General features: G+C 36.5%; 2 protein-coding genes across 6 annotated transcripts; both read left to right on the top strand.

The window, feature by feature from the left end:
- The first annotated feature begins 13756 nt into the window (after window positions 1-13756).
- On the top strand, window positions 13757-28672 carry CLEC2D (C-type lectin domain family 2 member D). Of its 2 annotated transcripts, none has more exons than XM_077871115.1 (6): window positions 13757-13941; window positions 15780-15899; window positions 20986-21173; window positions 24120-24223; window positions 25789-25934; window positions 28404-28672. In XM_077871115.1, exons 1-5 carry the CDS (start codon window positions 13866-13868, stop codon window positions 25925-25927), a joined length of 627 nt encoding a protein of 208 aa, XP_077727241.1. In that variant the 5' UTR covers window positions 13757-13865; the 3' UTR covers window positions 25928-25934; window positions 28404-28672. The 2 variants fall into 2 exon arrangements, with proteins under 2 accessions (XP_077727241.1, XP_077727242.1); XM_077871116.1 differs by having other exon boundaries at window positions 13758-13926.
- A 3555-nt stretch (window positions 28673-32227) lies between these two features.
- CLECL1 (C-type lectin like 1) lies at window positions 32228-54838 on the top strand. Of its 4 annotated transcripts, XR_013364328.1 has the most exons (7): window positions 32229-33212; window positions 33330-33411; window positions 34790-34926; window positions 48709-48863; window positions 49843-49955; window positions 51665-51725; window positions 52426-54838. XR_013364328.1 is itself a non-coding variant. In XM_077871117.1 (5 exons), exons 2-5 carry the CDS (start codon window positions 33359-33361, stop codon window positions 52447-52449), a joined length of 369 nt encoding a protein of 122 aa, XP_077727243.1. In that variant the 5' UTR covers window positions 32228-33212; window positions 33330-33358; the 3' UTR covers window positions 52450-54838. The 4 variants fall into 4 exon arrangements, 1 of the variants encoding a protein (XP_077727243.1); XR_013364329.1 differs by lacking the exon at window positions 51665-51725; XM_077871117.1 differs by lacking the exons at window positions 49843-49955; window positions 51665-51725 and having other exon boundaries at window positions 32228-33212.
- Window positions 54839-62012: the final 7174 nt, after the last annotated feature.

Raw genomic sequence — 62012 nt, 5'->3', positions numbered from 1 at the left:
CATAAACTTTTTCAAATTGATTTCTTTCACTTAGTAATATGCATTTAAATTTCCTCTGTGTATTTTCATGGATTCATAGCTTATGTTTTTTAGCTCTGAATAATATTGTATTGTCTGAATGTCCCAGTTTATATACTCAGCCACTGAAGGACATCTTGATTGCTTCAAAATTTTGGCAATTATGAATAAGGCTGCTAAAAACATCCTTGTGCAGGTTCTCATGTGGACATAAGATTACAACTTCTTTGAGTCAATACCAAGAAGTGTGACCGCTGAATCATATGGTCCAAATATGTTTAGTTTTGTAAGAAGCTACTAAACTATTTCCAAAGTGACAGTATCATTTTGCATTCCTACTAGTAATGTATGAGAGTTCCTGTTACTCCATATTTTTGCAAACACATTTGGTGTTGTCAGTGCTCCAGATTCTGGTCATTCTAATAGATGTGTAGTGATACTTCATTGGTGCTCTAATTTGCATTTCCCTGGTGATATATGATGTGGAAAATCCTTTCATATGCTTATTTTCCATCTATGTTGCTCCTCTTCTAATTCTCTTGTTGACTTTTGCAGAGTGAAAGTTTTTAATTTTAATAAAGTCCATCTTATCCATTTTTTCTTTCATGAATTGTGTCTTTAATGTTTTATCTAAAAAGATATCACTATATTTAAGGTCATCTAGGTTTTCTCCTGTTTGTCTTCTATGAATTTTATGGTTTGCACTTTACCATTAGGTCAATGATGCATTTTGAGTCAATTTTGGGGGAGGGTGTTAGTTATGTGTCTAGGTTATTTTTTTCATCCCTTCACTTTAAATCTCCATGTGTCTCTAGATCTGAAATGAGTCTCTTATAGGCAGCATATAGATGTGTCTTCTTTTTGTATCTATTCAGTCACATATGTCTTTTAAAAAAGATTTTATTTACTTATTCACGAGACACAGAGAGAGAGAGAGAGAGAGAGGCAGAGGGATAAGCACACTCCATGCAGGGAGCCTACTGTGGGACTCGATCCTGATTCTCCAGGATCATGCCCTGGGCTGAAGGCAGCGCTAAACCACTGAGCCACCCAGGGATCTCCAACACCTATGTCTTTTGATTGGAGTGTCATTTTTTTATATAAGGAATAATTATTGGCAATTATGTACTTATTGCCATTGTGTTACTTGTTTTATGGTTTTTGTAGTTCTCTGTTCCTTTCTTCTCTTGCTTTTCTTCCCTTTTGGTTTGATGGTTTTCTTTAGTGATATGCTTGGATTCCTTTCTTATTATTTTTTGCTTATTGATTATAGGTTTTTGATTTGTGACTATTATTAGGTTCATATATAATATCCTATATATAGCAGTCTATTTTAGTTTGTCACTTCAGTTTGAACTCATTCTAAAAGCACTAAATTCCCCACCCCTGCATTTTATGTATTTTGTCATATCTACATCTTTTTAATTTTTTTGAATCATTTGACTGATTTTTATATGATATAATTGATTTTGCCGTTATTGTGGTTTATCTCTATACTGGTTTTATAAGTGATTCATCTACTATTATCATGTTTGTATGTACCTGTGAAATGTTTTCCTTTTGAAATCTCTTCTTTCTTGATTGAAGCCTTTCCTTTCCATTCAAAGAATCCCCTTTAACATTTCTTATAAAGCTGGAGATGAAGTCCTTTAACTTTTGTTTGTCTGGGACACTCTTTATCTCTCTTTCAACTCTGAATGATATACTTGCTGGACAGAGTATTCTTAGCTCCAGGTTGTTTCCTTTGAACACTTTGAATATACCATGCCACTCCCTTCTGGCTTCATGAAAAGCTTCTGCTAAAAATCAGCTAATAGCCTCATGAGATTTTCCTTATATGTAACTGTTTTTTTTTTCTCACCCACTGCTTTTAAAATTATCTCTATTGCTACTTTTTGCCATTGTAATTATTGTAAGCCTTGGTATGGACCTCCTTGGGTTGATTTTGCTGGGGCTCTCTATACCTCCTGGATCTGGATTTCTGTTTCTGTCCCTAGATTAGGGAAGTTTTCAGCTATTTTTCTTCAATTAAATTTTCTGCTTTCTTTTCTTTTTTCTCTTCTCCTTCTGGATCTCTATAATGCAAATGCTATTATGCTTGATTTCATTTCTGAGTTCCTTTAACCTATTCATATTTTCTATTATTCTTTTTTCTTTTTCTTGTTCAGCTTGATAGTTTTCTATTATTTTATCTTCCAGATCTCTGATCTGTTCTGTTCTCTCTAGTCTACTATTTTTTTTTATTCTAATGTATTTTAAATTTCAGTTACTGAGTCCTTCATCTCTGATTGGTTCTTTTTGAAATTTTCAGTCTCTTTGTTGAAGATTTCACTGGACCCTCCACTCTTTTCTCAAGTCTAGTGAGTATCTTTATGACCCTTCCTCTGAATTCTTTGTCTGGCATTTTGCTTATATTTGTTTAGCTTTTTGAGCTTGATTATGCCCTGTTCTTTCATTTGGGGCACATTCTCCTGCATCTTCATTTTGTCTAACTCTCAGTGTCTGTTTCTATGTGGTTTGGAAAGTTAGCTACATCTTCTGCTCTTAAAAGTAACGGCCTTATGAAGAAGAGGTCTGGTAATGCCCTGTAGTGCAAAGTCCCCTGTGCACCAGAGTTTGGTGCTTCAGGGGTGTCTCCTGTGTTGTGTGTGCTCTGTTGTTGTGATTGAGATGTGTTTGCCTTCAGTCCAGTTGTCTGCAATGCTCTCTTTGCCTGTTATGGGCAAGGTTTGGTCCCTGTGCTGTTAAGGAGCCAGTCTTAGGCCACCTTGGGCTTGAGTTGGGTCAGACCAGATGCCTGCCCTCAAACCATTGCTGGGGCTACAGTCATACTTGTGTCTGTGGTTATCTTACCATCTTTCTCGTCAGGGCAAGTCACTTTGCAGTGGTGCTGGCCATTCTTGGAGATGGTTGCAGGATGAGATCTGTAGCCACTTTAGAGGGATTCTGCTGAATGGGAATGATTGGGTGGTGCAATGTGCAGGAGAATGCAGGGTCAGGATGCACTTTAGCAAAGCTAGCTGATTCCCATAGGTATCTACGTATCTAGGGTAGTGGGAAGAGGAGAAAAATGGCACCAGCCAGCTCCTTTGTTCTTGGAGAAGTCTCCCATAGATATCTGCCTTTCCTGTATTTGCTCTGAGACCAAGAAATATGTTCCCGCATACTCTATATGTATGCTGCTTTTATGCTTTTATGCTATACCCAGGCAAGATTGCTGTAATACTGTTTAAAGGTTGAGACTCAGTTTCTCATCACCCTTAGGCTCTCTCAGAGCCAAGCCTGCTGATTTTTAAAGTTTTTGATGGCAAGCCTTGCTGATGGAAACATGTGGTGTTGGAATGATTCTGTATCTTGAGTGTGTCAGTGTCAGTCATGATCTTCGTTGTGGTGTCAGACTGTAGTTTTTATTTAATTAATTTTTTTGATGCACTCTTCTCAATTCAATTTTATTTTAGGGTTGGAACAACATATACCTTTTCTATATATGTGAATGTATATATGTAAACACACATGATGTTGGTGAATTAATGTTTGTGATATTTTTACTAAGCAAAGATGTGTAAACCAAACCCACTGTAGTTTTAAAAATATTACCCACCCAGGAGGAAAGTGACTAAAAGGGACATGGTTCTTTCTGTAATATTTCTCATAACTGCATATGACTCTAATAATCTGAAAATTTAAAAAAAATTTAAGTAAAAAAATGATAGCTATACTGGATGAAGTCACAACTAATTCACCTCTTTCATATACACAGAGTCAGGACTCACTTAATTTGCAGGGTTAAGTGCAAAATAAAAATGTGGAGTATCTTGTTTAAGTATTAGTAATAATTTGAAGATGTCCATGGTGGCATATTAAACCAAGTGGGAAGCCCTTTTGAACACGGAGATCTGCTGCTGGACAGACAGCATTTCATGTAGTTGGTCTTGCACAGTCATTTTTAGGCCCAGTCGTCATTCATCATTGATTGCTCATGCTCAGTGTTTTTGCTTCTGGAAGAGGGTACTTTCTTTGCTGAACTATTTAACAATAGTTGCTTTGCTCAGCAGGCTTCCCTCATTTCTCTCAGATCTCTTGCATGATGCACTAGGATGAAACACACCATTTCTCCTACCCTTAAAGGAACATTGATATTCAGAATATTTAAACCCAGGAACACGACTATCAGAACAAGTTCTAGCCAGTGTTCTGCACTTGGGGAAATGGCTTTATTTGAAACTAGAAGAAAAAAAGTTGTAGATATTCTCCAGACCAAAGCTTCATCACGATTTTTGATACCAAAGTTCATAATGTTTCCTTAAGCAGGTATAAATTATTAGTACTTGAATTCTAAGTATTTAATAGCTGAAGCTTATTGGACACTTTTACTTAAATCATAGATTTCATTTTTCAGAACAATTCTGTCACCATCTAGATCTTTAGGGTAAGAGAACTTAGTTAATATGCTATAATAATTTGTGTAATAAGAAATTACCACAAATTATGGTTTAAAAAATAAATTATCTTATAGTTCTGAAAATCAGAGATTCAAAATGGATCTTATTGAACAAAAATCAGTATTGGTGGAGCTGTATTCCTTTTGGAGCTTTGGGGGCAGGGGGGTCTGTTTCCTTGCTTTTTACAGCTTTTAGACACCACCTGCCTTACTTGGGTTGCAGCCTCTTGCTTCGTCTTCAAAGCCAACAGCACAGCTCCTTTAAAACTTTCTCTAGTTAACATTGTTGCTTTCCTTGAAAGAAAGAAGAGAGAGTGTGTGTGTGCATGCACACAAGGTCAGCGGAAGAGCAGAGGGGACGGGAGAGACAAGCTAAGCAGACTTCATGCTCAGTACAAAGCCTGAGATCATGACCCAAGCTCAAATCAAGAGTCAGATGCTTAATTAACCAACTGAGCCATCCAGGCACCAAGGCACCATCCAGACCTTTCAAAAGGTCTTATTTAAAGACCTTTTGAAAATGTTTCCCATGTAAGGTAATATATCCACAAGATTGGAGATTAGAGGTGCCAAAATTGTGCCTACCATGTATACAGAAAGTCAAACAACTACCAGGTTATAAGAGTTGTGTTAGGGGTGGGATTATTTTGCTCCAAAGTCTGTGTTCTTTCACAAAATGTACACAGCTTTTTATATTTCTCTCACATTGAATACATCTATCACCCATTCTGTTGTCAAAACCAGAAAGGCCAAGAAAAATGGGGCAGCGGTCAAGTGAGACTAAATAATTTTCATGAGGTTTTGCTGTTTCCTATTTTTTTTATCAGCAATCTGTTCCAATGATACAAAATCTGATAAAATTACTTTTACATTAGTCACTTGAAATAGTTCCTTCTATTGAGTCGTAATGAGGTCCCTGAAGGAACTTTTTTTCTTTTTTTAAAAGCCAGACTATTGGTCATTCATTTCTGTCTCTTAAATATGTGCCTAATTTTTTAAAAATCTTGTTTTGGAAAGGAAAAAAAAAGTCCTTTTCCTAAGTGAAATTAAAATACATCTCTGTGTCCTATGTCATTGTGTAAAAACTTGTCACTGTATCTTAAATATGGTGTCAGCTAGGGGAGTCAGGGCAAGATGGTGGAAGAGTGGGGGTCCTCAACTTCTCTGGTCCCACAAACTTACCTAGATAACCTTCAAAACATCCTGAACACCTGTGAATTCAACCTGAGATGTAAAGAGAGAACAGCTGGAATGCTACAGAGAGGAAAGTTTTTGCTTCTAAGAAGGTAGGATGGAGAAAAAAATTAAAAAAATCAAGTCAGGGAGGGGAATCATGACGAACTGGGCAAAAGCAGAACCGTAAAAGCCTCCAAGGCACAAAAGCCCAGCTCTGGACAAGTGGAAACTTTAAAAATCCACACCTGAGTTTTCCCTGATGGAAAGGTTAGTACCTTCTAACATGTGACCAAAATACACCCAAGTGGAACACTGTGTTGGTTCATTTTGTGAGATTATATTCTCTCTTCCTTCCCATTCTGCCTTGCTCTTTTATCTTGGTTCTGTTTTTATGGTTGATGTTGGGTCTTTATATAAGTATGGCTGGCTTATATAAATTTGAGATGGAACATATTCTAACATGCAGAACAAAGTACACTCAGAGCCAGGAGGAGCACCCTCTAGATCCCTTCAGGGAGACTATAATCCCTCTCCACCACCACTTCCTCACCATCACCATCCTCCCCCTGCTTTTTTTATTTTTCTTTTTGTTTTCTTCTTTGTTTATGTTTTTTTTTAATTTTTTACTATCTTGTTTTAAAATTTGTTTTTCACTTTAGTGGTCCTTTTGTTTTATTTTGTTCTGTTCTTTTTTTTTATTTTCTAGTCTCTGACATCTTTGGAATCATCTAGGGTATATTTTACTTAGGTTGTGGTTGATATTTTTACCTCAGCTCACTCATACAGCCACTCTACACTGGAAAAAGATGACTAAAAGGAATAATTCATTATGAAAGAAAGAACCAGAAGCAGTAATCTCTGCCACAGAGTTATAAACATGGATTTAAATATATGTCAGAAATTCAATTCAGAAGTACAATTATGAAGGTGCTGGTGGCTCTGGGAAAAAGCATAAAGGACTCTAGAGTCTTCATTACTGCAGAATTGAGATCTAATCAGGCTGAAATAAAAAATACTTTAACTGAGATGCAATCCAAACTGGATGCTCTAACTGCTAGAGTTAATTAGGTGGAAGAAAGAGTGATGACATAGAAGACAAGTTGATGGTAAGGAAAGAAGCTGAGGGAAAAGGAGAAAAACAAGAGCCCATGAGGAAAAGCTTGGGGAAATAAATTATAGCTTGAGAAGGAAGAATATACATCTAATTGGGATTCCAGAAGAAGCTAGGAGAAAGAAGATCACAAAGTATATTTGAACAAATCATAGCTGAGAACGTCCCTAATCAGGGGAAGGAAACAGGCATTCGGATCCAAAAGATAGAGAAGACCCTCCAAAATCAATAAAAACTGTTCAACACCTCGACATTTAATAGTGAAACTTTCAAATTTCAAAGATAAAGAGAAACATTCTTGAAGCAGCTCAAGAGAAGAGATTCTTAACTTCTATGGGGAGAAGTATCAGATTAACAGCAGACCTCTCCACAGAGACCTGGGAGGTTGGAAAGGGCAGGCAGGATATATTCAGCGTCCTAAATGAGAAGAACATGAAGCTAAGAATACTCTATCCAGCAAGGCTTTCATTCAGAATAGAAGGAGAGATAAAGAGCTTCCAAGACAGGCAGAAACTGAAAGGATATGTGACCACCAAACCAGCTCTGCAAGAAGTATTAAGGTGGACCCTATAAAAGAAAGAGGAAGCCAAAGAAACAATCCACAAAAACTGAGACAGTACATGTCATACGATGACACTAAATTCATATCTTTCAATAGTTACTCTGAATGTGAATGAGCTAAATGATCCCATCAAAATACACAGGGTATCAGACTGGAAAAAAAACAAGACCCATCTATTTGCTGTCTACAAGAGACTCATTTTAGACCTAAGGACACTTCCAACCTGAAAATGAAGGCGTGGAGAACCATTTACCATTCAAAGGGTTCAAAAGAAAGCTGAGTGTAGCAATCCTCATATCAGATACATCAGATTTATCCCAAAGACTATAGTAAGAGATGAAGAGGAACACTATATCACACTTAGAGGGTCTATGCCGCTAATGTGGGATCTGCCAAGTATATCAATTATTAACCAAAGTGAAGAGATACTTAGATAATAATACACTAACACTAGGAGACTTGAACACAGCACTCTCAGCCAATGACACCTCTTCTAAACAGAACAGCACCAAAGAAACAAGGGCCTTGAATGATATAGGACCAAATAGATTTCACAGATGTATACAGAACATTCCATCTGAATGCAACAGAATACACATTATTCCCAAGTCCACATGGAATTTTCTCCAGAATACACCACATACTGGGTCACAAATCAGTCTCAGAAGACAGGATTGTCGCTGCATATTTTCAGACCACAATGCTTTGAAACTAGAACTGAATCACAAGAAGAAATTTGGAGGAAAATCAAACACATGAAGGTTAAAGAACATTCTACTAAAAGATGAATGGGTCAACCAAGTAATTAGAGAAGAATTAAAAAGATTCATGGAAAGTAATTAAAGTGAAAATACAACTGTTCAAAATCTTTGAGATACAGCAGGAGCAGTCCTAAGAGGGAAATAGATCTTAATACAATCCTCCCTCAAAAAACTGAATAAACTCAAATACACAAGCTAACCTCACACGTAAAGGAATTGGAGAAACATAGCAAAGAAAGTCTACACCAAGCAGAAAAAGAGAGACAATGAAGATTAGAGCAGAACTCCATGACATAGAGACCAGAAGAACTGTAGAACATATCAACAAAATATTCCATGCTCATGGATTGGAAGAATTAATATGTGAAAATGTCAATGTTACCCAGGGCAATTTACACATTTAATGCAATCCCTATCAAAATACCATGGACTTTCTTCAGAGAGTTGGAAAAAATTATTTTAAGATTTGTGTGGAATCAGAAAAGATGCCAAATAGCCAGGGGAATTTTAAAAAAGAAAACCATAGCTGGGGGCATCACAATGCCAGATTTCAGGTTGTACTACAAAGCTGTGATCATCAAGACAGTGTGGTACTGGCACAAAAACAGACACATAGATCAATGGAACAGAATAGAGAATCCAGAAGCAGACCCTCAACTTTATGGTCAACTAATATTCGATGAAGGAGGAAAGACTATCCACTGGAAGAAAGACAGTCTCTTCAATAAATGGTGCTGGGAAAATTGGACATCCACATGCAGAAGAATGAAACTAGACCACTCTCTTGCACCATACACAAAGATAAACTCAAAATGGATAAAGATCTAAATGTGAGACAAGATTCCATCAAAATCCTAGAGGAGAACACAGGCAACACCCTTTTTGAACTCGGCCACAGTAACTTCTTGCAAGATACATCCACGAAGGCAAAAGAAAAAAAGCAAAAATGAACTATTGGGACTTCATCAAGATAAGAAGCTTTTGCACAGCAAAGGATACAGTCAACAAAACTAAAAGACAACCTACAGAATGGGAGAAGATATTTGCAAATGACATATCAGATAAAGGGCTAAGTATCCAAGATCTATAAAGAACTTATTAAACTCAACAGCAAAGACACAAACAATCCAATCATGAAATGGGCAAAAGACCTGAACAGAAATCTCACAGAGGAAGACATAGACATGGCCAACACGCACATGAGAAAATGCTCCACAACACTTGCCATCAGGGAAATACAAATCAAAACCACAATGAGATACCACCTCACACCAGTGAGAATGGGGAAAATTAACAAGGCAGGAAACCACAAATGTTGGAGAGGATGTGGAGAAAGGGGAACCCTCTTGCACTGTTGGTGGGAATGTGAACTGGTGCAGCCACTCTGGAAAACTGTGTGGAGGTTCCTCAAAGAGTTAAAAATAGATCTGCCCTACGACCCAGCAATTGCACTGCTGGGTATTTACCCCAAAGATACAGATGCAGTGAAACGCCGGGACACCTGCACCCCGATGTTTCTAGCAGCAATGTCCACAATAGCCAAACTGTGGAAGGAGCCTCGGTGTCCATCGAAAGATGAATGGATAAAGAAGATGTGGTCTATGTATACAATGGAATATTACTCAGCCATTAGAAATGACAAATACCCACCATTTGCTTCAATGTGGATGGAACTGGAGGGTATTATACTGAGTAAAATAAGTCAATCGGAAAAGGACAAACATTATATGGTCTCATTCATTTGAGGAATATAAAAAATAGTGAAAGGGAATAAAGGGGAAAGGAAAAAAAATAAGTGGGAAATATCAGAAAAGGAGACAGAACATAAAGACTCCTAACTCTGGGAAACGAACTAGGACTAGGGGTGGTGGAAGGGGAGGTGGCCAGGGGGTGGGGGTAAATGGGTGACGGGCATTGAGGTGAGCACTTGACGGGATGTACCAAAAAGGAGAATTATAGACCAATATCCCTGATAAACACGGATTCAAAAATTCTCAACAAGATACTAGTCAATAGGATCCAACAGTACATTAAGAGGATTATTCACCATGACCAAGTGGGTTTTTTTCCCAGTATGCAAGGGTGGTTCAACACTTGTAAAACAATCAATGTGATTGATCACATCAATGAGAGAAAAGACAAGAACCATGTGATCCTCTCAATAGATGCAGAGAAAGCATTTGACAAAAGACAGCAACCATTCCTGATTAAAACTCTTCAAAATACAGGGCTAGAGGGAGCATTCCTCAATATCTTAAAAGGTATCTATGAAACGCCCACAGTGAATCTCATTCTCAATGGGGAATAGCTGGGAGCCTTTCCCTTAAGAACAGGAACACGACTCTGGGAAATGAACTAGGAGTGGTGGAAGGGGAGGTGGCCGGGGGTGGGGGTGACTGGGTGATGGGCACTGAGGTGGGCACTTGACGGGATGAGCACTGGGTGTTATTCTATATGTTGGCAAATTGAACACAAATAAAAATAAATTTACAAAAAAAAAAAGATCAGGAACATGACAGGTATGTCCACTCTCACCACTGCTATTTAACATAGTACTAGAAGTTCTTGCCTCAGCAATCAGTAAACAAAAATAAATAAAAGACATTAAAATTGGCAAAGAAGTCAAACTCCCCCTCTTCGCAGAGGACATGATACTGTACATAGAAAACCCAAAAGCCTCCACCCCAAGATTGCTAGAACTCATACAGCAATTCGGCAGTGTGGCAGGATACAAAATCAATGCCCAGAAATCAGTGGCATTTCTAGACATTAACAATGAGACTGAAGAAAAAGAAATTAAGGAGTCAATCCCATTTACAATTGCACCCAAAACTCTAAGATACCTAGGAATAAACCTAACCAAAGAGGTAAAGGATCTATATCCTAAGCTCTACAGAACACTTATGAAAGAAATCAAGGAAGATGTAAAGAGATGGAAAAGCATTCCATGCTCATGGATTAGAAGAATAAATATTGTTAAAACGTCTATGCTACCCAGGGCAATTTACACATTTAATGCAATCCCTATCAAAATGCCATGGAAAGAAAATCAACACGGAGGGCATCACAATGCCAGATTTCAAGCTGTATTACAAAGCTATGATCATCAAGACAGTGTGGTACTGGCACAAAAACAGACACATGGATCAATGGAACAGATTACAGAACCCAGAAATGGGTCCTCAACTGTATGGTCAACTCATCTTCAACAAAGCAGGAAAGACTCTCCACTGGAAAAAGGACAGTCTCTTCAATAAATGGTGTTGGGAAAATTGGACAGCCACGTGAAGAAGAATGAAACTAGACCATTCTCTTATGCTATAAACAAAGATAAAAAAAAAAAAGATAAACTGAAAATGGTTGAAAGATCTAAATGTGAGACAAGAATCCATCAAAATCCTAGAGGAGAACACAGGCAACACCTTTTTTGAACTTGGCCACAGCAATTTCTTGCAAGATACATCTATGAAGGCAAGGGGGAAAAATGAACTATTGGACTTAATCCAGATAAAAAAGCTTCTGCACAGCAGAAGAAACAGTTAACAAAACTAAAAGACAACAGAATGGGAGAAGATATTTGCAAATGATGTATCAGATAAAGGGCCTGTATCCAAGATCTATAAAGAACTTATTAAACTCAACACCCAAGAAACAAACAATCCAATCATGAAATGGGCAAAAGACATGAACAGAAATCTCACAGAGGAAGACATAGACATGGTCAACACGCACATGAGAAAATGCTCCGCATCACTGGCCATCAGGGAAATTCAAATGAAAACCACAATGAGATACCACTTCACACCAGTGAGAATGGGGAAAATTAACAAGATGGGAAACAACAAATGTTGGAGAGGATGTGGAGAAAGAGGAACCCTCCTGCACTGTTGTTGGGAATGCAAATCAATACAGCCACTGGAAAACAGTGTGGAGGTTTCTCAAGAAGTTACAAATAGAGCTACCCTATGACCCAGCAATTGCACTACTGGGGATTTACCCCAAAGACACTGATGTATTGAAATGCCAGGACATCTGCACCCCAATGTGCATTGCAGCAATGTTCCCAGTATCCAAACTGTGAAAGGAGCCATGATGTCCTTTGACAGATGAATGGATGAAGAAGACGTGGTCTATATACAATGGAATATTACTCAGGCATCAGAAAAGACAAATACCCACCATTTGCTTTGATGTGTTTGGAACTGGAGGGTATATATGGTGAGTGAAATAAGTCAGTCAGAAAAGCACAGTGATCATATGGTTTCACTCATACATGGAATATAAGAAATAGTAAAAGGGGTTATAAGGGAAAGGAGGGGAACTTATTGGGAAAAATTAGAGAGGGAGACAAACCATGAGAGACTCTTCCTAACTCTGGGAAACAAAGGGCAATGGAAGGGGATGTGGGTGGGGGCATGGGGTAACTGGGTACAGGCACTAAGGAAGACACTTGATGAAATGAGCACTGGGTGTTATACTATATGTTGGCAAATTGAATTTAAATTAAAAAGTGTTTAAAAAAACACTTAAAATATGGTGTCAGCTCTTAGACATAGTGCTTCACAAGGAAGTGGACAGGATCTTAGTTTTTAGAAGTCATGAAATTCATAGTTTAACATAGATCCCTTGTGTTAATTAGAAAGTTATTTTCTCACATTTCACCCTTCACAGTTTGTGTTCCAGGCATCTTAAATATCAGGAGTCTCCCAACTATCCTCATGTTCTCTTCTCTGAAGGCATAGATGAACACAGTTCTTTTTAACTGGATCACTCTGCCATTTCAGCCTCACAGTTTCATTCATCATCATGACTAACATAACTAATTTTTCTGTTTCTTTTTTTTACAATAAGGAGCTGTTTCAGAAATAGGTTTTCTGAGTGTATGATTGACTCACCAATGTCACAGGAGTCAACATTTGACCTTTACTGACTACTGACTAGTAGTAGTAAAACTGCTACTTTAAAGTAGTTCCTAAGTTAGAACCTTTAATCATGGAGTCTGTCAGTAACTGTGAATTTAGACATATTATTTATTCCTTACTCAAGGACTAAATAAAATAAAAGTAAAAATATCATGGTAAGTGACAACAAACTGTAGTTTTATATTATCACACTGTGATAATAATAGCAAAAGTATTATTAGTTCTTCCATTTGTGTAGGAATTCCAAGGTAATGTGAAATTTATCAAGGCTCATTTTCTATCCTCTTTGACAAGAAAATCATGAAAAATGCAAAAAGGATAAACCTGAAAATTTATATTTACTTTTGTAGATGGTAATACAAGTTGAGAGATACCAAGTTTATGCTGAGAACTAGAAGAGGAAGATTTAAACAAAACAAAACAAAACACCACAAGAGAAACCTCTTTTCAAGAATTGGAGAGTTTTCAGGGTAACTAGAAGAGCAGCAAAGATTCTGGAATTTTTTTTTAAGGAGGATGAGCTCTTGGGAATAGGTTTTAATTTGAGATTAGGATTACTGTTCTTTTATTTGCCTAAAATTCACTGCCTCCGAGGACCAACTGCCTCATTCTTACAATAATTTCTCACCTTCTTTGCATAATTCACGAGTATTCTCTATCTCACACCAAAGCTGAGCTAGCTATAATGACTTTTTTAAAAATTATTTTATCCTATCATTTGCCTAACCAAACTAGTTTCTCTTTCTTAAGCGCCTGCAAACGAAACAAAATCTTCAGTTACAGAGGAAATTCTAGCCAGAATGTGACCTTTTGTCTCACTCTGGAGCTCAAACCGCCTGCTGAGTGGTTTTTTTTTGTAAAAACTGGTCCCAGAATGCATGACAGCACTGGAGTGGAGGCAAATTTTGTACCAGTTGACTTGCTGGCAACCCCAAGTAAGAAGCTGGACTGTATGTAATGAATGTGGGAACTAAGGTGGTAAGGTTATAGCGGTGATGCTATCTGGTTTCTGCACAGGAAAAATGGCTAAGTCTTTTAAAGTGTTTTCAAGGATAAGAGAATGCTAGAGGATATAAATTAATTTATAATATGCGTAAAAATATGCAGATACTTAAGTGCACTTGTAACAAGTAAGGAGAGAGAACTATTAGAGAAAGATGTAAGAGAATGGGGTCAGGGTAAATTTATGATTGAGAATAAAAATTTAAAAATGTCACAAACACATTAATATTTTATTATTAATATATTTATAATGATTTATCAATAAGCTAATAAATAGTAAAATTAAAATATTAATTTAAAAATTAAATTATGAAATTAAAATGAGTAAATATGAATAAAAATTAATTTTACTAAGGGGTGTTAAATGACTTCAGTTATTTCTTCATTCATTTGGTATTTTGAGTATTTCTAACAGCTGCTTTAAAGTATATGTCAGTTAATTCTAACATCTGTGTCATCTCAGCATTGGCTTCTTTTGATTGTCTTTTCCTATGGAAGTTGAATTTTCATGATTTTTCATATATTTAATAATTTGGACTGTACTCTGGAGATTTTAAAGAAATATTTTGTTGTGAGACTTTTGACTTTATATAAATTTTTGAAGTACAATTATGTTTTTACCAGGCAATTATTCTGGCTAGGTTTAAGAATTCTGTAGGCTTTGATTCCAAAGTCATCTCACTTGTTGGTTCACATCTTTTCCGTGTATGTGTCAACCATTGGTCAATCTGGGAAACATTAATGAAAAGCTTTCTAGTGTGGATAGAATGTTGGAGAAAAATATGCCTGTTTAGCCAAGAACACCTCTAGATGAAGTAGCTAAAAGTGTGTGTGGTAGCCAAGAGATGGAGTCAGAAGACAGTTCCAATGGTAAAATTTACAAGAGGTTTTAGATAAGTAGGATGGTTTGAGATACAACACAAATGTAGAAAATTTTACAAAACAAATATACAGCTTAATGAATTATTCTAAGGTGAGCATCCTTGTTAAATACTATCTTTGTCAGGGGAGAACGCTTGCTATCCAGCTCAGAAGCCCTCCAGGTATTCCCTTGAATCACACTAAACTGACTTTTATGAGAATCATTTTCTCACTTGATTTTGATTTTATTTATTTATTTTTTAAAGATTTTAATTTATTTATTCATGAGAGACAGAGAGAGAGAGAGAGAGAGAGGCAGAGACACAAGCAGAGGGAGAAGCAGGCTCCACGCAGGGAGCCCGAAGTGGGACTCCATCCTGGGTCTCCAGGACCAGGCTCTGGGCCGAAGACCGCGCTAAACCGCTGAGCCACCCGGGCTGCCCTTTACTTTGATTTAAAAAAAAAGCTTTGTAAGTCCCTTTTAATCAAAAGATTCCTTCATGATTGCTTTTTAAAATTTGTTTTTCGCTCCTTTCTTTAAGATTCAAAATAATTTATTATGTAGAATTTCCAACAGTCTGAAATTTGTTCATTTTATTCCTTTTTAATTGACATGATTTTCTCTCTTGTATTTCTATTAAATTGGTAGCTGGATCTGGAAGTTAATGAGATTTGCAGTTAGGTTTCAGGAGCAAAACTGTTCATGAGTTCTGTCTTAATATCAATTTTAACTTCTGTAAACAATTAAACAAACTCCAGAAACAAAATTGTAAATTCACAAAATAACAAGCCAATTGTCCCCTCTAGTGAAAAGGAATGAAGTGGAAGTAACATTTTGATAGTTAATGCTTCTAGTAGTCTGAAGTCTGTTCTGTATTTAATGTAAACAAAACTAAAAACATGTTTTCAATATTTTTTTTTCCAGATTACCTGTCTTCAAAAAAGCATTCTATTAACATTAACCAGAATCGAATCTTGGTTATACTCATACTCATACTCATATTTCTGATAGTTACAGTGCTTGGACTTATAATAGGTTTGTTAGGTAAGTGAATTGTAATCTTTCTTCATCTAGAGAAGTCCACTTTCCAAACGAAGAGAGAATTTACTGATAATTTTCCTGTTCCTAATGATTTTTTTATTTCACCAATTGAGTTAAATTCTAATAAACTTATAAGTGGGTTCTAAGAATTTTTTTTAAGATTTTATTTATTTATTCATGAGAGACACAGAGCATGAGAGAGAGAGGCAGAGACCCAGGCAGAGGGAGAAGCAGCTCCACATGCAGGGAACCCGATGTAGGATTCGATCCTGGGACTCCAGGACCACGCCCTGGGCTGAGCCACCCAGGGATCCCCGGGTTCTAAGATTTTAATTGTGTAATATAGAAGTCATATTATTGCAAGCTTAATAGAATGACCAGGGTCTGCAGAAGGTAGAACCTAGCTGCCAATTATATTGTGCTTTAATTTATGTTATTGCTAGGGCTTTTATTATGTATTTTTACTATATATATGTATATATATACATATAGTGTATTATATATTCATATATATTTTATTTATAAACATTTATATATTTTGTATATTTATATATATACACAATTTATTCTCAAATTACATTTTCTTTTAAATTTTTTTCTTTAGATTAAGGATATATGGGTTAAAATTGACATATGACGTTATATTAGTTTTAGGAGTGTAATATAATTGAAATTACATTTTCAATTAAAATTACTCAAAGGTAATGTATGTAGATATTAATGGAGGACATATCAAAATAGAGCTGTAGAAGCTGATTGTGTATGATTTATGACATTGTGTTTATGCTTAGATATTGGCCAAGAATTCAGTAATTTTTAAGCAATGTATTAATGAGGATATAAGCTGAGATGATATTTTAAAGAAGCGAGGAACACAAAAACATGGTGGTTATAAAATAAACTTCTTTGACCTTTCAGTAATCCTGTCACTTGTGAACAGGACTGTGGGACTGCTATTTTCCATTATTCTCTACAATGCCATTGACTTCTGTAAGATGTCACTATCAAGCCAGGATTTCCCAAAAGGAAGGAAAAGGGTGCATTGAGGAGGGACATAGGACTTTTAAGGTCTAGGACAGAAAGTGGCATACAACCCGTTCATTCAAGTTTCATTTGTGAAAACTTAGTAAGAAAGCCACACAGAAATGAAAAGAAAAAAAAAAAAGAAATGAAAAGGAATCTGGGAAATGTGATTTGCTCAGGTTCCATTAAATTATTATGGAATAAGAAGAAAACAGAAATTTAAAATCTTCACATAATCTTGCAATACAGACTATATCCTTTCAGATATTCCTTCAATGTTTTAGGCTTTGTGGGAGTGTTTATTTTTCTTTTATATTTTGAATTGTGGTAAAATATACATAACAAAAAAGTTACCACTTTAACTATTTTTAAGTGTGCAATTCAGTGGCATTAAATACATTTAAAGTATTATCTAACCACAACCACTATTCAGTTCTAGAACTTTTTCATCATCCCAGCAGATACTCTGTACCAGATAAACAGTAGTATGTACCTATTGCCCCCTTGCCTTAGCCCTGGTAACCATCATTCTAATTTATATATTTATGAAGTCACCTTTTCCAGATACCCCTCAGAGTGGAATCATACGATGTTTCACTTTGTATGTTTGGCTTATTTCACTTACCATAATGTTCTAAAAACTCCTCCATTTTTTAGGTATATTAGATTTTTATGGCTTTTCAAGGCCAAAAAATATCCCAGTGCAAGTACAAATGATGTATTATTTATCCATTCATTTGTTGATGAACATTTATGTTGTTTCACCTTTTGGCAATATTGTGAATAATGCTGCTATGAATATTGGTGTACAATATCTAAGTCTGGTTTCAGTTCTTTTGGGTCTATATGTAGAAGTTGAATTGCTCGGTCATATGGTAATTCCATGTTCAACTTTTTGAGAAAATATCAAACTGTTTTCACAGTGGTTGTACCATTTTACATTTCCATCTGCAACACACAGTGGTTCCAGTTTTTCCACATCTTCACCAACTTTATTTTCCTTCCTTCTTTTTGTAATTGCCATCCTAGTGGGAGTGAAATTTTGTCTCCTTATGGTTTGAGTTTGCATTTCCCTAATAATTGATTAGGGAGCTTGAGTATTTTTTTGATGTAGGATTTAGCCATTTGTATATCTTCCGTGGAGAAATGACTATTCAAATCCTTTGCCCATATTTAAAAATTGGGTTGTTTTTTGTTGCTTAGTGGTAAGAATTCTTTATGTATTCTGAATATTAATTCCTTATTATATATGATTTTAAAATATTTTCTCTCATTCCATGGGTTGCCTTTTCATGCTCTTGATGGATATCTTTTGAGGCAGAGAATTTTTTTTATTTAATATAATCTAGTTTATCTATTGGTTCTTTGTTGCCTATGTTTTGGTTGTCATATCCAAGAAATAATTGCCAAACCCAATGTAATGTAGATTTTCTGGTATGTTTTCTTCTAAGAGTTTTATAGTTCTAGATCTTAAATTTAGGTCTTTGATCCATTTTAAATAAGTTTTTATATGTGGTTAATGGTAAGGATCCAACTTTATTCTTTTGAATATGAATATCCAAGTTTACTAACAGTTTGTTGAAAACACTGTCCTTTTCCGATTGAAAGGTCTTGGTATCCTTGTCAAAAACCATTTGACCACAAGGGTTTATTTCTGGATTCTCTTTCATTGGTCTGTATATCTGTCTTTATGCCAATATCATACTTTTTTGGTAATTGTACTTTTTAGTAAGTTTTAATGTCAGAAAGTGTAGATTCTTCCGTTTTTTCTGTCTTTTTCAAGATTATTTTGGATATTCAGAGTCCCATATGATTCCATATAAATCTTATAATAAAATTTTCTATTTTTGCAAACATTACTATTGGACTTTTTTTTCTTTACCTGCCTAGAAGAACAAGGTTTTTGTTTTTGGTTTTTTTGTATATTTTTTATTAGAGTTTGATTTGCCAACATATAGTATAATACCCAGTGCTCATCCCATCTAGTGCCCCCCTCAGTGCCCGTAATCCAGTCACTCCATCTTCCCGCCCACCACCCCTTCCACTAACACTTATTCATTTCCCAGAGTTAGGAGTCTCTCATGTTCTGTCACCCTCTCTGATTTTTCCCACTCATTTTCTCTCCTTTCTCCTATAATCCCTTTCATATGTTTTATATTCCCCGTATGAGTGAAACCACATAATGTTTGTCCTTCTCCCACTGACTTACTTCACTCAGCATAATACCCTCCAGTTCCACCCACATTGAAGCAAATGGTGGGTATTCATCGTTTCTAATGGCTAATATTCCATTGTATACATAGACCACATCTTCTTTATCCATTCATCTTTCGATGGACACTGAGGCTCCTTCCACAGTTTGGCTATTGTGGACATTGCTGCTATAAACATCAGGGTGCAGATGTCTTGGCATTTCCCTGCATCTGTATCTTTGGGGTAAATCCCCAGCAGTGCAATTGCTGGGTCGTAAGGTAGCTCTATTTTTAACCCTTTGAGGAACCTCCACACAGTTTTCCAGAGTGGCTATACCAGTTCACATTTCCACCCTAATCCATCAAAATCCTAGAGCAGAACACAGGCCACACACTTTTTGAACTCGGCCACAGCAACTTTTTGAAAGATACATCTATGAAGGCAAGGGAAACAAAAGAAAAAATGAACTATTGGGACTTCATCAAGATAAAAAAACTTCTGTACAGCAGAAGAAACAGTTAATCAAACTAAACAACAACCTACAGAATGGGAGAAGATATTTGCAAATGACATATCAGATAAAGGGTTAGTATCCAAGATCTATAAAGAACTTATTAAACTCAACACTCAAGAAACAAACAATCCAGTTATGAAATGGGCAGAAGACATGAACAGAAATTTTATCAAAGAAGGCATACACATGGCCAACAAGCACATGAGAAAATGCTCCGCATCACTTGCCATCAGGGAAACACAAACTGGACTTTTTTTTTTTTTTTTTTCAAACTGGACTTTTGATAGGGATGGCACCCAATCTGTAGATCTCTCTGGGAAGTTTTGCCATTTTAACAATGATAAGTCTAATACATGACCATTAGATGTCTTTCCACTTATTTGTATCTTTTTAAATTTCCTTTAGTATTGTTTTATAGTTTTCAGTGTACAAGTATTTAGTTTCCTTTGTGAGGTTTTTTCCTAGTTATTTTATCCTTTTGATGCTGTAATAATGGAATTGTTTTCTTAATTTCCTTTTGCATTGTTCATCACTGATATATACAAATAGAACTGATGTTTCTGGTTTGATTTTGTATCCTGCAATTTGCTAAATTTGTTTACTAGTTTTAACATGTTTTTGGTGGAATTTTTAGGGATTTCTACATATAGGATCATGTCGTTAGTGAATGGAGATAATTTTACTTCTCCCTTTCCAATCTAGGTGTCTTTTATATATATGTATCTATATTTATATCCATATATTTTTTGCTGAATTGTTCTGGCTAAAATTTCCAATACTATATTGTACAGAAGTGGTGAAAGTGGGCATCCTTGTCAGCTTCAAAATATAAAAGACCTCACAAAATTTCCTTAGTAGAAGGAAGTTCCTTAGTAGAAGGAAACTCAGGGTAAAATTATGTCTTTTGTCCTCTTGGGACTATTTAGACATGGATCTGACTATTTCATCTTAAGAAACTTTATTCCAGAAAGATATCTATACCCTGCCCCTCATTTTATTTAGGAAAGTATCTAGAGCTCTTGAACTATCTCTTCTCTGAGGCTGATAAAATCTTGCTATCGAGGTACCTAATATTTTAAGAAAAGTTTTCAAACATTGTTGAAATCCAAGTTAGACAGGTATATAGTCCAGAGTTTAAGGTATTATGAATTCTTTTTTCAATTCATCCACTAAGGCATTAGTTGACTCTCAGCTTTGACATTTGCTGTGTAATATATGCAGTGACTTTCAGGATTCTATTCCTAATTTGAAAAATAAGGATAATACATTTAGTATTTCACATGACTATTGAAAAGTGTATTAGAAAGCACTTGGTAATATATATAGAAAAACATATAAGCAAGTTGTTTTTATTTTTAGTACCTAGAAGAAAATTGCATAAGATATCATCATCAGAGTGTTTTGAAGCTGCATGCCCAGAAAGCTGGATTGGTTTCCAAAGAAAGTGTTTCTATTTTTCTGATGACGTCAAAAATTGGACATTTAGCCAGAGGTTTTGTGACTCATATGGTGCTGATCTTGTTCAGATTGAAACCCTCCTGGAACTGGTAAGAAAATAGTTCTGTCTAGGGATCCCTGGGTGGCGCAGCGGTTTGGCACCTGCCTTTGGCCCAGGGCGTGATCCTGGACACCCGGGATCGAATCCCACGTCGGGCTCCCGGTGCATGGACCCTGTTTCTCCCTCTGCCTGTGTCTCTGCCTCTCTCTCTCTCTCTGTGACTATCATAAAAAAAAAATAGTTCTATCTAGAATAAAAAAAATGCCCCCTCCAGTGTAGTATGTAATTCTTTGTGAGAATGTCTAAAATACAGGTTTAGATGCCTGCCTAGACATTGATTTTTAACATAAGGAGAGAAAATCCAGCAGATGCTACATTCTGAAGTGGGCTATCCACAGTTACCTTAACATTCACAGCAGGAAGGTGGCCAGAGAGCAGGCCCATGCTTTCTTTGACTTATGAGCAAGAATTGTGCAAATAGAATTTAAAAATTAGAGAGGGAAATGTAATTTTCAATTTGTATGAGGTTATTAACATTGTTTCAAAATGAACCAGGCAGGAATGATCTTAGAGAAGGTGGCAGAGTAGAAAGCTCCAGGAATCTCTACCAAAACATCAATTGAGTTGGCAGAAACTCTCTGACGTAACTGATTTGGAACTCTGGAGTCTTGCAGCATCCAAGGGATAACTTAATGAAAAGGTTAGTAAATTTCACTTAATCTCAGTGAATTTCAGCCTCCTCACTCAGTGGCCACCACTCTCTACACCTTATCATGGCTAGAAGCCATGAAGACTTCTGGCCATTTTTCTGGTAAAGCTTGCTGGAGCCAGGATGGCCAATAAGAAATTATTACTCAAATATTGTGGTTATGTGTTGTTATTTTTGAGTGCTGCTTTTCATTACTGAGGGACAGATACAGAGGTGGGCTGCCATTTTTTCTTCAACTCCTGCCAACGGAAGTGATTTCCAAAGGATTTAAATAAACAATACTTGTTTTTTTCCCCTTTTGGGAGCCAGACATATAAGAAGATCTTTGGCAGGTAACTGGATGACCACAGAAATAATAAAATAAACTTTCAATGATGACACATGGTAGGGAATACACAAAAATTTGCAAAATTATTTGGAAAAGTTACAAACAGCTGGCTCCATATCTCAATAATCAAAATTCAACAATCTCTGAAGAAAAGAATTATATTTCCAGAGTTAGCATAGTTAAAAATTCATAATGTCCAGTTCTGAGCAAAGAATTTACAAAGCATACAGAGAAATAGGAAGGCATAGCTCATTCACAGGGAGACATATCTGACAGAGAACATTCTTGAGGGAGCCAGATATTGGAAATATTAGTCAAAGATGTAAAATCTACTGTCTTAAATATATTCAATGAGCTAAAGAAAACCATAGACAGGAAAAGTAAAAGAAATCAGGAAAATGATATATCATTAAAGAGGTAGAATATCAATAAATATCAATTTCAATAAAGAGGTAGCTATTAAAAGAAACCAAATAGAAATTCTGGAGCTAAAAACTACAATAATTGAAATGAAAAACTCACTAGAGGAGTCAAAAGCCTATTTGAACAGGAAGAAGAAAGGATCAGCAAACTTGAAGATAAGACAATGGACAGTATCCTGTTTGGGAATAGATTCATGATTCCACTTTCAATATGGATAAAACAATCAGACAGTAGAACAATGAGGAAATAGAAATCGTGAACAATTCTATAAACCAATTAAACCTAAAAGACATGCAGAATGCTCCTCCCAACAACAGAATACATATTCTTCTCAAGTGCAAATGGAACATTTTTCTGTATAAAACATATGATAGGCCACAAAGCAAGTTAATATATTTGAAAAGATTGAAATCATATAAAGTTCCTTTTACAATCACAATGTAATGAAACCAAAAATCCACAACAGAAGGAAAAATGGAAATTCACAAATATGTAGAAATTAACTCACTATTAAACATCCAGTGAACAAGGAAAGAAATCACAAAAGAAAATAGAAAATACTTTGAGACAAATAAAATAAAAACATAACATGCCAAACTTATGATATGTGGTAGAAGCAATACTAAGAGGGAAATTCATAGCTGTAAATGCATACCTCAAAGAAAAAAAGAGAAGTGGGCAGCCTGGGTGGCTCAGCGGTTAGCGCCGCCTTCCGCCCAGGGCATTATCCTGGAGACCTGGAATCGAGTCCCACATCGGGCTCCCTGCATGGTGCCTGCTTCTCCCTCTGTCTGTGTCTCTGCCTCTCTCTGTCTCTGTCTCTGTGTCTCTCATGAATAAATAAAATCTTAAAAAAAAAAAAAGAGAAGTATCTAAAATCAATATCCCAACTGTATACCTCAAGGTAAAACAAAAATCAATATCATCTTTACGACTTTAAAAGAGTAAAAATTTCCCTAAAATGTCACTAAATCCACTAATCATAAAGGAAAATCATACATTTAATTATATTGAAATTAATACTTGCCATCAGAAAAAGATGCTCTAAGTGTAGACCAAGAAATGTGGCATGGAAAACTAGTCTCTAGTGCTGGTGTGAGTATAATTTGTTACAATAACATCGTAAAAGAGTTTGGTGTCATTTGGTAAAATTGACAATAAGCATTCACTGTGTCCTAATAATTCATTCCAGGACAAGTGCCAAGAATGTCAGAACAGCATTTATAACAACGTTAAACTTGAAATAATACTAGTGGACACTGATCATAGAATAGAGAAACAGGTTGTGGAATAGAGCGTAAAGTGGCATTATGCTGAATTGAAAGTAAACAAGTTATCAACAATTTCTCTGTTTTAATATTTACATGTGATGTTACTATAGTACATCTATTCTCTATGTGTTATTAAACAATACAAAATTAAAAAGAAGAAAACTATGAGAGTTAAGAATATAGTAGAGAAGCAACACTGCTTCTGGGAGAGGCCAGGTAATGACAGGTTAATGCATGTAATCTTTTTTTTTTTTTTTCTGAAAGAATTTCCTATTGAGGTATAAAGGCCCCTATGACCACTGGATTGGGCTCAGCAGAGATTTAGGCCAACCATGGAAATGGGTAAATGGCACTGAATGGACCAACTGGTAAGTTCTGAAAAATATGATAGCAGTATTTGTATTTGTATTTGCTTTGCATGAAACCAAATGAGTTCTTCATTTATATGCTCTAAACATTTTTAAGATTAGTTATGATGGAATCAAGTGAAAAGTTGTAAGTTGCAGAGGTTTTGCAAGCTCCTCCAACCAAATATAAAATCTATCATATGTGGCATAGTAGAATGGTAAACTTGACTCCAGCCTCATCTGTGTAATTTGCCAACTCTTTCACTTTGAAAAAACTACGTACTATCTTTAAGACTGTTGCTTACCTCTACAACAAAATTAATTGTACTTGCTCAATTGCTCTCACAGGGTTGATATGAGAACCAGTTTGATGTATATGACTGTACTGTTTAAACTTTAAATCTTTTATAAATGCAAGTTAAATTACTATATTAAACCATAACTGCATCAATCCTCAACCATTTTCATAGAGATGAGTGATGGTAATGGCATCTATTATTTGTAAGATCATAATCATAATGTCTAGGACAAGTACAGTTTGGCATTGTCAAATTCAATCTCATTCATATACCTATTAGATTTTTATATTACTGGAAGAGTTCTGGATAATGCTGAAAGACTTGGATTTAGACAATTTCAATAAATGTTTTCTTATCCGAGGACACAAGGAGGTTTTGAAATGTTGCTTTACGAGGTTATGAAAAATAATCAGCTTTGGAAATATCACTTTATTTGCTGCAAAGGGCCAGTGGTAGTTTTGAAAACTAGATCTTACCTACTAGCTTTTTTTTTTTTTTTTTTATCTTGGACAGACACTAAGTTTTAGGAATTAGAACTTATATTTATACAGTGTTGTATGTGTAGTGCCTCGCACGTTGTGGATACTTGGTAAATATTTAGGATTAACCTTTACTTCATCCTAATACTGAAATAGTAATGTTTACATTATCTAATTCTCTAAATGTTTAAAGGAGCAAGTATATTGTTAACTATTCAGTTGGAAATTGTTCATCACTATAGAGGGGAAAAGTGTATTTATTACGTGCTAACATGTTTTAAGCATAGGCAAACCATGTCACACTATAGCAATTTCAAACAGTACAGAGGAAAAAAACTTAGAGTCTAAATTCTGACCCAGCTGTCTGTGTCAGGCCATTTAAATACTGATAAATAGTACAGGAGAAAATCAGGGCCTAACAACAACAACAACAAGAACAAACAACAATAAAATTACCTGTAACATAGAAACATTTCTTTTCTGTGCTCCTTCCCAAAGTGAAGAAAGTGTGAATAGCATGTGTCCTGTATTTTCATCAATTTAGTTATGAATCCTAGTTTTACTTGTTATAGAATCTTGGAAAAATCTGTTGTTTTTTATTTTTATTTTTTTATAAAAGATGATATATATCTCAGAGGGTAAGTTTAAATTTTAAAGAGATGGTATGTGTAATGAATTTTTTTTTGTAATGAATTTTATATTTAGAAGCTGATTTAATGTTAATTTCTTTATATTTTTATCTTTATCCTCTCTGCTTTTGAAGAGATAACTGGTGGCAAACTGATTGATTCTGCTTCTTTCATTGCAGTTTTCCTATCAGAGGAGGTGGAGAGTGTGCCTATTTGAATGACAAAGGTGCCAGTAGCGCTAGGCGCTACACGGAGAGGAAGTGGATTTGTTCCAAACCAGACATATATGCCCAGATAAAGAGGCAAAACTCTATCTGATCTTCAGGTAGTCATTGGGATGTATCACTAAATGTATATTATACAATCTAGTTTGACCCACTTTATTGCAAATTGCAAGATTTCATTTTCTTATGGTTGAATAATATTCTAAAACAAAATTCAATTTTTAAAAAAGATTGTATTTATTTATTCATAAGAAACACTAAGAGAGAAAGAGAGAGAGAGAGAGGCAGAGGAAGAAGTAGCTCCATGCAGGTTGCCTGACTCTGGGGCTCAATCCCGGACTCCAGGATCACACCTTGGGCTGAAGGCAGGCGGCATGGCCCATTTCAAAAGTTCATGGTTAAGATTGCTTTGGATATTTGGGGTCTTTTGTGGTTCCATACAAATTTTGGATTGCTTGTTCTATTTCCATGAAAAATTCTGGTGGCATTTTTGATAAGGATTGCATTAAATGTGTAGATTGCTTGGGTAGTATAGACATTTTAGCCATATTTGTTTTTCCCATCCATGAGCATGGAATGGTTTTCCATTTCTTTGTGTCTTCCTCAATTTCTTTCATAAGTGTTCTATAGTTTTCAGAGCAGAGATATTTTATATCTTTGGTTAGGTTTATTCCTAGGTATCTATAAAATCAAGCTGATACATGAAGTGTGATATTTTACACCTTCAAAAAGTTTAGAAGAACAGAATTTCTAATACCCAAAACTAGTATTAAGAGACTAAAAAAACTGATGAATGTAAAATTGTACTATAATGTGTAAGAAATACCAGAAATGGTAACCTCTGGGGAAGAAAATTGTACTATAAAATTGTACTATAATATGAAAAAAATACCAAAAAATACCAAAATACCAAAAAAATACCAAACTCTGGGGAAGAAAAAAATCACAGTTGGGAAAAGGTTCCACTTTTTTTATACTACTGTATTGATGATCTTTTTAACAAACATAGAAGGAACCTACGTGTCCATCAATAGATGAAAGGATAATGAAGATGTGGTATATGTTTCCATATTGTTGTAAATGGAACGATTCATTCTTTTTTATGACTGACGTATATCACATATAAAATAAAACATTAATAATTATCAACAATATATTAATACATATTAAGAATACAATATTAGTGAACTAATAAAACTAATAATAAAATTTTGTAATTTACAACAATATAGATGGGTCTGGAGAATATCATGCTAAGTGAAATAAATCAGACAGAGAAAGACAAATACAGTATGATTTCAAGTTTTTATGGAATTTTACAATTATGTGGGGCATCTAAAAAACAAAACAAAGGGACAAACAAAACAGAAACCAACTCATGAATACAGGGAGCAATCTGGTTATTGCCAGAGGAGAAGGGATAGGGAGATGGGTGAAATAGGGTGAAGTCATTTAAAAGGCATACAAACTTCCATCCAATTATTAGCAAGACATGGGGATACAATATATAGCATAGGGATATAGTTCCTATTTGACAACTTTGTATATTTACAGATGGTATCTAGATTTATCATAGTGCTCATTACATATTGTATTTCAACATCGCTATGTTGACCACTTGAAGCTAATATTATATAGTATGTCAACTATAAATAAAAAATAAGTAAAAATAAAATAAACCCCAAAATAAAATAAAATAAAATAGTATTTGTTATGTATATATTTTTTAAATAAGGAAAAATATCAGAACTTCAGGGGAATATGGTAGATTAGGAGAATCCTAAGTTCACCTTGTCCTATGATATGTCTTAGATGACACCCACTTCAGTAAGTAACCCAGAAAATGACTCAAAGACTGGTAGAACAGGCTCTCACAGTTAATTGTAGAGAAGAGGTCATATCAGAGAACAGCAGGAAGGGTGGAGATGCCATCAAGAACCAAACTGACCCTCTCTGACAGCCGCCCGCCCCCCCCCCAAAAAAAGAACCAAACCAACCAACCAGACTGACTATGGGAGGGAAAGACACTGTATGTACAGAGAAGGGAGAAGAGCAGATTCCATACCAGGCACTACAGTATGTGTAATCTGTACTGGGAAGACAAATCGCCACAATATTTGGCTTTGAAAACTAGAGTGGCTTAATTTTGTGAGTTTTCCCAATTAGTGGAGTTTATTCACTGGGAACCTACAAATCAGTGGAATTGGCTCTGGATAAGTCTGAGGGTAATGGGAAACTGAGTATGTCCTTAAAGAGCCAGCATAACAAACAAACTCACCAAGATACAGCATAGAAGCAGCAGTTTGAGAGCTGCCTGGGGTATTCTGGAAGGAGATGTATTTACTAGTCTCTGAGCAAGGACAGGAAGGGCAGGGATCTTTGGGAGATTTCTCCAAGAACAAAGGAGGTGGCTGGCACCATTTCTCTCTCATACTCCCCAGCCTGAATACACCAACACCTGCAGGAACCAGCAGGAACACTCTCCACCTAGCTTTGCTAACAACACACCTTGCCTTTGTAGTCTCCTATAGATTGCTCAATCCAACCTGTCTCTCTCTCTCTCTCTGTAGGAGTTCCTCCAAACCACCTCCAGGTCTCTGCCCACAAGCAGGCATGCAACATATCTTGCTAACACTTTGAAACCCACTCCTAGGGATGCCTGGGTGGCTCAGTGTTTGAGCATCTGCCTTCAGCTCATGGCATGATTCTGGAGTCCCGGGATCGAGTACCGCATTGGGCTCCCTACATGGAGCCTGCTTCTCCCTCTGCCTGTGTCTCTGCCTCTCTCTCTCTCTCTGTGTCTCTCATGAATAAATAAATAAAACCTTAAAAAAAGAAACCCACCTCTGACTTTTCTGTGTATCCATTGCATATGACCAGCACCACTTGGTAGGAGTCCATCCAAAACTGAGCAACAAGTTTGGTATAATGTAAGCAGGTCCAACAGGGGCAAGCACCACTAAAAAGTGACTCTTGTTTTGGTAGAGGGGAAGATAATCACATATATCAGGTCAACTGCAGCCTCCACAATGGGCTGGGGGTAGAAATCTGATTTGACTGTTGTTCCCACAAACCAACAAAAACCTTACAAGGGACAGCACAAAGAGAGAGTTCAGCAGTTTGGTGTCACTGCAACCCCAGCAGACTGTAGGCAGGCATCTAGTCTGACTGTCGGCTCCACCCACCAATGAAAACCTCTCAGGAGACAATGCAAGGAGAGCACCCTGCAGTTCAGTGTGACCACAGTTCTGGCAAGTGAGCTGAGGGTAGGCATCTGGTCTGACCCAATTCAAGCTCAAGGCAGGCCCAGTCTTGCCCCTTAACATGACAGAGACCAAACTCTCCACAATAGGCAGGGAGAGTCATTGAATACAACTGGACTGAAAGCAAACGTATCTCAATCGCAATAGTAGGACATACACAACACACTTAGGAGACACTCCTGAAGCACCAAGTTCTGGTGCACAGGGGACATGGCACTACAGGGCACTACCAGACCTCTTCTTCATAAGGCCATTATTTTCAAGAACAGGAGATGTAGCTGATTTTCTTAACACATAGAAACAGACACAAAAGTGGGACAAAATGAGGAGACAGAAGAATATGTTGCATATGAAAGAACAGGACAAAATCACAGCAAAAGAGCAAAGCAAAATGGAGATAAGCTATATGCCAGATAGAGAATTCAAAGAAATGGTCATAAAGGTACTCACTAGACTTCAGAAAAGGGTGGGGGGGGGTCCACCCTTTGGGGTGAGACCCTCAAAAAAGAGATAGAAAATATAAAAATTACCAATTAGAGATAACACAATAACTGAAATTAAAAACTCATTTGAGGGGATAAATAGTAGATTAGATGAAACAGAAGGATAAATTAGTGAACTGGGAAAGGAGAAATTCAAAAAAATCAGATGAAACAGGAAAAAGAAAACAGAATAATAAAAAATGAGAATAGGTTAAGGGAACTCAGTGACACCACCATGCACAGTAATTTTGCATTATAGGCATCTCAGAAAGAGAAGAGAGAGCAAAAAGGGTGGCTAAAAATTTACTTAAACATTAGCTGAAAACTTGACTAATCTGGAGAAGGCAGATCCTGGGATCCAAGGTCATAGGACAAATCTCAACAAATTAAAAAAGATTAAAATCATGCATCTTTTCTAACCATAATGCCATGAAGCAAGAAATCAACTATTAGAAAAAATCTGGAAAGAATACAAATACATGGAGTTTAAGTAACATGCTGCTAATCAATGAATGAATCAACCATGAAATCAAAAAAGAAAGGAAAAATTTTGTGGAGACAAACGAAAATGAAAACACAATGATCCAAAATCTTTGAGATGCAGCAAAATATGCCAAAAATATGCCAAAAATTGGACAACCTAGAAGAAATACATAAATTCCTAGAAACATATAACCTCTCAAAACTGAATCAAAAAGAAATAGAAAATTGGAACAGATCACCTGCAAAGTAATTGAGTCAGCAGTTTAAAAACTCTCAACAAACAAAAATCTAGGATCAAACAGCTTCACAGGTGACTTTTATCAAACATTTAATGAAGAGTTAATACCTACTTGTCAAACCATTCCAATACTTCTCAAACCATTCCAAAAATAGAGGAAAGAATGCTTCCAAGTTCATTCTGTGAGGCCAGCATTACCCTGATACCAAAGCCAGATTATAAGACTACAAAAGAAAGAGAACTATAGGCCAATATCTCTGATGAATATAGATGCGAAATCCTTAACTAAATATAATCAAACCAAATTCAACAATACATTTTAAAAAATCATTCACCATGATCAAGTGGGATTTATTCCTGGGATCCAAGGATGATTCGATATTCACAAATCAGCAAGTGCGATACATCACCTCAACAAGAGAAAAAAATAAGAACCATATGACCATTTCTGGATGCAGAAAAATTACTTGAGAAAGTACAATATCCATTCATGTTAGAAACACTCAACAAACTAGATTTAGAGGGAACATACCTCATAATCCAGTTAAAATGGGCAGAAGACATGAACAGGCACTTTTCCAAAGAAGACATACAGATGACCAATAAACACATGAAAAGATGAAAAGATCATCAGGGAAAAGCAAATCAATACCACAATGAGATATAACCTCATATGTGTCAGAATGGCTAAAATAAATTACACAAGATGTGGAGGTAAAGGATCCCCTGTGCACTCTTGATGGGAATATGAACAGGTGCAGCCATTGTGGAAAACAGTATGGAGTTTCCTTAAATATTAAAAATAGCATTATCTTATGGTCTGGTAATTATTCTACTGACTATTTTACCCAAAGAAAACAAAAAATACTAATTAGAAAAGATATAAGCACCTTGATGTTTATTGCAGCATTATTTACAATAGCTAAGATATGGAAGCAACTCAACTGTCCATCGATAGATGAATGGACAAAGAAGTATGATGGAATATTACATAGACACAAAAAAGAATAAAATCTTGCCATTTGAAACAACATGGATGGATCTAGAGGATCATAACTGAGATAAGACAGAGAAAGATAAATACCATATGGTTCACTCATGTGTGGAATTTAAGAAACAAAACAAATGAAAAGAGACAAATGAAAAACAGAATCTGAACTACAGAGAACAAGCTGGTGGTTGTCAGAGGAGAGGTAAGTGGGAGGATGAAGAAACAGATGAAAATGATTAAGAGCACACTTATCATGATGAGCATCAAGAAATGCATAGAAATTTTGAATCATTGAAATTAATATAGCACTGTATGTTAATTATATTATAAATTAAAACAAATATTTAAAATAGTTAAAATTCATGGTGATCTGATTTCTTGGTTGTGATAAGGTAAAATTTGGTAGTACCAAAATAAACCTGTTTAGTGAGATTAAAATGAGTTTAATGAGTTAGCTCTTGTTAATAATCATGTATTTTGTGTTTAAAAACTCCACATTTCAACAGAAAAATGGGGCTTCTGATTCTGTATTGAACATTAAATCATCCAGGTTATGGCTGAGAAATATCTATTCATGCCCTTGCATTTTCTCAGCAGTCTTTTTATGTTGTGTTTTGTTTTATTTTGTTTGCATCAAGATCTATTCCCAGGTAAGAACTTACTTAAAAAAAAAATTCAGGAAGATCATCTTATATTGAAACCTGGCCAAGGCCATCTAATTTTCCTATGTGCCCATTGTGACAGAGCACCTCCTCACATTCACTTTATAAAAAAAGTGATTTTTGTCCTAGGATCTGATATTTCTTGTTTGCCATGTTGTTTCAAATGGCAAGTCAGCATTATGTTATTTTCACAAACCCTATTTTAGGTCCACTTTATTTACTTGTAGAAAACTGAAGAACAAGAGAAGCACAATAATTTTGGGCTTTAAATCTTAGCCTCCTGCTAAAGAAATGGTGTATTATTTGTGATATGGTGGTCAGTTATATAGTTTATGGACCAAAGATTTAGTTCCCATTTTTCCCTTTTTGTATACACTCTGTTCAACAGATGTGAATGGGGAGTATCTTCCTTCATTTCTCTTCAGGTTTCAGAAAACACCCATTTTCACCAATAATCTTAAGATGTGATAGTGTGTTAGTATTTGAAGGAATCGAATAAAGATTTACACTAGTGTAACTTTCACACTCATAGTCAAACGATAGACTTTCCAAGGAACCATGTTGTACTTTTCTACTGGGGCAGAAGTTCTTAGAATAAGCACCTGTGCAGTGATGCACCTTGCAGCCTTATTTGTAGTAGGGAAAACATAGAACCCTATTAACTGAATCTCTCCCAGGACATCTTTGACACACTATGCTTTTCTACATTAGGAAATTTATATTTAGTCAATAGACTGTATACTACTCAAGAGTTAAGACATTAAATTTTATTTAAGGCATCTAATTAAATTTTATCTGAGGAAAATGTCTCTGATGATGAGAGTAGAAATCTAGAGGTCTCTATTCGCAAAATGTAAATAAGATAATGAGAATACTGTCAGCATGGTGTGCCCTGGGAAACCTCATGAAGAGAATGTCATGTGGTGTTATATTGCCCTTGGAGCTATGCCTTCAGGGCTCAACTTTCTGGTTTCTAGTACCCACTCTGGAGCTTCGATACTCCAGGCCTGCCTCTGTCTTTGCAACCAGGAATAAAACAATGGTTTTGTTTGTGTTTGTTTCTTCGTTTGTTTAAGATTGTATTTATCTACTCAGGAGAGACATACAGAGATAGGCAGAGACCCATGCAGAAGGAGAAGCCGGCTCTTTGCAGGGAGCCCGAGTGGGACTCCATCTGAGGACCCCAGGATCAGGCCCTGAGCTGAAGGCAGAGGCTAAACCACTGAGCCACCCTGGTGTCCCTAAAACAATGGTTCCAAAGTAACTAATCTAACTCCTAAATAAGTCGACATCAACCAGGGTCTAGAAAAGCTAAGGATCTCTGGGTTAAAGGAGCAGCTTTAATCACGATTGCATTGCTTTGATTACACTTCCCAGGTGTCCTGGAACACAGCTCTTCAAAAGAGATGTCTACAATCCCCTCTTCACTTCTCTTCCGTGCTCCGTGGAACCCATCTGGGTAAGTCTGTTTCTTTACCTCTTCACCAAAACTGGCCCTGTACAGGTCACCAATGGCCTCCCTCAGTGGGAATCCAGAGCCCGCTTCTCGCTCCTCGACCCCTCGCCCACTCGATGGTCCCCGCGAGGCCAGCCCCCGCGTTTAATTCTGGGCGGGGGTAGGCAGGGCTAGTGCCTGAGCTCCCCGCAGAGGCCCAGCGTGTGGGGGAGGGGAGAGGAGAGGAGGGGGTAGGAAAGAGGACAGGGAGGGAGGAGGGAGGGGAGGGTGAAGAGGGAGGGGAGGGGGAGCAAGGAGGGGAGGGGGAGCGGGGAGGGGAGGGGAGGAGCGGGGAGGGGAGGGGAGGAGCGGGGAGGGGAGAAGGAGCGGGGAGGGGAGGGAAGGAGCGGGGAGGGGAGGGGAGGAGCAGGGAGGGGAGGGGAGGGGGAGCAGGGGGGGGAGGGGGAGCAGGGAGGGGAGGGGAGGGGGAGCAGGGAGGGGAGGGGGAGCAGGGAGGGATCGCGTTGCCCGAGAGCCCCGGAGAGCTCGCCCCGCTCTTCTGCGCAGAGGTGCGGAGAGGCCGCCCCTTCCTCCCCACTCCAGGCCCGTCCCGGGTGGGCTGCAGGGCGGTGCCGCAAGCGCGCGGCTGGGGGGGGGGCGGCGCCGCACTGCGAGGCCCCGCGAGCACCGGACGTCCTCGCCCACCCATTCCGCCCCCCGCCTCCCTCGGCGCCTGCAAAGAGAAAAATAACTGCAGTGAGTGCACCACTTCCTCCGCTTCAACCGTACTCCGCTGGTGCAGGTGGCTCTGCAAACCACCTAGTTTCACCGCGAAACGGAAAGAAAACACGATAGAACATTGCTGATGTTTTTTAAACGAGAGACACTGTCAAGTCTGCTAGTCCTTGCATAAGCCTGACGGACTGGGTGGTGTTCCCTATGCGCAGTATCATTAAATCCTTCCAGCCGCACCGTCAATATGTTCGGCAGTTGTAAAGAATGTCACGGTCTCTAAGGCAAAATACCCCGGCTAGAATGTTGTTAAATAGCGAAAGTACTTTTAAAGCAAACAATTTTGGTCTAAAAAAATAAGCCTACATCTATGGCAGGAGAGGACGGCGAGAGGAATGATCAGTTTTAAGAAAACCCTGAAGTGGTGCATCTGGGTGGGTTCTGGAGGGTTCTGCGTCAATCCACAAGGGGCGCCTTTTATAATTCTTCAACTCCGGGAGATACGTTTATGAAAAGTACCCCCCCACCCACCCACCTCATCCCCCACCGGGGGTGCTTTTTTTCTCCTGCATGTGAAGGATACCACAAGGGGAGCAGTGGTCCTCTCTCAGCCCCTCAGAGTTCACAGTGATTAATCTTTGGTTGAATTCTCTCCTGCCTTATCTGCCAGGACAGCTCCAAACCGTGGGCTCCATGGGGCTGGCTTCCCTGAGGGTAGTGCATCAGCAGCAGCACCTCGAAACCAAGAGGAAGGTAGAGATAGTGACCTCAACCTCTACGGAGGGCTCCTCTCACTTTGCTTAGAAGGTGAGTGGCTTTGCCAAGAGCTCCAGATGGTAGTGGTTTAGGATTAAGTGTAGAAACCAGACTGCCTGTGGGAGGCCTTGCTTGACTTTCTGCTCATTTCTTCTGAGACTCTGGGCGAGCTACTCAACCTCTTTGTAGTTCAATTTTACTTTGCAGAACCATCTTGGCTGCAGTAATAAACATTTAATGCATATTTGTAAAAAAAAGATAAAATTCTCCTTGGAATCAGGTATGGGAAGAGAAACCTTGTAAATACCGACTTTCTTCTGTTGAAAAAAGAGAGAGAGAGAGAGAGAGAGAGCTAGGAATATTTTGATTTGGATACTGAAGGAAAATATGACCTGGCATATAACCTAGCTAGTAGAGATTGAGGTATTTGTGGAAATAAAAATAACTTCTCTTTAAGCTATCAATTTCATATTAGTCAAAGTACATTTATTGGAATAAAAGAGTCACTTCTATAATAACATAGGCAATAATTAATAGAGCAATATTGTATGATAAGAAGAATGCCTCTGTAGGTACACTGTGCTCCAGTTTCTTCTTTATCACAGTTATCTGGGTGACCAGTTAAGACCTTAATTTTTTTTTCTTTTCTTTTTCAGAAACGAACTATTAGTTTAGATCAATGGTTCCATATTACAACGTGTGTCTTAATAATCTGGGGTTTTTGTATGAAATAAATATTCCCAGGGGCACAGGGGTGCCCGCATGGCTCAGTAGGTTAAGTCTCGGACTCTTGATTTTAGCTCAGGTCATGATTTCAGGGTGGTAAGACCAAGCCCCGTGTGGGGCTCCATGCTGAGTGTGGAGCCTGCTTGTGATTCTCTCTCTCTCCCTCTTCCTCTGCCACTCCTCCAACTTTAAAGCACAGGCACTTGTGCTTGCTCTCTCTCTCTCTCTCAAAAATATATATATGTATATATTTCCATATACTGTCCCAAGTCTATTGGATTAGAATCTTCTGGGTTGAAGAACAGTAATCTGTACTTTTTAAAAACTGTGATGACAAATTTGGAACAATGCTTGTATCTATGGTTGATTTCAGCTCTAAAGTTACAAATATAGTCCATTTCATTATCTCTTCCCACATTCAAATTCTATGATTCACAGTTATGTATTTCATTAGTAACAAAAACACTTTTTACTAGACTGCAATTATTTCTACATTGTTTCAATCTATATTGCCATCTCAGGGTCAACAAATCAAATTTTTATGTTAACATAAAAATCTGGTTTTAAGATTATTATCAGAGGAGTTGTGAGACAAAATCCCCCAAAACATGTCCTGGTTCTATTAGGATTTGTTTTCAAACGTGTTATGTTTTCATCAGCACAAAAAGAACAAAGGAAATTTTTACAATATTTGATGCACTGCTGTGATCAAGTCATATATAGCTTGTGGCTAAAGTGTTTTTCTCTGCGGCCAGGTGGAAATAGCAGGTTATGTGTGAACATGAGATGCTATCTTTCCTCTTCACAGAAATTGTACTTGATTCTCTAGTCAGAGTGCTTCCTTTCTCTAACACTTGGAAATCAACTCTTTCATTCAGAAATAGTATTATTTCAAAGATGACCATGTAATTATCTTTCAAGATAATTCAAGATTATTCAGAATATGTAGTAAGAACTAGAGAAAACAACTGAGAATATTTGTACTTATTTGTTCAGAAAAAAAGTAAATTAATACTTCAAATGCTCATTTCTGACTTGAGACTTATAGACCTTTTTTCCCCTCTTAAAAATGTGAGACATTGCTGAAATGTGTCAAAAGGTATAAAGAATCTGAACGGACATTTCAAATTTAAAAAACTGTGCCCAAATTTCTGTCTCATCCTATATATGTCCATACTGTAGACCAGTCATTCTTTGTTTGTGTGATGTAAATTAGGATTCGTCATAGAAAAATTGGTAGCAGATATTTTTTATTTATTTTTATTTTTTTAAAGATTTTACTTATTCATGAGAGACACACACACAGAGAGGAGCAGAGACACAGGCAGAGGGAGAAGCAGGCTCCATGCAGGGAGCCCAACATGGGACTCGATCCCAGGTCTCCAGGATCACGCTGAAGGTGGTGCTAAACCACTGAGCCACCGGGGCTGCCCCAGGTAGCAGATATTTTTTAAAGGTTTTATTTATTTCTTTGAGAGAGAGAGAGAGACCGCATGAGTGGGGGGAGGGCAGAGGAAGAGGGAGAAGCAGACCCTCCACTGATCAGGGAGCCCAACTCAGGACTCAATCCCAGGACCCTGGGATCATGACTTGTGCCAAAGGCAGATCCTCAACCAACTGAGGCAACCAGGTGCTCCAATAGCAAATATTTTTAATAGTCTTATGAAAGGAAGGGCATTTCACAATTTAAGCTGTCTTATTTATAAGGAATAAAAACAATTTTAAGATATAAGTAGGTATCAGACTCATATCTGATTAAAATTTTAAGTGAAAAAAAATAAATGAATGGAACATAATCTCAATGTTGAAACACTAGAATAATTAACTTTTCAGGTCTCAAACTATAGGTAAACTATCACAGAGAGGAGCAATTAGAGCTTTAGCTTCTGTGGGTATTCTGATATCTAGCACAAACTCAGTGATCCTCTCAATAAATTTACATTGGCTGGGATCCCTGGGTGGCGCAGCGTTTTGGCGCCTGCCTTTGACCCAGGACGCGATCCTGGAGACCCGGGATCGAATCCCACGTCGGGCTCCCGGTGCATGGAGCCTGCTTCTCCCTCTGCCTATGTCTCTGCCTCTCTCTCTCTCTGTGACTATCATAAATAAATAAATAAAAATTAAAAAAAAATTTACATTGGCTCATCACATCTTTAATTGACCTGGGCTCCTATCCTATTACTTCTTTTACATAAACCACCAGTAACAAATTTTGATTTTTGATTTAGAACCAAAATGGTTCTCTGAAGACTTAGGTTATATAACCTTACATTCTAGAAGTCATTTTTTTAGTCTCAGGAGCAGCAGATTATTCCCTCCTACATTTGTTTTCTCTTTCTCTGTACAGCTGGTTTTCCTCATCACAAATATAGACCTGTGTCTTTCTCATAGTTCTGTGACCTCAAAAAGCATTTTAATAGCTTTATTTTGCTGTTTATTTATTTTATGATCTTCTAGATTTGTTCGCAGTGGTGATATTTTCTGATTTTTAAATTGTAATTCAGACTCCACTTCCACTTAAGTTGGATCAAGAGGAAACCTAATTTTTAAAAAATGCTATTTGTAGTACTATTTTTGATAGTAAGCATGGTTGACCCACCCTTGTTTTGTATTATTACGAGTTTTGAATTCTTTTGCACATTACAACTTGTTAATGGTAATGCTATGTTTATCATGTTATTTCCTAAAATAGCTGTAAGATCTGGGGACATTTCAAGTGTTCTTGTTCAAGGATGAATCTTAAGTACTCTTTGACTTGATGACTTTCGTTTTCCACAGATGTCCTCATTGCAGTGATGTAGTATATTTTTGTGTTATCCTACAGAAAGAAAATTTCATTTTGTCTAAGTATGAATGACAATGAGTCTTCCACTAACAATTTTACTTGTGTGATACTTGGAAGCATTTTCCGTAGACTGGGTTATGGCTTTGTACATTTCAAATCTTGTTCCCCTCCCCATATTTCCTACTTGCTTCTGGTTCTGGGTTCCATAGGATCCAGTCATATCATGATATGATCTGTAGTCTTGCACCTTTATGTTAAGATACAAGGTAAATCTGTACCATGGCAGTTAAGAGTATTCCTAGAAGCCATACCTATGGCAGGAAGGCTAGCAAGAATATATTTATACCTAATATACTTAGATATGACAGAAAACTATGTACATTCATGCCACTTAACTAAGTTGAAAATGCCACTCAATTTCCTCTTCAGAAGATAAAAAATAATGCTGGCCACCCTTCCAATGACATCAATACCTGTGGAAGGAAATGTGATGAGATGGAAGACAGATCAAAACAGAAAGAGACAGCATTGATTAGTTATATCTTAGGTTTACAAGTTTGCAAAAAATACGGCCATGAAGACACATTGCCTAGATTCATCCAATGCCTTAGGAGGGACCCAGATAAGAAAGGAGTTTGAAGCTTCAGCTTCACCAGCTTCAAAGCAGATCCACCTCTGGACACATCCTATGCTTTTCAGAGAGTAAGTGCTGAATGAATGAATGACTTTTTCTCTTAATGTGTAAGTCTAAGCTGGAAGTTGAGATGACAGATCACTCCAAGTAAGTGGAAAACCCACAGAGGCTCTCTTCTTCATTTGTGCCCCATGTTGCCAGGTCTAGTTCAGAGCAATGCCCAGAATTGAGTGCAGTATTCCAGGAGTGATCTAATTCATGCAAGGCAGGCAGAGTAGAAACATTGCCTTGCTCATTCCAGACCATTTACCTCTCTTAAGCCAAACTAAAGTTGCTTTGTTATATATTTCCCTTTGCTTTGGCAGCCTTGTTATGATACTGATGCATACTGAGCTTGTAGTCAACGAAAACCTTTTAATTTTTTCGCTCTTGCTAACCCAGTTCTCTTTCAGGCTGTAACTAAGCTATTAAAGGGGGCATAGATGCTTAATTTTGTATGTCAACTTGACTGGGCTAAGGTGTGCCCCATAGCTGTGCATTTCTGCTTGAATCTGCAAAGATGTTTCTGGAAGAGGTTAGCATTTGAATTGGTAGATTGAGTAAAGAATATCACCCTCATCGAGACAGGTGGACATCATCCAATCTATTGAGGGCCTGAATAGAGCAAAAGACAGAGGAAGACTGAATTTGCTCTTTGCTTGAGCTAAGACATCCGTCTTGACCTGCCTTTAGACATTGGCATTCCTGTCTCTCAGGCCTTTGGAATCAGACTGAATTACACCATCAGCTTTTCTGGTTTTCCAGTTTGTAGACAGCATATTGCAAGACTTCTCAGTCTCAATAATTGCATGAGTCAATTACTATAATAAACAAACAAACATCTATTGGTTCTGTTTGTTCCATTTGAAACAAACAAACAAAAAAACCCCCTCAGGCAATGGATGATAGTCATCTCTGAAAAATGAGAAACAAATGAGGTATGCTCTACGATTGCTCTAGCTTACTGAGTTGAGGATGTTTCCAGGCTGCAGTGGAGTGAGACTCCAGGCAAAGCCCATCTTGGCACCTCCCTGAGTTGAAAAAGAGCTTAGAAGCCAGAGAAACAAGGGCTGCTAGAGTTCCCAGGACAAAACAGAGTGCTAATAATTATTTGATAATCACATTCATAAGCAGTATCCCAAACACGTCTTTTCAGGTACTCATTAGCTAATTATATATCTTCTTAGGGGAAATGTCTATTCCTATATTTTGAGTATTTTTAATTTAGGTTCCTTATTTTCTTATAATTGAACTGAAAGTGTTCTTCATATATTCTGAGTAAAAGTCCTTTACCAAATAGATAATTTACAAATGTTTTCTCCTAATCAATGATTTGCTTTAATTAACACTTATGGAACACTCCACTCAGCACCTGCGGTATACATATGCTTTACAAGAATACACAGAATGCTTAATATATATATACTGGGCCATAAAACTGGACAAATCTTAATAGATGAAGAATTATTCAAGTTATAGAAAACATGCTATGTTTTATGTTAGGCCAAAATGGAAATAAATTAGAAATCAACAACTGAAAGATACTAGAGAATTCCCAAATATTTGTAAACTAAATAAATCCATTTAAGGATCCATAAATGGATTCATTTATAAATGGATCCATGGATCAAATAAGGAATCATCAGAAAATTTAGAAACTATTTGTAAATGAATACAAACATAAAAATTTATAAGATATTAGTAAAGCAGTACTTATTCAAGAATTTATAGCTCTCAATACCATATTAGAAAAGAAGAGGGATCCCTGGGTGGCGCAGCGGTTTGGCGCCTGCCTTTGGCCCAGGGCGCGATCCTGGAGACCCGGGATGGAATCCCACATCGGGCTCCCCGTGCATGGAGCCTGCTTCTCCCTCTGCCTGTGTCTCTGCCTCTCTCTCTCTCTCTCTCTGTGACTATCATAAATAAATAATTAAAAAAATTAAAATTAAAAGAAAAGAAGAAAGATCTTAAATGAAGGATTATAGTTTTCATCTTACAAAATTAGGAACAAAGAAGCAAATGAAATCCAATGTAAGCAGAAGAAAGGAAAAAGCTGGGAAAAATCGAAAAATCAATGAAATAGAACACAGAAAATCTATAGTAAATCAAGAAAATAGGATAGGGCAGCCCCGGTGGCTCAGCAGTTTAGCGCCGCCTGCAGCCCAGGGTGTGATCCTGGAGACGCAGGATCCAGTCCCACGTCAGGCTTCCTGCCTGAAGCCTGCTTCTCCCTCTGCCTGTGTCTCTGCCTCTTTCTCTCTCTTCTCTGTGTATTCTCATGAATAAATAAATAAAATCTTAAAAAAAAAAAAGAAAATAGGATAAAAAGTACCCAAACTGGAAATGCAGAATTTGCAGGTGATTTGTAGAGAATACTAGAGAAAATTTAAAAAAAACGTTACTACAATCAACAAATGAGTTTGCAAGGTTTTGGGATAAAAGATCAATATACAAAAATAATGAACTTAAATCTATAATTCACATAATATACAAATATTAGCCAAGTCAATTATCTCTAAATTATAATCTGTAATGGGTCATAGATCTAACATAAAGTCTTAAACTATACTAGTTCTAGAAGAAAGCAGAGGAAAAATCTTTTAAGCTTGAGGTAAGTAAAGATTTTTTTAAGATACAACCCCAAATGCAATATACATATAATAAAAAAATACATATGAATTGGACTTCACCAAAATTAAGAACAGGTCTTTGAAAGATGTTCTCTCTCTCTTTCTTTTTTTTTTTTTTAGCATGTTATTTTTTTTTAAAGATTTCATTTATTTATTCATGAGAGACACAGAAAGAGAGGCAGAGACATAGGCATAGGGAGAAGCAGGCTTCCTATTGGGATCCTGATGCGGAACTCCATCCCAGGACTCTGGGATCACGCCCTGAGCCAAAGGCAGAGGCTCAACCACTGAGCCACCCAGGTGCCCCTGAAAGAAGCTTTTAAAGAAATGGAAAGACAGGCCACTGATTAGGAAAAACATTTTTGCAAATCACATATATCCTAAAGGTCTTGAAGAGAAAAATATATATTTTATATATATATATATATATATATATATATATATATATATATATCACTCAAAACTCGGTGATCGTAAAACAAGAAATTAAAAAAGGAATTTGAATGGACACTTCACAAAAAAAGATACATGGATGATAAGTAATCACATGAAAAGATGCTTATCATTAGTTATTAAGGAAATGAAAATTAAAATTAGAGACCAGGACACTTGTGTTGCACAGAATCAAAAAGTTTGATCATACTAAGTTTTGGCAAGGGACACAGCTATTGGAACTCGTATGATACTGCTGGGGGAACAGAAAATGGTACAACCTCTTTGGAAAACAGTCTGGCTATTTCTTAAAAAGGCAAACATTGTGCTACGTGACAAAGGCCACATATTATATGACATTATGTAATATATCTAGAAAAAACAGATCTGTAGAGATAGTAAGTAGATTAGTGGTTTCTTGGGGTTTGGGGTAGGTAAGGACTCAGGTGGAGAGGGGGCATGAGTGACTGCTAATGGCTACAAGGTTTTATGTTTGGTTGCGTAACCCTGTAAGTATGCTAGAAAACATTGAATCATACATTTTAAGCTGATGAACTTTATGGTATGTAAATCCTATCTCAATAAAGTTATTTTAAAAAATGTAACATACACATTTCATATGACTGAGCCCATTCCACTCTTGGGTTTTTATTCAGGAATATTGAAAGCATATATTCACACAGAGATTTATATGCCAATGTTCATAGCAACTTTATTCTGACTGACAGCTCAAACTGGAAATAAGCCAAATGTCCAACAACAAGTGAATTGGTTAAAGAAATTGTGATATATTCATATAAGAGATGGCAAGGAATTTAAGAAAAAGTCACTTGAATTATTCCCCAAATGAGCTCTACTTCAAGAAAAGTTATGGGTAACTATATCTGTTATTGTTTCTACTTGTTGTGACCTTCTTTTTTTTCTTATTTAGAGGTGGGCAGGGTCAGAGGGAGAGGGAGAGAGAATCTTAAGCAGGCTCCATACTCCCCATAGAGCCCTATTCAGGGCTTGATTTCACAACCCTGAGATTGTGACCTGAGCTGAAATCTAGAGTCAGACACTTAACTGACTGAGCCACCCAGGCACCCTTGTTGTGACCTCCTATGTGTTAGGAATTGTGATAAGCATTTTACATAAATTATTTTTTAGCCTCAAGACAACTAAGTTTGTTAAGCTTTTCCTACTTTTATAGACTGAGAGTAGACTGAGAAACAGAAAAGCTGTGTAACCCATTCAAGATCACATAGCATTCTATCCTATGAAACAGATAAAAATTTCAATATATTTTTAATTTTACTTAGATATTTTTTTATTGTTTGATTCTACTTACTTTTTTGTAAGTGGAAATCTCTCGAGTCTCTAGATTCATTCAGCCTTTGCCAAATTATAGAGTTGAAATGCTATAGAGAGATTTCTCAGCCACCAGTGTCTACAATCATTTGTAGTTTTATTTTAACAGATAATTAAAAGGCACAAGCTTATATTTGTAGAAATTTAATTAGTGTTACTAATTCTCTTCATTTGTTAGTAAGTCGCCTAAGTAGTGAGAATGGAACCAAAGATTGTGATTGTATGAATATTTCTCCCAGGAAACAGCAGGACAATACAAACTTCACAAGTAAGTGGTTATATTTCACTGCATTGTAGAGGAGCAAAAACTTCCTTTACCCTCTTAAGTTTAGTACCAGGGAGACTGTGAATTAAACTGTCAACAGACCAATTAACAGGAAGAAAAGATTTATTCGCATTCATAGGAGAGGTAACAAAAGAAGTAGCTAGCTCTAGATGGTTACAGTTAAAGGTTTATATACCCAGCTTCCTAGGAGAAAGGTGACGGGGAGTGGCTTCTCTGGGAAAAACAAATACTTTTTTTTTAGGAAAGACAAATGGCTTTTTCAGAAGAAGAAACTGGAGATGACAAAATTAGTAATAGTGTTTGCATACAGAGGTGTAAGTAGTCTTTCCTTTCCCAAAGTTACAAAATTTCTCTAGAAAAGGCCTTTATGGTAGAGTTCATAGTCGATTTGTAGTTGTTTTTTATTTATTCATTTATTTTTTTTTCCTGAGAGTAAATGACTTAAAAGAGGAATTTATTACAGTCTCATACCTCAGAAGCTTCTATTTTTAGTCAAATAAGAGAAGCTCAGAGGAGGCTTCTAGGCCAATACAAAGTAATTGGTTTACTGAGATGGCAAGGAATTTAAGAAAAAGTCACTACCCTTAACAATCTCATGATTAATGTATGAGGTAATAAAGATAAAGTCAAATGGCACTGCCACATGCAGTTTAAACTGGTAAAACTTTCCGGATGGGGGTCTAGAACAGCATCTTGAGCTAAACATGAGTATAGTATCTCTAAAGGTAAGTTACAAATAAGGAGGTATGGTTAAGGATGATATAATGGTTACTCGATAGCAATAGAGTTAATATTTTTGTAATAACTTTATTTGATGGGAAGTAATGTAGATGGTAGATGGTATCATATTTAATCAAACTCACAAATATATTAAGGATTAGGATGTTAGCAGCTGCATAAGAACTTCAAGAGAAATCAGCTTTTCAGGAAATTGTGCCAAAGTCCCTGAGAAACAAGTTTATTGTCCTCTGTTGTTGGAGGTGATTTGGTGGAAAACTGGGAAATGCATTGGCTTCAAATGGGTGGATGTCATTGCCTTTTACTCTACAATTCCAGCTTTATGTACCTATTTTTTCTATACTCCGTTGATTGCTGTTTGTAATTTCATTTGTTATATGTGATTAAGGTGTTTTAGATCATCCTTTAGAAATTAATGTGGAAAGATCCAATTGTAAGGCATTTGGAGATCAGTATGTCTCACAAAGAAGGTGATTACTAATTATTAATTTATCATCACCTAGATTTCTATTTGTTTCCATACTGTAGCCAGTAAGATCTCTCTAAAATGCAAATCAGTGGCCAGGGAGGAAAAATCCTTTCCCCTTTACTTTTCTACATTTTTGGTGAGATCCCTTTGTAATAAATGACAGATCAACAGGAGAAAAACTGAAGTTTTATAACATTTACATTCTCTGTGTACATGTAAGATACCCAGGAAAATTGAGTAATTCCCCAAAAAGGCACAAGCCACCATCTTATATGCCATCTCCAGCTGAAGACAAAAGAAAATGTTGGGGCAGGGGAGCAGGTGTAGGCGCCAAGGGCAGGCTGCCCCAAATGTACCACAATGGCATATAAATGATTTTGAATTGAAGCTACTTGGGAAATTGTAGGTGTGGGGACACTCCATCCCTCTCTTCTATCACCCTCACAGTAGGAAGCAAATTTCTTATATGAAAGGTATGCTCCTCATACAGAGAAGTAAAAACACATACTTATCACAAGAGATTGGAAACTTTAAAGCCAATAAACAAACAAACAAATAAACTTTGTTCCTTTTTTTCTAATACACAACCTTAGCCGAAATTCTTTAGAACTCCTTGGTAATATAAAGCTTCCGAACCTGTTTTCTGCATCTGGTCATTTCCTCACAAACTAATCATCTCTCTGTCTAAGATGTATTGAAACTGCCTGTGGTCATTTGTTTGGGTCTCCATTTCATTATTGAGCCTCCATGCACATGTAATGAAACTCTGGGTTTTGCTCTGAAGGCTGTCTCATGTGAATATAATTCTTAGTCCATCTGGGAGAAGCCTTAGACAAGGTAAATTTTTTCCTCCCTTCACCAGTTACAGGAGGTTTTCAGGCAAAGCCCAGTCAACAAGTATATGGTTGTGAAAAGTTAAATCCATGCCTTCTCCTTTGAAAAGTTTCTAGAGATTTTGGTCATCCTCTTCTTCCTGGCACAGAATGGAAGGACACACTTGCTAATGGAGATTTCCCTTGTAAATGTAAATATAAATATCTCTTACAAAAGGATAATTTCTACTAGGTTTTTAGACTTTCAGTGTCTGCAGTTCCTTAAAAGCAACCACCTCAGGATAAACCTTATGCCAAGTCTCATTTCTCACAATGCAACTCTCCCTTTTGCACTCCAGCCTCCAGCAAAACAAACCTCCATATGATAATAAATTGCAACATACTCTCTCAACCTCAAGTCTTTGTTCATTGCTGATCCAATCCACCTCTTTTGAATATTTATCTTTACCTGCAACTTCTTACCCTCGGAACCTTTCTAACACAGACACAGACACAGACACACAGATACACAGACACACAGACACACACACACAGTTCAGACTATAAGACTGATATAATCTGACAAAAATACACATAGTTGTATTTAGTTAAATTTCTTATATAATACACAAATTAAAAATAAAGTCACATACACTGGATATTTACATTTTTACTCTAAACTGGTTTTTGTTCTTTTTAAAAAAAATAAGCATTTATTTTTTATTATTTTTAAAAAAGATTTTATTTATTTGACAGAGAAAGAAAGAGAGAGAGAGAGAGGGAGCATAAGCAGGGGGAGTAGCAGAGGGAGAGGAAGAAGCAGGTTCCCTGATGAGCAGAGAGCCTGACATCCTGAGATCATGACCTGAGCCAAAGGCAGGTGCCTAACTGACTGAGCCACCCAGGTGCCTGAGTGTTTATCAGTGCTTATTGTAGAATAAGAAAATTAACCTTTTCTCCCACGTTACAACTATTTTCTAAGTAAAAACAATCTACCAAAAACTATAAAGTTTTGCATTGTTTAGATACTACGAAGTATGCCAAAATATATTTCTAAACCTCAGATTAAGTTTGGATAAATAATAAGTACATTCTAATTAAACATTGATGATCATAGAGAGTGATGGAAAATATTATGAAAAATATAACTAATGTGAATGCTTTTGTAGGCACTTTTCCCTTCAGACTTTAGTCTTTATATTGCATTTCTGTAATAGGTCAACTCAGTGCTTCTCTGCTATGGCCATTCTATATTACTCCCTGTACATTAATTACCTTCTAGGTTTCTCTAGACCACTTGGAAGCCTTTTTACCATAGGGGTCCTAGCATTAAAGCACTCAAAAATTGTTTGCTGTTTTCATCATTTTTTTCCTTGTCATATCAATAATAATCTCCACATTCTAAATAATTATACTTTCCAATGGAAATTTCTTTCCATTTTACCACACTGACAAGAGCCTGGGCTTCTTTATTGCTCTGGTATGTGACTTGCAGGCCAACAAAGAGTGAAGTGAATAATTAATGTTTTATTTTAGAGGCCAAATGCTACCATAGCAAAAGGCATGTCACAGTAAACCTCTAAATAAGCAGAAGAACTTAAATTCATTTATTTCTGTCAATAATTTACAATACTAAATTTCAGCAGAACTAAAATTTGTCCCCAGTTTTGGTCTTGAAGTGTGTGTTGAGGTATTTTTCCTAGCCAGTGCAGGTTAAACCTAGTTCACTAACATACTATTTCAATGTCCATGTTGTTATTACTTATAAAATAAAATGCTCTGGGAAGAGTGTTGTGCAAATTGGGTTACTTTGCTGATTCAAAATAGCAACTTAGTATGTGATGTTTTCCCCCAAGTAACATGATTCCTCATACTATCTCTCAAAAAGCTCTACCGGTGATAACTAACTTTTATACAGAGTATTTTATAGTTTACATTTTCATGTTCATCTCGTTTAACATATCAGACAAGTTTGTACTCAATTTTGTGGATATTTCAAAAATATGCAATATCCAAGATATACAAAAAGTTAAATAGAATGCAATCAATACTTATGTACCTACCACTCAGCTTAAAATATAAGATTCACTTAAAACCTTTGTATCTATTTTTGAATATAGCTTAATGTTAGTGTCTATTTTTCCAGTTTTTCCTTTTTCAGAGAGATACATCTGGTGGTCATTGAGGATATTGGGGTTGTGGTGAACAATTTGTTTTACAAAGTTACTGATAAAGCATATCATGAAATATATATATATTTTTGCACCAACCAGGGGCTCTGAAAAGAATATATATGTATTTTTTTTCCACAGCAGGTTTCTCCTGATGCCTTTTAGACTCTTTGTTTTACTTTGTTTCTGTATGACCTATGGTTTACTATTTTGGCTGTAATAGTTATAGCTTTGAGTAAGTTCTTTCACCTTTACATCAGTCTCCCACTTTATACTTAAGTATATTTAAGTGTACTTAGCCTTAACTTTAGTAACTTTATGTACAAAATGAGGAATATGAAATTAATACTTTTATATACCTCATTCATTTCATGTAAGGAAAAATATTTCATATGTTCATGTGCATTAAAATACATTAAAATACCAAAAAGAACTCCTTTTCTTTTTTAAAAAATATTTTATTTATTTATTCATGAGTGACAGAGAGCGAGAGAGAGAGAGAGAGAGAGGCAGAGACACAGGCCAAGGGAGAAGCTGGCTCCATGCACGGAGCCTGATGTAGGACTCGATCCCGGGTCTCCAGGATCACGCCCTGGGCTGAAGGCAGCACTAAACTGCTGAGCCACCAGGGCTGCCCAAGAACTTCTTTAATTAAAAGTGGGGCAAAATCTTTACTTTTAAGGGAAAAGTTTACAAAATGAGTGCATTTTTTTGATATTCAAACCTTGCTCTTCTATTTCTCCCTATTTTTTCCATTTCAGTAAAACCAAGGCTAAACTTATGGCCTAATAACTGGCTGCAGAAAAAGGGGAAATGGTATCATTTTTTAAAAACCTTTAAATCATGGACAAATAGCCAAAAATCCTGTTTAATAATGAAATCACATCTCTTGATGATTCAAGACAAGGCTGAACTGGTAAGAACTAACTCACCACAAAAATTATACCTTCTAAAACTGAGAGAAATATGTAGGTTATTTAAAAAAAAAGATTTAATTTTTATTTATTTGAGAAAGAGAGAGAGAGAGTATGAGCAAGGGGAAGGGCAAAGGGAGAAGCAGATTCTCCCCTGATCAGGGAGCCCGACACAGGACTCAATCCCAGGACCCTGGGATCATGACCTGAGCTGAAGGCAGACGCTTAAGGGACTGAATTACCCAGGTGCTCCAAAGTAGGTTTTTTTTTGTTTTTTTTTAATAAAAGAATTATAGTGCTAATAATTATGGCATTTATTGAATTCATAGTAGGTGCCAGACACGGTAGTAGGCATGCTACAATGCTATAAAACTTAGTGCTCACAATAACTTTATGAGATAGGCAGTATTTTCCCTATTTCCATATGAAGAATCTGCAGAACCGGACAGATTGTAAAATTTCACTCAGCATATGAATGGCAAAACTGGAATATCAGTGCTGTCTTTCCACATTACCTCTTGGGAGGAAAGATAAGAGCTCTTTGAACATTATCAGTATCTGGCAATAGCCCTAGCATCTTGGGTAGGGATGATGGGCTCTGTAGCTTTACTTGTGGGTACGTTTACCATAGGCATCAGTTTTCTCAAGACTGCACGTTGGCAACAGCAATCTGAATAGTTCTTGCTCCTTCAAGAAGATCTATTCATCCCTAGCTTTGCCTTCACATCCTTTTTGAGCTCCTTCAGCAGTTGCTGTTCACATCATCATCCCCATCAATTCCAGTAACCATCACATGCCTGCACATAATATATATGAGTCATGTGTTTTGAAAACTTTCCTATACAGTTTCCTTCCCTAAATTTATAGGAAACTTCTTCAAGCTTCTTAAGGTTTTCTTGGATAGGGAGATAAGTCTGGACAAAATCAGAGGAGGCTATTTCAATAGGTTTAACTCCGTTTCCTCTGGATCCTCTTTCATAGGATATCATATAGAGTAATATACAGGATGGAATTTACTTTTGGATTGGATTGAACATCACACACCCACAAAAGACATAGACCTGGCTGGATGGCACCCTATTAAATTTACAGTTGTGAGTATTTAGCATTTGAGTCTTTCAGCAGCCAATCCCTCCTGGGGGTTGTCTGAAACTCCAGATAACCAAATGGTTCCATAGACTGAAGACTTTGATCTTGTTAATGTGTGAATGATTAGGAAATTTGCCTTAGAGAAATCAAGTCTCCAATGCTAATTTGTTTTCTTATTTGAGCTCTGAGTTTATCTATAATGCTAGAGATAGAAATGGGAAAGTGTAGCTAATGTAAAATTCTCTAAATTTCATTTCCTTTGAAGTATTTCTTGAAAGTTTACCAAACAATCCTTATTTTGATTAGTAGGAAGACTTCAATTATTGGGAAATATTAAGGCATATGTCATACATAATACAACAAATAGCATTTGACTCTTTTTGAATACTATCACCTTAATCAACAATATGTGTATCTACTTTTATGCACTTCATTCATTTCTACTTAAATGCCATGGGTAGAGAGTTCTAAAATCTTTTGGGGTTAGGCACTAATCCCCAAAATGCAAGCAGAAGCTCCTGGGAGCCCAGGGTGAAACTTTCTACCCTCAGCATCAAAAGTTAATTATACTTCTTGAAAATATGAAATTTTGTTGTGTCTCTCAAAGAGATGTGAAGTTAAGGGGATTTAGGAAGGCTCTGGAGAGATAGATGCTCTGGAGGGATAAAACAGGCCCACCAGACTGAGGGTAGGGAAAAAAATGCTCTGAAACAGAAAAAGTCACCCTAAAATGAATATTCTTACACAGAGACTATTTACAATATTTCTTGTTAAAATTTACACTCCATATACCCACCCATGCCATACTCTCTGTACATCGCACAATAAATTAACTTTTAAGATTTACTTTTGAGGGACTCCTGGGTTGCTCAGTGGTTGAGCATCTGCCTTTGGCTCAGGTTGTGATCCCAGGGTTCTGGGATCAAGTCCCATATTGGGCTCCCTGCAGGGAGCCTGCTTCTCCCTCCACCTCTGTCTCTGCCTCTCTCTCTCTCTGTATTTCTCATGAATAATTAAATAAAATATTTAAAAAAAATTACCTTTGATTATTTCTAATAGAAATGTAGCATTATGTTTTTAAAGTGATACTCTGTCAACCCACTTGCAAATTTGCTTAAAATTATTAATTTGCCAATCTTGTTTTTAAAATTGAGGGTTTTCTTTTTCTGATTTTTTAGATGCCTTATAGCTTAGTTTAAGAAAAGAAAGTTGGCTTAAAATATCACGGAAAAATAGAACTTAGGGGATTTTTCCTTCTTTTGTGTAATGGATAAAGGATTTGGGTATCCCCATACATAAACAAATGAGTAAAAATTCCCTTGCTGAGGTCTCTATGTGAGTTTAAAACGTTTAAAAGTGGAGAAATCTTCTTCCTCTATTGCTCATTCTTTCACTCCTTCCCCCATTCTGACTAGGGTTACTGTTGCCACATTTTACATGTAGAGTCTAGATGTACCATTCTTTCTTAGGATCTCTCGTAGAAGTAAGGAGGCTTATTATAGGCAGACAGTGAAGGAAGATTTTTGAAAGGTATGACACTTGGAATTTGGGTCTGGAAAATGAAATGGTTAGTAGTTTAACCTTTTACAGAGAATTGGTCTAATGTTTTTTGAAAAACATTCATATTTTAAGATGTGTTGATATTTCTAAATCTTAGAATCATAAATATGATATTATCTGTTATAAAGCTGGTATCATTATTCCATTGTTGCAGATACTCAAAAAGTTGAATCAGGAACCTTTGGAGTAATAAAATGAAATTTTCTCCTAAAAGGGTAGGTCTGTCCTCTTAGTCGTTTGGGCTACTATGACAAAATACCACAGACTGGGTAGCATACAAGCAACAGAAATTTGTCTCTCACTGTCCTGGAAAATGGGACTCCAAGGTAAAGACGTCAGCATGGTCATCTTTTGGTGAGGGCCCTCCTCTTGGCTTGTAGACAGATCCCTTCCACCATGTAAATATGGTGGAAGGGGCTAGCAATCTCTCTAGAGTCTTTTTTATAAGGAATTAATGAGAGTTCCACTTCATAACTTAAGTACCTCCCAAAGGCCCCACTTCCAAACATATCACTTTTATGGGTGAGGATTTTAACCTATGAATTTTGGGGGGAACACAAACATTCAGACCATTATAGATAATAGTCCCCTAAGATCTCTCTCTCTCTCTCTTTTTTTTTTTTTTTTGTATGGTCACATGGAATCAGGAAACTACTACTTCTTAATCACATTTTTATTTTAATTCCATGCAGCTTTTCCATTTACGAATGACCATCTTTGGTTAAGAAACTATTTGGAGCAACTACCTTCATTAAAGAAGTCATTTTTTTAACAGGCATTTCTTGTCTGAAAATTACAGTGGCTTAGATCTCCAGCTTGGAGAGTACATCCCTTCTAAGAAGGGAGAAAACACAAAATATACACGGTTGTATTTTTAGCCGAATGAGAACTGAATGTTGCTTTTTCCCCATACAGATTTCAAGTCCTGGGCCAGGTTGAAGATAATTCCTGTGCTGTGATAACAAAGAAGGATGTGTTTTCTGAGAAATGTTGCAATCAGAGTTCCTGGATTTGTCAACACGATTGCTGAAGATGACCTCTAAACTGATCCCAGTTTATCCTTCCCATAAAAACAATTCACAAGGACTTTGTAATTTATGTGTTTTTGCTGAATCACATTATTTTGGCAACAATATTATGGTGATGATGATAATGGTGTAGATTTGTGTCACTATCAATCTGGGTAATCAGCCTCATCAACTCATCCCCTAGCTCGTCACTAGTGCTGTATTTCCACAGTTATATCCCATTCAATATGGTGGCTATTTTAGACAGAAACTATCCCTTAGTCTGCTCAATAATTCTCTCCCTGGGCACTGGGTGACTTAGTGCCTTAAGATCAGACTCTTGGTTTTGGCTCATGATCATGATCTTGGGGTCATGGGATAGAGCCGTCCCCCGGGATAGGGGGTGAGGAGTCTGCTTGGGATTTTTTCTTCCTTCCTCTCTGCCCCTTCTCCCTCTCTATCACCCTCTCTAAATAAATAAAAGAATTTTTAATGTAGGGAAAATTCTCTCCCTACATCTCTTATTCACATTAGCAAAGGAGCTATTATTTTTTAAAGAGAATCGATCAGATATATTCATGAACTTTCTAATACTAAGTGTACACACTTACCTGCATCTTACTTATTTCCTTTTCCTCTTCTCCTATTTCTGAAAAAGAGGTATCCCTCTGTCTGTCTAAATCAAATCTCTGAGTCTACAGTTGGGATTGTGTCTCTTTTAATTTTTTCAAGGGGATTCCTTCCTCCAACCTTTCTCTTTTTCTACCTCCTTTTCTTTCAGCAATGAAACATGCAAAAGCACAAGAAAAGTTTCCCTGAACCACATGTGGTTTCTAGTTTCTGCCCAGTTTCTCCCACCTCTTTTAAGTCAAACTTCCTAGAAATTATTTCTTCTTGCTTTTTCCTCTTTCCACCTCCTACTCCAGGTTCTTCTAAAATCTGGTTTCTGCTTTTCCTATTTCACTAAAGTATTCTCATTATGTCACAAATGCCTTTCTTCTGGCAAAGCACAATGAGGATTTTTTAGCTTTCATTTTAACTCTCAGCAGTGTTGCTCATTATTGACCTATCTTCTAGAAATATTCTGTAACCTCAGCATCTATGACACAATGCTCTCTTAAACCTGTATGTAGGTTTTCTGCTATTGCTCCTCAGTTTTTTCTCAAGCATCTCTTCTTCTGATCTCTTCAAAACTGACATTCTTCAGAGTTTGGGGAGATCCTCTATCATACACAATTCTTGGCTCAACCCATCCATGCTCTAAGTTTGATTGTAATCAATATATTAATAACTCCCAAACCCATATTTCAAACTCAGACCTTATTACAGCTGTTTGCCCACTTGATATCTCTATTGGACATCTTAAAACCTCTCAGTCTTCACATGTTAAAAATTAAACTCATTAGCCTAGTGAATGGCAGCAACGTGACCATTAGTCCAAGTCAGACTCCCTGGAGTCAACCCTGACTTCTTTCTTTTCGCCTTCAGTAAGAGAATGAATTATTTTTTTATCACATAATTATTTCTGAATCCATCTACATAGTTTCATACCCACCATATGGCCCTGGATTCCTGCAACAGTTGTTTTTGTGTGCTTCTAGCTTTGTCTGCCAAAGTCCATTCTCCATATCATGACGAGTGATTGTCTAAACCTCCTAACAGGCTACATTACTCACTACTTAATTCCCTTTAGGGGCTTTCCATTGCTTCAATCTTTGACCCTCTCCTACCAATCCTTTGTGTCTTGGCTCCTCTTCATTTCTCCCCCACCACTATGCTTGTAATAATGCAGACACCTTAAACTTTTTCAGTTTCTCAAATGTGTCATGCTTTCTCTTGCCTTGAATCTAATCAGATGTTTGCCTCCACTTGACATTCTTCCCTTTCTTACTCGCCTGTTTAACTCTTGCTTATTTTTCAGATGGCCAGTTAAATAAGTGCAAAATTTGGTGGAAAATAATTCTTTAACCATTCCCCTCTCCAGACTAAATTATATGCACTTGGTGTATATTCTCACAATTTCCTGTACTTAACCAATCTTAACATTTAATACCCTATTTTTTTGGCCATTGTTTAATTATTTGTATTTATTAATGTACTGTAAACTCTGGAAGACAATGATCTTCACTGAGTGGGTGAGACAAGGTGCCTGATGCTTGATGGTTAGTAAATAAGTACTTGTTATGTTGTTGAGATTATTTGTAACATGTTTTATTGTTTCCCCAGCATAATTTTTCCTAGTTGTACAGAGTTTCCCTTAGTTTAGATAATACTTATCTGTATAGAGAGAAATAAACCACTCTTTTGTTTTTTTCATTAAAGTTCAGGTTTGTTGTTTGTTTTTGTGTTTAACCTAGAACCTACATTGAGACTTAGAGCAGAGAGATTATTACATATGAATTCATCAACGGGAAACTTACTTTTTTTTTTTTTATGATAGTCACAGAGAGAGAGAGAGAGAGAGAGAGAGAGGCAGAGACATAGGGAGAAGCAGGCTCCATGCACTGGGAGCCCAACGTGGGACTTGATCCAGGGTCCCCAGGATCGTGCCCTGGGCCAAAGGCAGGCTCCAAACCGCTGTGCCACCCAGGGATCCCTGGAAACTTACTTTAAGGTCTTAGATCCACTAAGAGAAAAACTTAAAGGTAATACATGAATTTTAAAAAAATTATTGCAAATTGATATGTGTGAACAGAAGTAATTATAGTTTACAGAGAATGAAATATAAGAACTTAAACTCACTTAAAAAATTGAACACAAAGAACACAAATCCATTTTTATTTAGTATAATGAATGGAAACATGTACTATTTTATTAATGTGTACATTTGATGTAATGTGGGAAAAATGTTACAAGTTGCAGTTAAGGAGAAGCGAGGAAGAATGATAGAATATTAAGAGGTCTGTATCTTTTTAAAATTCAAAGCTAAATTATCAATGCTCTTTGAAACTCAGATTTTGTTTTAAATGTTTAAACAAGTAATTAAATATTAAAACATAAAACAATTAGTCTGGCTGGATTTTAAAAAGAAAGAATTCTTGTTCAAGGGTTATTCTTGAAATAATAGGGGCAGCCCGGGTGGCTCAGTGGTTTAGCACCGCCTTTAGCCCAGGGTGTGATCCTGGAGACCTGGGATCGAGTCCCACATCAGGCTCCCTGCATGGGGCCTGCTTCTCCCTCTGCCTGTGTCTTTGCCTCTCTCTCTCTCTCTGTGTTTCTCATGAATAAATAAATAAAATATTTTAAAAAAGAAATATTTCCCACTAAGTTCTAAAATTGCACATAAGGAAATATTTTACTAGTGAAATTTTGATACAAGAATTCTAAAAATTACCGTGAATTCAATAAGCCATGTCTAAGAATCCTACTCGAAATCAAAGCTTGTCTTATTATTTCCACTATACATATATGTAAATTTTTAAGGGATTAGATTGTCTGAATCATAACAACTAAAGTTATTTTTAGATTACCCAGTTCTCCAAATTACTATTTTTAATTATACAGTGATTCTAATTGTTGGGAGGTGAGCATATTAAATAATGTAAATTAGAAGATTCTCAGTAGAAAATCCTTTAGGAATAAATATATAATTTATGGCACTTCAAAAATTTTTATCCTTAAACTTTAGACTTCTTTTGGAATGTAGAGAGGTTTGTTTATATGCAGTTGGGGATAACTTGATTCACTGTCGCTTCACTAAAGGCTTTGATGAGACCACTAGAAACTTTCCCATTTATACTCCCATTAAAGTCAACCACGAAATCTGCCTACTCTCCCTGAGAAAGGAAGAATGGCTGAGAATCTTTTGCTCCTGAAATCTAATTATGTCATTTCCTGCTCCCGTTGTTCCTTGACCCTTTTTTCCCTTCTTTGAAAATGTTTGTACCATGTAACCATTTTTCACCTCATCTGATGCATTAGTAATAAAAACCAAATAAGATCCAACATTAGGTAGGCTAGAAGTGTGAAAAAGAGAAAAGAACCAGTTGTACTGCTCATTTGCCCCCTTCAGCAAGTTTCTCTGTGATGCTGTGTTAATATGGGAAGGTGCACCTTGGTACATGCCCCCTTCATGCTGCTTTGCTGAATAGCGATTTCAAGCAGGGTGGACCTGTTGGAACACCCTTAGCTAAGGAACTCTCCATACTACTTTTCTGTTTTACTCTTGAGGGCTTCCTTTCTGCCATTATCATATTTTCCCACTGAACTTTTTTAAATTCCCTGAAACCAGTTTGATTATTTCCTAAATCAAAGACAAAAATTTGGATTATTTTAACAGTTAAAATGCATATTAGATGTTATGGCAACTCAAAGGTGGTAGGTCTGACACATAAATGTTGGGTGTGCCATTGGACCAACCCCAAAATAGAATTCTCAAGGGAAAATAAAAAAGAATTGTTCAATAACTGTTAACAGTAAACTGTTCATATGTATCAAATCACTACACTGGAAACATACCCATGGATACTGTATAGCAATTGAGTTAGTATTCCCATTTCCAAGTAAGCATTTTTCATGTCAAATGAAATATCATATATTCACTCTTACACAATGATAAGGTTATATTCCTAAACATCTTCTTTCCCCTCATTTATCCTCAATTGCTTTGAAAACCCTGACTTTTCCACTAATCATTGTATAAATCAACATATTACTCTCATATTTTGTTTATACTCAGTATATTATATATACACACATATATACTATAAATATATACATACTAAAAATATATACCTAGGGGGTATGTGCATATATATATACACATATGTATAACATATACATATGTTCTTAAGTATATATGTTAATAAGTATTACATATATATATATTACACTTAAAAATATAACACAAATTTTAATCAAATATAAAAATGTTTTAACTTTTAGAAGTTGTCTCTCCAAAATTTCAGGGATATGCATTTCCAGGCACAATTATTCATTATTGTTTTGCAATGTAAGAATATTTTGACTTAAAATATGCCAAAAGTCTCAATTTATTTCCAAAGTAACAAGTTTATTTTAATATTAATTAGTACACTTGAGGCAGACAACTTTAAAGTCTATGTTATTAAGTATATAATAGCATTAGATGCCATAAAAGCTATGAATCATACAAAGGGATTCTTGACATTATTAGAGAGGGCTGATAAAATGATCATACAATTTTTAAAACTATAACTTGAAAGGGCAAAGAAGCAGTGCTTTTTCCTACTTGTTTTTGGACACTATTCAGTATTAGAAGTTTTGTAGATTCAATTCTTCAGAGCCATTCAGCATCTGTCTTCTGAAAAATAATGCACTTCTCTCATTTAACACTTCTATTAGTATACATAAAAAAACACTTCTATAAAAGCTAACTTATTTGTCTAAACTTCTACTATTGCTCTACCAGTGCTCTTCTGCCACAGATTCAGCTCTGTGACCAACCTTAACAACCTAAATTTAGAGCATACCTGAAAAATAAAACAAAAATCAAGAAATAAGAGTTTATAAAAGAAAATTATTTTTTTCATTAAGCAAATAATCACCTGCTCTTTGCTAACAAGGACTATGCTCCTTTTGTCATCTCAGCTCATCCCTCAGACTTCTGCACCTCTATTTGTGTCCATGTCATGTATCCAGCCCAGATCTGCTCATGAGTTCCAGAACTCTACATTCGACATTCAACTAAACATCTCCATCTGAATTTCCTATGCACCTCTAAAACTCAGAATTTGAAAGTGTCTTTTGTTTTCCTTTAGTTATTAAGAACACCATGATTCATCTGCCTGACCTGGGATTTATTCCTTTTTAAAAAAAAATATTTATTTTTTATTGGTGTCAATATTCAACATATAGAATAACACCCAGTGTTCCTCCCATCAAGTGCCCCCCTCAGTGCCCGTCACCCAGTCAACCCCACCCTCCTCCCACTTCCCCTTCCACCACTCCTAGTTTGTTTCCCAGAGTCAGGAGTCTCTCTTGTTCTGTCTCCCTTTCTGATATTTCCTACTCATTTTCTCTCCTTTCCCCTTTATTCCCTGGGATTTATTCCTGATGTCTATTTCTCCTTCATCCCCTTCATCCTGTATTTTCTAAGATTTTCTCTCTGAAAGAGTTCTTGAATACATTCACTCCTCTCTGTTCTCCCTGCCACTGTTTCTGGCACTGTCCTTATCGTTTCTTCTTCTAGTCAATTGAAAAGGCTTCTAAATAATTTCTTAGTCCATCAGACAGATTTTTATACTGCCCTGAGAATTATTCTGAATTGTATATTTGAAGATGTCACTATCTTATTTACAAGAATTCAGTAACTTTAGAGCAATAACTGAAAGCGTCAATGCTAACTCTCCCTTGACATGGCATCCAAATCCTCCTAAACCTGGTTTGGGCCCTCTTTGTTCCTCCTCCTCCTCCTGTTTCTTTTCCTCTTTCTCAATCCCAACCTCAGTTCCTACTCTCTCCTATCTCACACCTCTCATCCCAGGGCTTCCAGACTAGGATAATTTCCCAATGGTGCAATATTTGGTACCCTCGTGTGTGCTTTCCACTCTGCTGGCAATGTTCTTCCTGATAATTTTTTTTCCTGGAAAACCCTTACTTGACTTGTCAGTTTAACAATATTTTCCCATGTAATGATTTCACTGTGAATCTCTTTCTCAGATGTTGGACACTTTCTTCCTTCTGCTGCCACTGAACCTCTTCATACATCGCCTACATTTATTTGTGCACTTCTTAACACTGTTTGATAACTCTTTGTGGAAGTTTCACCTAACCAATCTCTGATTTTCTGAAGAATGGGGGAGGGGAAGTTCAGGGAGGAAAAGGAAATGAAAATGAGAGTGCAAAGAGGGGGGTGAAAAGATGGGAAATGTGGCCTGGCTTGTGAAAGATGCAAGAATGAGACTTTCCTAAGTGATTTTCCTATGTTCTTACTTGTCTATTATAAATGTTCTTATTTCTATCAATGAGTATACATTACACATCCATAGGATGCAGGTCACAGATTTTACTTTTAAGAAAAGGATTACGGTTAACAGAGATCTTGTTGACCTTGAGCAAACATGGAAATAATATTCTCTGAAACGTTACCCATTCTGATACAGAACCTAATTAATCATTTTCTGAACTAGAAGCTTGAACAGCAAAGTTCAGATTGCTCCCTCACCCATCTGCTTCCCAAATTGGTACCATTCATATTGTCCATTATCCAACAGGTTCCCGGCATTCACTACTAGAAAGCCGCTAGTTCATACTGTTCACTCAAAATCTTGATGCCACTCGCATGATGGTCTGAACTTGAAATTTCAAGGTGCTGCAAGGTGGTATATGAAAGAGATATGTTTAGGTAGTAAATCAACACATCTCAGCACAATGCTGTGTTTAAATTACACTACATTCACAAGTGAATCTCATAAATATTACAAACTGAAAGAAAATCAACAACTAGTATTGATAATAAAAGTAAGAAGATAAGGAAAAATATTAGAGTTCTTAGATAAACAAGTAATTTTAAATGATATTAGTCTGAATTCATATGAGTAAATATCTTAAAATGTCATTTAAATTTTTCATTCATATTTTAATGTATTGCATATCAGAAATTTTATTTTATAAAGGATTTGGGGACATATGTTGGGTCATATATTTCTTGAATACTAAGAATCTAATAGATGTATAAAAATGGATTTAAAGATTTGGAGTAAAAAAAAACACCAATGAAAATTTCTAAACATGAATTTCATGTACTTTTATATTAATATATTTTTTTCTTTCTTTTTTAAAATTTTTATTTATCTATGATAGTCACACACAGAGAGAGAGAGAGAGAGGCAGAGACATCAGCAGAGGGAGAAGCAGGCTCCATGCACCGGGAGCCCGACGTGGGATTCCATCCCGGGTCTCCAGGATCGCGCCCTGGGCCAAAGGCAGGCGCCAAACGCTGCGCCACCCAGGGATCCCAATATATTTTTTTCAAGAGGAATGAAAACTACATTTTATGTAAAGTATCTTAGATCTATGATGTCTTACCTTCTGGGTATACATGTGTCAGGTTTGCTGCAAATCCATTTTCTAACCAAGTGAGTGCTGGCACTGCTAATCCCAATTTTGTGTAGGTAGGCACATTCTCCAATTCCAATAATTTTAATCCTGAAATGAAACACAGAAAGAAAAAAAAAAAGCAACAGAATGGGTGAGTACTGATTGGAAGAATTAGAGAAAACATTACCTCTGTCTGAGCTTTTACTCCAGCCCAACACTATAAGTGTTTGAATATAAAGCAAAGTGAATTCATATACCTTGAACCTAAAATATGGCTTTATAAACTCAAAAAAATCTATAAACTATATGATGAGAAGTGCAGGATTTATTGTCAAATACATTGTAAATATGTGTTGTAAAATATTGTAGGTATTCACATCTTTGAACATCAAGTAAAGTGGAGATAAATATATCTCCTTCCCACAACTGTTTGGAATACTGTAAGTATTAAATACTTTGTACAACAATACCACTTAAAATACCACAATACCACAAAAATAGTTTATACAACATTACCACTTTTTCTCTGGGCTCATTTGATTCTCCACCACAAAGGAAACTAGCAGGAGAATGGTGTGTATGGGTTGTAACTCAGATCTCTCCCTGATGGGAAAGGGCTGGGAGCCCCATCTTTGGGTGTATAAATGATATACTCAGGACTTACCAATCATTGTATATGGTTCCATCTATCCACTTCCAGGTCTGTCCTGGTTCCCGGCTGAGTCCAATCCAATATTGAGAATGGTTAGAATATCAATTCAAGAAATCCTTTAATAGAGTACGTTTTTAGGATAATAGCAAATGTTTCATTCGGTTGGATTTCTTTTGCTTCATTATACTCTTTACAGACATACAGACTTTCATATTTATTTGGAAATTATTTTAAAGGTGACATTGTCCTTGTCTGGTTCACAGGTTACTTCATGGGTTGGGTTACTTCTATAACAAGTTCTATAGTAAATTGCATTGGGTAGGTTTTTTTTTTTTTTTTTCTATTAGCCAAAAGAGTTTTTATAGGACAGAAATTATTTGTTCTGTGATGGCTTGCTCTGATGTGCTGGTAAATCCTAGGTTTGGTGTATTTTAGGATGGGAGAATCTTAGCAGCAAAATATATTGAATATTTGGTTGATCCAGGTTTTATATATCTTCATAATTTATTCTGATACATTATATTTTCTGATATTATTACCACTAATCTAGCTTTTCTTTTTTATTGGAGTTCAATTTTCCAACACATAGCATAAGACCAAGGGCTAATCCCATCAAGTGCCCCCCTCAGCGCCCATCACCCAGTCACCTCCACCCCCCGCCCACCTCCCTTTGCACCACCCCTTGTTTTTTTTCCCAGAGTTAGGAGTCTCTCATGTTCTATCTCCCTTTCTGATATTTCCCACTCATTTTCCTCTCCTTTCCCCTTTATTCCCTTTCACTATTTTTTATATTCCTCAAATGAATGAAGCCATATAATGTTTGT

Source organism: Canis aureus, chromosome 25 (assembly GCF_053574225.1).
Source record: "Canis aureus isolate CA01 chromosome 25, VMU_Caureus_v.1.0, whole genome shotgun sequence".
Taxonomy (NCBI): Eukaryota; Metazoa; Chordata; class Mammalia; order Carnivora; family Canidae; genus Canis; species Canis aureus.
This window is presented reverse-complemented; position numbering and strand designations above follow the sequence as displayed.

Coding starts and splice junctions, on each gene's coding strand:
- CLECL1 (XM_077871117.1), top strand. CDS start 33,359: ATGTCTACAATCCCCTCTTCACTTCTCTTCCGTGCTCCGTGGAACCCA. Junction 33,412..34,789: donor GCTCCGTGGAACCCATCTGG/GTAAGTCTGTTT, acceptor CTTATCTGCCAG/GACAGCTCCAAACCGTGGGC. Junction 48,864..52,425: donor TTCAAGACAAGGCTGAACTG/GTAAGAACTAAC, acceptor TTCCCCATACAG/ATTTCAAGTCCTGGGCCAGG.
- CLEC2D (XM_077871115.1), top strand. CDS start 13,866: ATGCATGACAGCACTGGAGTGGAGGCAAATTTTGTACCAGTTGACTTG. Junction 13,942..15,779: donor CCCAAGTAAGAAGCTGGACT/GTATGTAATGAA, acceptor TTTTTTTTCCAG/ATTACCTGTCTTCAAAAAAG. Junction 21,174..24,119: donor TTGAAACCCTCCTGGAACTG/GTAAGAAAATAG, acceptor TTTTTCTGAAAG/AATTTCCTATTGAGGTATAA.